The sequence below is a fragment of the Pholcus phalangioides genome, unplaced genomic scaffold (genome assembly GCF_987345545.1).
Source record: "Pholcus phalangioides strain wild (caught in Gottingen) unplaced genomic scaffold, Ppha-v1.0 ptg000001l_1, whole genome shotgun sequence".
Lineage (NCBI taxonomy): Eukaryota > Metazoa > Arthropoda > Arachnida > Araneae > Pholcidae > Pholcus > Pholcus phalangioides.
In genome coordinates this window covers 23,801,498-23,873,586 of record NW_028301594.1, presented here as the reverse complement: position 1 = coordinate 23,873,586, position 72,089 = coordinate 23,801,498, and the positions used below count along the sequence as shown (strand labels likewise).

The window sequence follows — 72,089 nt, the reverse complement described above, 5'->3', positions numbered from 1 at the left end:
TCGGTACGTGCCGGAATGTGTGTTCTAAGTGTATGTGTTCTCAGGTATTATTACAGCTTCATGCTTGCTGAGTTCGGGATTGCTTTTAAAGTGTGTGACGCAACAACTCCCTATAGCGGCCCCAGATGGTGATTTTAGAGTACGAATGGCGTAGTGGTAAGATGCTCGTCTTCCACTATGAATTTTACCGTCAAGGTGACCACCGACTTCATTTTCAACCGAACTCAACTGGTTGGAAATTGGCATATGGCGATATATGACAGGAGTTGGTGTGCGGTAGAGTAGTAGATGGCGTTTGTGCGATCCTATGTGATTTTGGATTGTCATCGTATACCTGAATTGCCCTTTCATCTTGGCGATGTTTTTCCGAAGCACTCTGTATAGCGTTGTTTGTTACTTTCAAATAAATTAATGAATTTCCGGATGCACCCATCGTTCGAGAACGCTTCGATATCTCTCTGAGATGTGAAGCGGGGTGTGTTCGTTCCTTCAATGTTCATGTTGACCGCTCCATAAGTATCACTCTCTATCAAAAAGCTCTCGAGAGATAACTTTATACATGTCGCTATTTTCAAAGGAATGTGTTATATGGCAGAATCTGTTCATTACGTTCCTCTTTTATTTTCTACTGAAGGTAAAAATAACATAAAAGACATGTATTCAAAAAGAAAAAAAATTCCCAAATTGTGATCGAAAACAATTAAAGATGGCACTGCGAAGCCCAGAAACCATTGAATTTCATATGCCCATACGTCTTATCTTGACGTCAATTTATTTTTGCAACATAACGAGAAAGAATTACATTTCCCCCCCCCCCCCACCCCGGGCAGCTGCTTAAACACCAATATACCCCATTTTTCATGTTTGCTCCTTTCTTTCTTTTTTTTGGTCTATTGCTTTTCAACTATAATCTGTGCTACATATCTAAAATCCTCTGCAGAATTCGCCTGAAGCTTTTTCTATAAGCATAATCCCCTGAACGGTGTCCAGCCGAAAAAAAAAGAGACCGTCCACGATGAAACGGCATTTATATATATTATTTTTAGCAAATATAGCTTATCTATCTGGTGAGTAGCTTTGAAAAATGTATTAGAGTAAAATATTAAATCTGTATTTACTGACGGATATGTAAACTTTTTTTTTTATTGTATATTATCATGATCTCCGTAATCGCTATCTAACGACGTGACTCACTCGACTTAAAAGAATGAGAAAATTCTAGATTACACACAAAAATCGGGAAAAATCTCTCTAAGAAGGTCATCCCTTTTTTCCTCTGAAAATCAGCCATTTAATAGTGAATTTTTGGGGAAAAAAATCATGTTTGTGAGGATATTCAATAAAACCCCTTTTTTGCGGACACTCGCGTGACAAAAAAATATTGTCCGTAAAAACGGGGTGGCTGTATCATAAGGGAGTTCCGTATCAATTGTATTATATAATATTAAGAGCAACTTAAATGGTCTTTATTTGAATATGAATGAAATTCTGACAATATGAAATGCGTTTAATGTCATGATAATACGTAATTATTGCATAGATACGAAATTAAAATTACAAAAGAAATATTATAAAAGTTTACATACTGAATTAACATCTTTTTGAAAAACTAATCAGTACCTGTGTAATGGGTTTTGCTGAATATTTCAACTCCTTCAAAATGTATTTCAAGCTGATTAAATCCAATATCTTTCCGTCATTGCGTTTGCAGGAAAATGTATTCAATTAATGCATTGAATTCATTTGCAAGAGCACGAATTCCAATTTCACTTCTTTTTTTTTTTTTCACTGTCTTCGAGACTTTAATTTTTTCTCTCAGTGATAGAGAGCGACGATTATACTAGAGTTGGCCATATTGAACAGCGTGGAATAATGCAAAATATAGGAGCACAATCAGAGCAGCACGTGATTTCAGATTCAGTGATTCCCAATGTGGGCGTTAACGCCTCCTTGGAGGCGATGGAAAGTTCCAGGGGGCGGTAGAAACAACGGGTATAACATAAGATCCTATAGGTTAGATTGCGTTGGGGGCGATGGGGGAAAAATTTCTGAAAAAGGGGATGAGGTGGGACAAAAAGGTTGGGAAACTATGTTCTAAACGGACATCAGAGGTGCTTAAACATTAACAAACTGCAAGCCAAAATTTCATTCAAAATTAAATAATGAGTAAAATATTTTATAAAAATAATTAACATAGACTCATGAAATCAATTAATGCGATTGATTACAGGAAAGAAAAATAACGAATGGAAAAAGAGTGTGAGGGAAGGTAAATTGCACTGCGGTTGCGTGATGGAAGAAACATTAAGAACCAATGTAGAATCTCCATAATTCGAATCTCGAAATTTCGAGGTTCCAGATAATCCGAGGTTATCTTTTTGTGCACACGAGGGCTAATTGGACTAGGACATACAATTTATTGCCGATTCCGAACGGCAGCGTTCGACGTTTTGCTTTTCGTATACTCACCGAGAGGTTGGTACATTAACCCCTCGGTGTATGACGGGCAATCTTTTCCCGTGGTCATGTTTTCACCGTTTCTATTCTACCCCCGTGACTGGAAACAAGTATCTGACAAACAAGAATCGGGATTCGTACTCGCGACACCGCCAAACTTCCTTTGATACTTTAGACGATTATCTAATCGACCTGGGGCTAACGCACCCGTATAATGGATAAGACATTTTGTGTGTTTCTCTGTTTTTTTTTTTTAATGTCGTATTCCTTCGAGCGGTCGTATACCTAATTACATAAAAAAAAAATGAATAAATACAGTCGAATCCCGTTATAACGAACTTCAAGAGATCGGATAAATCACTTCGTTAAATTGAAATTTCGTTATAAAGGAATTCAATGTTTTTGCATTGTTCTTATTTAAACTTATCTAAAGGATTAGAAAAGTGTTCGTTAAAACGATAATTTCGTTATAACGCTATTCGTTAAAACTGGATTTAACTGTACATAAATAAATAAAATTTTTGTGCAGATCCTGTGTGCTAAAATGCCCTATTAGAGTACCGTAGAACCTGCTCCAAAAATTCATTTGCAAAAAAATTAAATATCTTTGAGTGCAATATTCATCGAGATAAATTAAAAATTGATAATTTTGGCGACTTATCGCTGTGTTGGAAAGTTTGAAAATTTCCATTTTTTTTTCAGTCACAATGACCATAATATTTTTCGCAGAATTTCAACAATTTGGATTTAGAGAGAGAGTTTACATTTTTCTTTAACTTGTGAACCACACCCTTAATTCATTGACGATAAATGATGATTTGTTTTCAAGTCGAATATCTTCATAAATATTGCAATTAAATATATGGATTTTTTTTTTTTTGCAAATGACTCTGTGGAACAGGCTCTAAGTTTATTTAATTGGATGTTTTAGCTCACGGGGAATGTATAAAAATTTAATTTTTTTAAATTTTTTATAGACGCGGCCCCTCAAAAAAAAAAATTAAGACATTTCAAGAAACATCGTATTATTTGAAAACTTTTTGCAATTGAAAGTGTACTTCTGAAGTCAACGATTGCAGAATTGGTCGAGTGGACGCAAAATTTAAATCAGCTTGTATAGTGTTTATTTTGCTTATCACTTAACTTACACTAACCCATGGGTGCACAACCTTTAGGACAGTGCAGACAGTTATCAATATTCCGCGGGGTCACACAAGGCATATAAGAATGCACCGCGGCTTATTTGCGTCACCTGGAACTGTGCCTCAGGTCATTTAATTACTCTGGAACTGTGCCACGGGTTACTCAAGTGTTAATGTGCCAATAAGACCAGGTACATTACCTACAACTTTTAACCGAACGATGGCGATATCTCGGGTTCTAAAAGCTGTAGAATGAAGCGGTTTTCACCAAAAATTATGGTTTGTGATTTTCTACCCCACTGTGTGAAATTGGTCTTGATGAGGGGTCATATACTTGTTTATTATTGTTCAAACTTTGAAATCTTCAATGTAAACCCTTATTTTTTTTTTTTCCATCTTATCTGATTTATCACATTGCATTTACCCTAAAAATTAAATTTCATTGCTGTAAGTATAAAAATGAGAGAGATATGAGAGTAAAAATGTGTTTGGGGACGCTCTCAACATTGAGAAACTGAATTTGAAGGTTGATTGCAGAGGGAAAAAATACACTAAACAAGTTTCGAACGATAAATGCTCCATATGCTACGCGAGTGTTTGGATATTTTTTTTTAGTGCTGTTAACTTTTTTTTTCATTACTCTTCATTTTAGTGGCTTTATATCCATGATTGAACGAATATTTATACCATAATTATTTCAAACGATGTATATCGCAAAGCAATTGTTTGTGACGACAATTTCATCAATTTAGAAAAATATATAAGAATTTTCCGTCAAACACCGCACTATTTTATATTATAATTTTGTTTCATTTTGCAATTCCTCAATTTTTAATGCTAAAAAAATACGGATGAAACGAAATGTCGTGGTTTTATCAAAGACGACTCCACTAATAGCCACTACCCTAAACTTGGTGCGCACCAGGATGATTTACGCTATTGGGAGAACCGTTATTTATTGATTATTATCTCCATAAATATTAACATCAATCTGATTGTATGGTATTAATTTGTGAATTCTTTGCACATTGTTATATTTACCATTCGTCAGAAGTAACAAAAACCGAGATTCGAGGTTTCTATTTTTTTCTCTAAATAAGAAAATATTCGGTGAATGCTATCTGTTGTAGAAATTTGATCAAAATAAATACTATGCAAATAAAATAAAAAACGCTATCTAGACTGACAGATTTATTTATCTATCAATGAAAACAGCCTGTTGTTTAATACGAGGTGTAGTGACCGTTGTTGATGATAACTTCTTGTATCCGTCTCGGCATCGAGTGAATGAGGCGGATCGCAAGGTCTGGATCTGTTCTTAAAGAATCCCAAGATTCTTCAGCAGTGCCCCATAGTTCTGCAGCTGTCCTTACACCAGTGAAATCAACCTTTGCTTTCCATAAAGCCCATAAATTTTCAATGGGGTTTGAGATCTGCGACATTACTGGGCAAATTCAGCACTTGGATACCATTCTCCTCTATCCAGCGTTCAACCAAACCACTTTTATGGATTGGACTGTTATACTGAAAAATATTTCAAACATGAAAAAAAAATAACTTTGGCAGTAAAATAAATAATAATAAAATAATATGAGATAAATGTGCGTTACTTTAATTGGCGACATTTCTATGAATATGTCACCTGCTGGAAGTGGAAAAACCCATCTGGAAAATGGTTATCCAATACTTCGGGAATCATACTGTGCGCTAGAATGTCACAATATGAATATTCATTCAGTTGTTCTGAAATGAAACGCAGAGGCCCTATGTTGTGGGCAGAAACACAAGACCATGCAGATAAAAATTTTCTGCCACTACGTCCCAAACTTTGGACGTATTGAGGCAGAAAACGTAAATTTCTTGGTCTATATACTCTCTGCTTCTTACTACAGAAAGACTGGATGCAGCTTTGGTCAGTAAAAAGAACTGATTCCCATTCTGCTGCAGTCCATTGGATGTGACTTTGGGCAAACAAAAGTCTTTGCTGTATTTGGTTAGTTGATAACGCGGGCTTACGGGCAGCAACGTAACTATGGGGAGATGCCTCCTTCAAAGTATTCCTTACGGTTTGAACACACACCTGTAAGAGAAGTAAAATATAGTCTAGATTACTCGTTTAATTTCATTCAGAAATTCTTTTCAATCAACAACCACTTCTAAAGCAAAAATAGACTATTGTAGCTAATGTTTTGTATTTGAAATTATGTTTGTCGTCACAAGAGTTTATTGTAGATAATGATTCTTCAAATATTTAAATACCATTTTTGGAATTCGTATTTCTTTTAACTTGTAAATCAGTTTTAATTTGACTATTTTAAAATAAAAATATTTGTTAAAAAATATAACGTATTTTACAATTAGCGTTATTTTTTAAATTAAAAAATACATAAATTGCCCGGATTAAATGAAAACGGTACTCCGTCGGCATTATTTTTCATTGTTTTAAAAAATTTAGTGATTGGCTATACAATCTCCATTTTTCTAACCGCTACTGGATTATGGCCAAATATTTAAAATTAGAAAGCATTTATGACACACACATTAAGTATACTACTCCTATATTGTGTATATTAACGTAGCAGTTTCTTGTTTTGAAAATCTAGGATTATGTTTGGGTACGAAATATTCTGGCATAACCACGGAGTATCTGGTGAATAGTTTTTTAACACTGGTAAAAAACATACCGGCAGATTCAGTTCTCTTTGTATTTGACGTGCATTTAGTCTTAGCTCAACACAGCAGCTGTAGCGACCACAGCATGAGCCTCTTGATGACTCAATGCACGTAATCGGCTGACACCACCCCGTCTTTCTAAAGAGCCAGTATCTCGATGTCTAAAAGATTGAAAAAACACACACACTTTACTGCTGTTAAAGTTTGGTTATCGCTTATCGCTGCAACATATCACGTATTAAAATAAGTTTAAACCATTTTTTAAAAGAGTATATATGCTTATCGACAAATCCATCAATGCACCGTCGACTTACTGATATTCAGCATACTGGAAATCTGAGCCATTGAATATCTGGCGTGGTATAATGCCACTATTCGTTCTTTTGTTGAATTCTCCAGTTTTGGAGCCATCTCACAGGTTCAAGATTTTTAACCAAAAACACGTGTATACGGTATTGATATATATAGGTAAGATGTGTAAGATCATTTGCATGTTAAACCGCGATTTCAAGAGAGGAGAAATTCCCCTCGCAACAACAAGATAAACCATTATTTTCTCAAAACAGCCATTTTGCTTCGGAAGCAAAACACTAATGGAGGTTTTTGAAAATTCAAATGTTTACACAATGAAATTTGATTAAACTTCTGACAACTTCCAGCACCAACCCTATTTATTTCAGCTCATGAATGTTTTCTAAGTAATGAAACTAATTTCTGAAATAGTGAAAAATATCAAAATTTCGTTGTTTATTTGTTTACTCGAATACTTAAAACAAATGTTTTAAAAACTGGAGGGAGAGAGAGATGTGACTTATCGTATCACCGTATACTTAAAACAAAAATTGCCCATTTCGGTAAAGTTATGAGCTTCATATTTAAACATTTTCTCATAATTTGTTATGAGAAATTTTTCAACGAGTTTCAAATTTATGTCTAGTACAGTATATGGTCCCTAAAAGAGGTCGTTTTCATATAATCGCTCATATCTCGCGAAATAGAGGTCGGATTGGAATGAAAATTGATTCTGTTGGGTTTTCGACTATGCTGATTCGAATGAAGTAAAAATTAATGTATGCTTCTATTTTCATAAATTTTTAAAAAATATGTTTTAATAATTCATAATTCATACTTTAAAAAAAGCCAAATTCCAAATGAGTAATAAAATTATACTTGGGGTCATTCAAGTATTACGTCAGCAGCATCGAGGGGGGGGGGGTTTCAGATTTGCTGACTTTTGATGACAAAGGGGGGAGGGGGGGTTTGAATATTGCTTACGTCATCAACCATCCCCTTTTTGAAGACCTGAAATATTCTAAGCTGCTGATGAAATTTTGCTGACGGGGGGGGGGGGGGGGGGGAAATGGCTGAAAATCTGCTTACGTAATACTTGAATGGCCCCTTTGGCCCATTAGAATCTATCATTTAAAATAAAAATTAATGAGATACCTATATTATTTCAGCAATTATGTGCTCAAAAACAACATGTTTCCGTTTAACATTACGACACTCATTTTTCAATACATTATATTTCACTAACCGTTCGTTCAAAACTAATGAAATTTGGTATTTCGGCATTTCTTGAGATACTGAATCCAAATATGGAAGAAAACAATGGGGTTACTATTGAACTTTTAATGGATATTGTTTTAACAACTAGATGGCCCCTTAAGAAAAAATTAACTTAGTACACTTATGGAAGATCATAAACAAAGAAGAATGCCACCTTTCTTTTTTTTTACAACAAATACAACCCAAGATATCGTCTTCGTTCGGTTAAAAGTTGTGGGTACTGTACATTCCCCCTCACATATTTTACAGATTAAAAGTTAATCTTTTAATGTGCCGCGGGCCACTCAATTAAGGTGAAACCACACGACGGGTAACTTCAGTGGTACATTTCCAAATATCTGAACTTACCCGGGTTGCAGTTCCGCTCACTTTAGTGGCCAGCTGAACATTTACAGATCACTTGAGTGACCCGCACTTTTCATTTAAACAGGATTAATTTTGATCTAGTGGGCCACATCAGATGACTCCGAGAGCCACATCTGGCCCACGGGCCATGCGTTGAGCATGTATGCATTACCCAGAAATTCACCGACAATTATTTTTTTTATTTTTACACCATCCTTACATTATCTATAGTGAGCATTAAATAAATAGATGCCTTTCCCAATACCCCTTACATGGCATGAACTACTGAATTTTATAGATGTGGAGCGATGCGATGAGGTAACTCCTTTAAGCTATACAATTGAGTGTCACGGCGATATATTTCGCCCGTGCTTGCCGAACACGTATAGGATGAAAATGAAAACATACTCAAGTACAGTGTTTCTCAAAGCGTTGTCACCAACATTTCTCAAGCGTATCGCGGCAAGCTGACAGACAAGATCGATGATTGACTGTTCAGTGATCTAGTAAAAAAGAGTGGCTCTTAAGAAAAGTGGCTCATAAAGAAAAAGTCAATGTTTTGATGACGAAGATTTCTTACCGAAAAAAAAGAAATAGCCTGGCAGAAAGTTTTTGCTGTTCTAGAAGCATTTATATTCACACTTATTTATTATATTTACAGGAACACTCATGTTATGCAATACTCGTTAAATTCATCAGTGATACTTAAATGCATTCGTTACTTCTTGTACGCTTAATGATTTGTTTCTAAATATTTTATTCTTTTTAACATTTTTTATAGGAATCGTAAAAAGCAAACCTTGTAAGTATTTCACCGTTTTCTTATAAATGGTTAGGGTAGGGTTTATTTTAACATTTAACCAATAACCACATCTAATGTAATACAAAATACTCATCACTCAGAATATACAAAATTGCATACCAATTCAATTAGTCAAAATAAATTTTGAAAATGAGTTAAAAAAATATTTTTATAAAGGATACGAAAAACTCTGATAAACGTGAAAATTGAATTCTCCACAAGCGTTAAAGATAAACATTTCTTTTTTTTAAAGAAATGTTCATACTGGAGAAAAGCCTTTACACTTCAAAAACCATTCGAAAGTGCTTTTGATGCTATTAACTATATGGATGCTCAAAATGTTCATTTTGAGCATCAATAATAATCTCCCACACATCTTTTTCTTGTTTTATTACATATCCTGTTGTAAAGGCAAAAAAGAAGGTAGAGGTGGACTACCCTTCTTTCTACAAGATGAAGAGGCTGTTACCCCGTCGATGGATGAACCGGAAGGAGCATTGCCGAAAGACATGTACACAGCATTTGGTTTCCCATCGCCACCAGATGTAACGCAACCTGAACCTAAGGCTAATATTCCAGAAGCAAAGAACGCCGATGTACCTGAACCAAAGAATGCTGATGTACCAGAACCAAAGAATGCTTATGTACCAGAACCAAACAATGATGACATGGAAGCACAACAAGAACAAAAGAATGCTGATGTGCCAGAACCAAAGAACGCTGATGTACCAGAACCAAAGAATGCTGATGTGCCAGAACCAAAGAATCCTGATGCACCAGAACCAAAGAACGCTGATGTGCCAGAACCAAAGAATGCTGATGTGCCAGAACCACAGACCGCTGATGTACCAGAACCAAAGACCGCTGATGTACCAGAACCACAGACCGCTGATGTACCAGAACCAAAGACCGCTGATGTACCAGAACCAAAGACCGCTGATGTAGCAGAACAAAAGAATGCTGATGTACCAGAACCAAAGACCGCTGATGTACCAGAACCAAAGAATGCTGATGAACCAGAACCAAAGAACGCTGATGTACCAGAACCAAAGAATGCTGATGAACCAGAACCAAAGAACGCTGATGTGCCAGAACCAAAGAATGCTGATGCGCCAGAGCCAAAGAACGCTGATGTGCCAGAACCAAAGAATGCTGATGTACCAGAACCAAAGAACGCTGATGTGCCAGAACCAAAGAACGCTGATGAACCAGAGCCAAAGAACGCTGATGTACCAGAACCAAAGAATCCTGATGCACCAGAACCAAAGAACGCTGATGTACCAGAACCAAAGAACGCTGATGCACCAGAACCAAAGAATGCTAATGAACCAGAACCAACGACCGCTGATGTACCAGAACCAAAGACCGCTGATGTACCAGAAGCAAAGAATGCTGATGCACCAGAACCAAAGACCGCTGATGTACCAGAACCAAAGAACGCTGATGTGCCAGAACCAAAGAACGCTGATGAACCAGAGCCAAAGAACGCTGATGTACCAGAACCAAAGAATCCTGATGCACCAGAACCAAAGAACGCTGATGTACCAGAACCAAAGACCGCTGATGTACCAGAACCAAAGAGTGCTGATGTGCCAGAACCAAAGAATGCTGATGTGCCAGAACCACAGACCGCTGATGTACCAGAACCAAAGACCGCTGATGTACCAGAACCACAGACCGCTGATGTGCCAGAACCAAAGAACGCTGATGCACCAGAACCAAAGAATGCTGATGAACCAGAACCAAAGAATCCTGATGAACCAGAACCAAAGAACGCTGATGTGCCAGAACCAAAGAACGCTGATGCACCAGAACCAAAGAATGCTGATGAACCAGAACCAAAGACCGCTGATGTACCAGAACCAAAGAATACTGATGTGCCAGAACCAAAGAATCCTGATGCACCAGAACCAAAGAACGCTGATGTGCCAGAACCAAAGAATGCTGATGTGCCAGAACCACAGACCGCTGATGTACCAGAACCAAAGACCGCTGATGTACCAGAACCACAGACCGCTGATGTACCAGAACCAAAGACCGCTGATGTACCAGAACCAAAGACCGCTGATGCACCAGAACCAAAGAATGCTGATGTACCAGAACTAAAGAATGCTGATGTACCAGAACCCAAGAATGCTGATGTACCAGAACCCAAGAATGCTGATGTACCAGAGCCAAAGAACGCTGATGTGCCAGAACCAAAGAATGCTGATGAACCAGAGCCAAAGAACGCTGATGTACCAGAACCAAAGACCGCTGATGTACCAGAACCACAGAATCCTGATGTACCAGAACCAAAGAACGCTGATGCACCAGAACCAAAGAACGCTGATGAACCAGAACCAAAGACCGCTGATGTACCAGAACCAAAGACCGCTGATGTACCAGAACCAAAGAATCCTGATGCACCAGAACCAAAGAATGCTGATGTGCCAGAACCAAAGAACGCTGATGTACCAGAATCAAAGAACGCTGATGTACCAGAACCAAAGAATGCTGATGAACCAGAACCAAAGAACGCTGATGTACCAGAACCAAAGAATGCTGATGTACCAGAAACAAAGAACGCTGATGTACCAGAACCAAAGAAAGCTGATGTACCAGAAACAAAGAACGCTGATGTACCAGAACCAAAGAATGCTGATGAACCAGAACCAAAGAATGCTGATGCACCAGAGCCAAAGAATGCTGATGTACCAGAACCAAAGAATGCTGATGCACCAGAGCCAAAGAATGCTGATGTACCAGAACCAAAGAACGCTGATGCACCAGAACCAAAGAATGCTGATGAACCAGAACCAAAGACGGCTGATGTACCAGAACCAAAGACCGCTGATGTACCAGAACCAAAGAATGCTGATGTACCAGAACCAAAGAACGCTGATGTACCAGAACCAAAGAATCCTGATGCACCAGAACCAAAGAACGCTGATGTGCCAGAACCAAAGAACGCTGATGCACCAGAACCAAAGAATGCTGATGTGCCAGAACCAAAGACCGCTGATGTACCGGAACCAAAGAATACTGATGTCCCAGAACCAAAGAATCCTGATGCACCAGAATCAAAGAACGCTGATGTGCCAGAACCAAAGAATGCTGATGTGCCAGAACCACAGACCGCTGATGTACCAGAACCAAAGACCGCTGATGTACCAGAACCACAGACCGCTGATGTACCAGAACCAAAGACCGCTGATGTACCAGAACCAAAGACCGCTGATGCACCAGAACCAAAGAATGCTGATGTACCAGAACCAAAGAATGCTGATGAACCAGAACCAAAGAACGCTGATGTACCAGAACCAAAGAATGCTGATGTACCAGAACCAAAGACCGCTGATGTACCGGAACCCAAGAATGCTGATGTACCAGAGCCAAAGAACGCTGATGTGCCAGAACCAAAGAATGCTGATGCGCCAGAGCCAAAGAACGCTGATGTGCCAGAACCAAAGAATGCTGATGCGCCAGAGCCAAAGAATCCTGATGTACCAGAACCAAAGACCGCTGATGTACCAGAACCAAAGACCGCTGATGTACCAGAACCACAGAATGCTGATGTGCCAGAACCAAAGACCGCTGATGTACCAGAGCCAAAGACCGCTGATGTACCAGAATCAAAGAACGCTGATGTACCAGAACAAAAGAATGCTGATGAACCAGAACCAAAGAACGCTGATGTACCAGAACCAAAGAATGCTGATGTACCAGAAACAAAGAACGCTGATGTACCAGAACCAAAGAATGCTAATGTACCAGAAACAAAGAACGCTGATGTACCAGAACCAAAGAATGCTGATGTACCAGAACCAAAGAACGCTGATGAACCAGAACCAAAGAACGCTGATGTACCAGAACCAAAGAATGCTGATGCACCAGAGCCAAAGAATGCTGATGTACCAGAACCAAAGAATGCTGATGCACCAGAGCCAAAGAATGCTGATGTACCAGAACCAAAGACCGCTGATGTACCGGAACCAAAGAACGCTGATGTACCGGAACCAAAGACCGCTGATGCACCAGAACCAAAGACCGCTGATGTACCAGAAACAAAGAACGCTGATGTACCAGAAACAAAGAACGCTGATGTACCAGAACCAAAGAATGCTGATGAACCAGAACCAAAGAACGCTGATGTACCAGAGCCAAAGAATGCTGATGCACCAGAACCAAAGAACGCTGATGAACCAGAGCCAAAGAACGCTGATGTGCCAGAACCAAAGAATCCTGATGCACCAGAACCAAAGAACGCTGATGTGCCAGAACCAAAGAATCCTGATGCACCAGAAACAAAGAACGCTGATGTGCCAGAACCAAAGAACGCTGATGTGCCAGAACCAAAGAACGCTGATGCACCAGAACCAAAGAATGCTGATGAACCAGAACCAAAGAATGCTGATGCACCAGAACCAAAGACCGCTGATGTACCAGAACCAAAGAACGCTGATGTACCAGAACCAAAGAACGCTGATGTACCAGAACCAAAGAATGCTGATGTACCAGAACCAAAGAATGCTGATGTGCCAGAACCAAAGAATGCTGATGCACCAGAACCAAAGACCGCTGATGTGCCAGAACCAAAGAACGCTGATGTGCCAGAACCAAAGAACGCTGATGAGCCAGAGCCAAAGAACGCTGATGTACCAGAACCAAAGAATCCTGATGCACCAGAACCAAAGAATGCTGATGTGCCAGAACCAAAGAACGCTGATGCACCAGAACCAAAGAATGCTGATGAACCAGAACCAAAGACCGCTGATGTACCAGAACCAAAGACCGCTGATGTACCAGAACCACAGACCGCTGATGTACCAGAACCAAAGACCGCTGATGTACCAGAACCAAAGACCGCTGATGTACCAGAACCAAAGAATGCTGATGAACCAGAACCAAAGAACGCTGATGTACCAGAACCAAAGAATGCTGATGCACCAGAACCAAAGACCGCTGATGTACCAGAACCAAAGAATGCTGATGTACCAGAACCAAAGAATGCTGATGCACCAGAACCAAAGAATGCTGATGCACCAGAACCAAAGACCGCTGATGTACCAGAACCAAAGACCGCTGATGTACCAGAACCAAAGAACGCTGATGTACCAGAACCAAAGAATCCTGATGCACCAGAACCAAAGAATGCTGATGTACCAGAACCAAAGAATGCTGATGAACCAGAACCAAAGACGGCTGATGTACCAGAACCAAAGACCGCTGATGTACCAGAACCAAAGAATGCTGATGTACCAGAAACAAAGACCGCTGATGTACCAGAACCAAAGAATGCTGATGTGCCAGAACCAAAGACCGCTGATGTACCAGAACCAAAGAATGTTGATGTGCCAGAACCACATACCGCCGATGTACCAGAACCAAAGACCGCTGATGTACCAGAAGCAAAGACCGATGATGCACCAGAACCAAAGACCGCTGATGTACCAGAACCAAAGAACGCTGATGTGCCAGAACCAAAGAACGCTGATGAACCAGAACCAAAGAACGCTGATGTACCAGAACCAAAGAACGCTGATGTGCCAGAACCAAAGAACGCTGATGAATCAGAGCCAAAGAACGCTGATGTACCAGAACCAAAGAATCCTGATGCACCAGAACCAAAGAATGCTGATGTGCCAGAACCAAAGAACGCTGATGCACCAGAACCAAAGAATGCTGATGAACCAGAACCAAAGACCGCTGATGTACCAGAACCAAAGACCGCTGATGTACCAGAGCCAAAGAACGATGATGTACCAGAACCAAAGAATCCTGATGCACCAGAACCAAAGAACGCTGATGTGCCAGAACCAAAGAACGCTGATGCACCAGAACCAAAGAATGCTGATGAACCAGAACCAAAGACGGCTGATGTACCAGAACCAAAGACCGCTGATGTACCAGAACCAAAGAATGCTGATGTGCCAGAACCAAAGACCGCTGATGTACCAGAACCAAAGAACGCTGATATACCAGAACCAAAGAATCCTGATGCACCAGAACCAAAGAACGCTGATGTGCCAGAACCAAAGAACGCTGATGCACCAGAACCAAAGAATGCTGATGAACCAGAACCAAAGACCGCTGATGTACCAGAACCAAAGAATGCTGATGTGCCAGAACCACAGACCGCTGATGTACCAGAACCAAAGACCGCTGATGTACCAGAACCAAAGACCGCTGATGCACCAGAACCAAAGAACGCTGATGGGCCAGAACCAAAGAATGTTGATGCACCAGAACCAAAGAATGCTGATGAACCAGAACCAAAGAACGCTGATGTACCAGAACCAAAGAATGCTGATGCACCAGAGCCAAAGACCGCTGATGTACCAGAACCAAAGAATGCTGATGTACCAGAACCAAAGACCGCTGATGTACCGGAACCAAAGAACGCTGATGTACCAGAACCAAAGACCGCTGATGTACCAGAACCAAAGAACGCTGATATACCAGTTGAATCACTACCAGAAGGGAAAAACGCTGACGTTCCCGATGCCAGAAATGCGGATTTGGGAAAACAAGCGGAAGACGCAGTCAACGAAGTTGTAAGTAATGGTAGTTTTTCATATTAATAAAATCTCAAGTAATGCTTCATTTTACATGAAAACGATACTATAATTATTCAAAAAAAAACTATACACGCCGTTGCACCTGACATATGAGTATAACCATGTATTTCAAGCATTTAATTTAATGTTAAAAATTAGGATTTTCGAATTGCGTAAATATTTCTCTGAATATGCATGAGATGGATTATGCCATTCATCCCTGAATAGGAGGTCTGGAGTGGGCAAATTTTTATTTGTTGAAGCAAGTTTATTTGAAGCAAGTTTGGAAATTTGGCTAGCTAAACAAAGGAAATTGGTTTGAGAAAGTTTCACTGCTACAGTTGTAAAAATTATTCTTTTTACAGCCTCCAACCGCAAAAAAAGACGATCGCAAGAATTTACTTCTGCTTCTATTGTGTAGGAAAAACTCTATATCTTAACATTTGAATGAAAATTCGCCGAGATGACCAATTTTTTGTCACAGCTGTCTGAATAGTCTGTTGATATCTGAGCCAAAACTGGCCATTAAATTTCTTATTTATTTATTTGTGGTTATTCTTTGCCAAAAAAAAATGTTCTTTTAAAAGAAAAAAATATTACTTAATTAAACAATTAATTAATTATGCAATTTGAGTCGATATCTTTACTAGGAACACTCTACTGGATAACCTCAGGTCTTAACTTGCAAAAACAATTAATTAAAAACCGTTAAAAATGAGATACACATATGTGTATCTCTGGAGCGAAGCGGATGTATTTTTTTTAGACTTCACTTTCTCGTGAAACGGGACAACAATCAAGAATTTCACTCATGGTTATCTCGACGAATTTTCGTTCAAATGTTTAGCGGTGAATTTATTCAGTACTATAATGAAGGGCACGAATTTTAGTAATTGGCATTCATATTTTAATTGAGGGCCCATGAAAGATTTAATTATAATTTACTTTGATTCTATATTGATTTGTGTAAGTGTCATTATCACAGCTCGATATATAAGAGCTTTTTCTTTTCTGGAAAATTCGAAAATCAACCGTGGAAAATTCTTTTTTCGTCCGATCACGATACGTGAAACACCTCCTTATGTTGAAATAAATCATTCAAGTCAATCAAAATGCTATAAAATTGTGTTAAAAATAATAATATCGTGATTTTTCAGAATATGTATCAAAACGTGAATGATCAGACTGCAAAATTTTATTTATATACCAATGTAAACATTTTGATACTGTATATGGTCACATACTGCAAAAAAAAAATAATCTCTTTCGTATTTTATTTTCACAGGATGGGAAAGTAAGTGATTATTAATCAATAACCATCTTGTAACACTTCGTCTAAGTTGCTCTCTTATTATCACTTACTCTGTAGATAGTTAGATAATTAGAGTTATTACTTACTCTATAGTATAATTTTTTATGTTGATTCTCAGTTCTATTCGCCCTCTATTAACATGTGAAAGTAGTGTTATATTTCTGTTGCACTGTAGAACTGATCATGCTCTTTTTTTGTTTATTTTTTACCAAGGCGACAGTACGTATTACCTAGTTAGTTCTTCGAAAAAATATATATATTTTTCCATTTTTATAATTTGATATTTTATAAAAGCTCTGCACTTCTATAACATTTTTGGTAAATTTTTCGCGAATACTGTTTATACTATAGGCCTATACGCGTTATATACTAGAAAACATATTAATTTTGTTTTTCGCAGAGAGTGAGTATCAGGATCTAAAATTTTTCAATTTCAGGTGGTTGAAATGAATTTCCTTGAACATGTAATGGCAACAATGTATGCTTCACAATATCGATGATGAAAAATGTCATTAATTTTGATACCATAATACCTCTCATTTAAAAAATATATATATGATTAATTTTATTGTCCATTTCGTAACCAATTAAGACCAATGACTTTTTTGTCAGATTTAAATATATATATTACTAACAAAGATCGAAATTGGAACTGCCAATGTCTGAATTTCTAGATTTGGCCAGCCAGTTCGCGAAGTGTCTAGTAATCCCAGGCCAAAGTCCAAAAAAATGGATGGTTCGGTGTCATTGCCAAGTTGCAGTATTTTTTCGTGATAATTATGGCCAGGTTAGTTATGGCAACCCTAACAATCAAAGGAATAAGAATTTCGATATCTCACACATACACATAATAATATTAACCTTATACTTTTTTTGATCTTTTAAATCATTTATTTTCATGCCTCCATCGTATATTATCATATTTTAATATCAATTCTTTTGTGTTATTTTTTTAAGAATTGTAGTATCGAACTATACTAATCACAGTGGATTATGAGGTAGTCCCCTAACTGTGAACGTGACAAGATGGCCGAAACGTAGAGCCGCGACTATAGGGAGCATCGAAACTATTATTATAGTGGTTATCTATACTATATTGATTCACACAAGATACAAATCATATCGGTGTTGCGATGTGGTAACCATTTTATTTTTTAAAATTTGACTGCGTAAACTAAACAGGATAGTAACTATCGTCCGCGTAATAATTACACGTGAAAAAGTAATACGGAAAAGTGTTTTCCGTTTTTTAAGATCCGACGAATATTTAGGGAATGGTAACAGTTTGAATTTTTGTGGCGTGTTTTTTTTCTGACGTTCAGTTACGAGACAAACAACGAACGAAAGTAAATTTCTCCCTCAGTATGAGTGATTGGGGCTTTGGCCGGCCAATTCGTGAAGTTACTGAGGATTAATGGGCAATGTCCGATGTACTGATGTAAGACGATTCGGTAGACACACATTCATTTTCTTTATCGCCAACGTGTGATACATGGCTATGTATTTGTATTGGAATAGTTCTATGTGATGAGAAAAAAAAAAAGCGAAAGTAGAGAGAACAAACCATTTATATAACAATGTAGGCATACACAGGTGGTAACTATCGACCGCCCTCAAACATTAATGAATTATAATGTAAACCTGAACAAGAAAAGACACTTTGAACTAGAATTTTCTCAAATTGCAGTATTTGAGCTCATCCGGTAAGATTAATATAAAAAACTGCTGCACCAAAAATTTTGATATTTTGTAGGAATATTTATACGGCATATGTGTTAGTAAAATGAATCTCGAACTACGATACCTGATCGTTTGTTAGTATTTTATGAGTTTTTAAAGTTTGAAAAAATTTATAAATTTAAAAAAAACTCTCTTAATTCAACATTTTTTTTTAAATAATTGGGTTAATTCCTAAATCTGAGGTTCATTTTACTAGCACATGGCTAGTGAACATTTCTGCAGAATTTCACACATGGATGAACTGAAAAACTGCAATCTGAGAAGATCTTAATAACAACCATGTTAAAATTTGAAAAGTGCTCACACACACACGCAAGACAGGAAAAAACATTGGTTTGCTTTTCCCTCGATTTCTCTTAGGGTTATACCATTATTACTGAGTTTCGAAAACGCCAAGTTATACGTTTGGTGTACGTTCAGTGAATTTGGCAGGATTATAAAGTAATGACGTAATCAATTTTTAAAGCGTTATATCTCTTGGTCAGATCAGAAAACCGAAAACAACTTTTCCCATATTAGTTTTCACGAGTAATCACGTGTGTTATTATTGGGCGGTCGATAGTTACCACCTGTGTATGCCTACATTGTTATATAAATGGTTTGTTCTCCCTGCTTTCGCTTTTTTTTTCTCATCACATAGAACTAATCCAATACAAATGCATAGCCATATGTCACACGTTGGCGATTAAGAAAATGAATGCGTGCCTACTGAATCGTCTTACATCAGCACATCCAACATTGGCCATTAATTCTCAGAAGCTTTACGAATTGGTCGGCCAAAGCCCCAATCAAATCAGACTTTGGCCAAACCTGTCGGTCATTTCGCGAATTTCCCGCATTTAGAGTTTTTCCAGTAACTTTTATATAATAAGTAATTGAATCCATCTTCGAGCCAACAGGTTTGCCACTCTAAATGATGTCTCAGAAATCGTTTAAAAAAAACAGAATAGAGAACAGTAAATGACTATGGTGATAAGATTGACGTCACATTTTTGCTCAAAGATGGCGACTAACTCATCCTGATATATAATGGGTCTCCAGCTAATTACTGCTCCCTATCCAGCTTTTCTTTACATTTCCAAGACATCACTTGCAGCTGCAAAGATATATGATGAGTCCGGCTCTTCTTTATAAGCGGCTAGTGATAGTTTTGGCATGTATCTAACTCTCACGTATTACCATATAATCTAAACTTTCCTAGTATACAATTATTATTCTAATTTATTATTTCGGATTAATTCGGAATTTTAATTTTACTATGTATTCAGACTCGCGCATACCTAGTTTTCGTCTATACGTAGTATGCAGTACAGTACTTAATCATAGATGATACATATAGTAATATAATTTTTTTTTCCAACGTATGAAAATTCAGATTTCAATACCTAACATTACGTATTATAACATAATTCGATGTGGGTGTGTATTTAAATTATTGATAGTTTAAATTTGATTTATTCCATCCAAATAGGGAGTAAGTGTATTTTGTAACACATATTTAAATGACTTTAAGTGCAGAATGAAAAAAATTGTTTTTTTGGGGGAGGGAAGGGGGAACAATTTTGCAAAACAATTACAGAGAGACCGATCACTACTAATATAATTGGAATTAAATTCCCCTTTGCAAATTTTTAAATTTTTTTTAAATTTAAACATAAAGTTGGTGAGTAACGGGAAAAATTTTTGATTATTTCATTTGTATTAATGAAACATTAATTACTTCAATATTTCTCTTGAAGTCAATTTCGTAAAACCACTAATGCATTGTGGACATAGAATAAAAAATTTTAAAAAAATTATCAAATATAATTTTTTTTTTCAACTTTTTCCATAAAGATTAGAAAAAAGATTCTGCACTGGAGATGAAAAAAAAACTCGAATGATACACTTTTTTTCCATTCTTAATGAATTTTAATCTGTAAATTTGATATACAGATGAATAATATACAGTGTGCCTCATAAATTCACACACATAAATAGTTTAAAAATTCATAAAAATTGAAGGAATCGATATATTTGTGTGTGATTTGCGTAAAAGTTATTCTCACGAGGGTTTTTTTTTTTTGGTTCAGAAAAAAAATTAATTCAAATTTTTGGCTATAGAAAGCTTTGCATCAAAGTAAATCACTGGATATATGCAAATCAGAGTCTTTTAAAGTACAGGATGTGCGGTCATCAGCTCATTTCTGAATTTTCCTGTTATTGGCGCTTACATAATGTATTTATTGTGATGTTGTGTATGTGACATCGGTTTATAAAGCACAATAAATGAAGTTGGTTTACCCAGCCACGAATCACCACCTGAAGCTTTACGAACGTTTTGGACACAGAAGAGATTAAATAAAGGATCAGGTCCATCCCCATCTTATTTGCTTTCGTGCAGTGCCTTCTATCGACAAAAATTTGGAGTGAATTTTTACGTGCCTATAAATGAACCCCCCCCCCTCTTTGGGAGTATACCTTTTCCCCAAACCGGATTCAAATATATCAATACCTTCAATTCTTGAGAATTTTTAAACAAGTTACTCATTTATGAGACGCCCTGAACTCTTTTAATAGCTCAGGCTTCTTCAGCTTGTTGCTCGCAAGCACCGTGGTGCTCACTGAAGCACCTATAAGTTCAATGTTTATCTGAGTTCATAATAGCGAGATTTTCGTCGATTCCTAAACTAAATACCTACTCAAGTTGCAATAGAGGATGGGCATTATGTGTTGATTTGAGTTTGAAATATGCGTCCAGAATTACCATGAAGATTCGATTCTTCTTCTCTATTGTGTGGTAACAAACGGTGCTTGCGACTGAATAAACACTTGAACACCCCTGCTTTAGCATAACTATTAACTGTGCCCGTTTTTGTGGATGCACTTTACATTATTATTTATTTCTATTTTTGTATGTGTGTTTTAAAGGTTGTAAGTGAAAGTTTTGAAAAATATTTAGAAATATTGTTCCGTATTGTGCATCAATATTCAAATACCAATATAATGTGTCAACCCATGTTTACCGAAATTTAATTAGTTAAATATAGTCCTTTTTTAAGACAAATAAATTCAACTGGTCGAATGGTCGACGCGTTTCGGCTCTTCAATGGAGAGCCGTCATCAGGACCTCGTGGTCAGAACTCACACGAATGAAGAGTGATGGTCGTCCGAAGAGTTCGCCTTTGTATTTGCTGCGTCCGAGTGGTCTTTGGATGCGAATTGGGGAGCCATCTGTTGTAAAGTGTTGAAAGTTTTTTCACGACTGAGGTAAATAAAGCCTGTCCAAGCTGACGAAATAGGTGGTGTGTTTCTTCCATCATTAACGAGGAAATTCTGGCATGTTCTGATGAAGTATCCCTCGAGAAAATTCAATTCCGAATTGTGTGTTGCTTTTTTAAAAACAAACGCTTTGTCAACATCAAAATGATGTGAATGTTGCCAACAGTGTTGGGCAATAGCCGAATTATCCGTCCGTCCCTTCTCAACATGCTTTCGGTGTTCGAGAACTCGAATATTTAGATTTCTTCTAGTTTGGCCAATATATCCATTTTCACAATTCTTGCATGGGATGAAGTAGATACCAGATTCTTTGGAGGGTGAGATAGGATCTTTCAGATGGGAAAAGGTGAGTATATTTGTTGGCTGGAATATTGTATGGAAGTCAAATTTCTTGAAGATAGAAGAGATCATGAAACTTGAAGAAACGAATGGAAGAACAACGGTATTAGAAAACTGTTTTGAGTCAGCTGGGAGCAGGTTCGTGGTGCATGTCTGGGTCATTTTTCTGAGGACCTTGTCGATGATAAAAGGTGAAAAACCCCGATTAGAAGCGATGTCACGAAGGATATTGAGTTCATTCTGGAGTGAGGCTGAATCACTGCAAAGTTTTAGTGCTCGATGAACAAAAGAAGAAAATGCCGAAAGTTTCTGATTGGGAGGATGAAAGGATTTTGCATGAGGTGGCATGGAGATAGCGAATGGCTTACGGTACACAGATGTATGAAATTCAGTGTCTGTCTTTTTAATGAGCACGTCGAGAAAAGGCAGTATATTATTTTTTTCCATTTCATAGGTGAATTCAATATGTGGGTCAATAGAATTCATAAAATTGAATAACTCAGTGACATTGACATCAGTCTCATCAACTAAAGTGAATGTGTCATCAACATACCTGATCCAAAGTTTGAAGTGGTGGGTTTCCAAAAGTTTTGTTTCGAAAAAATCCATATAATATAATTGATACATGGATTTATCAAGTACAACAATTTGGCCACCTTTGTCAGCTTGAGTGATGAAAATATTGTTGTTTCTTTTAAGTTCTCGAATGGCAGAGATCTCAGATTTCTCAAATGGTGAAGAAATGGTTTTTCGATTGGCCGAAACTGAAGAGGAAACCAAGTGCCGAAGAGATTCTTTCTGATCAGGAGAAATTTTACTGTTGAGGAACGACCGTTCGATGGGCGCAAGAAGTTTTGTAGGACAAAAATGAGGCCTAGGTGATGCGAAATTAAGTCCGTATTCAAGTACTTTCAAATGGGCACCAGACAATGTTTCACTCGAAAGATTGACAACTTTTGGAGCATTCGAGAAGTCAGAAAATTTATGAGAACTTTTTTTCGAAGAACTTCTTGCAAGAAGCTGAGTGAACTTATTATCCAAAATTTCTTGATGTTGGCGATACACGTGAAGTGCCCGGTGGAACGATCTTGCGTCCAGCTGGGCGAAATCATCACGAGAATGTGCGAGAGAGAGATGCAGTTTGTACAAATCCAATTCAATTTTAGCAAGATTGCGACGGTGACCATGGATGATCGATCGCAAAATTGCAAGTCGACAATTGAAAAGGTTGCGTTTGATGCGAACGGAAACAGGCTGATTGGAAAAAACTTGTAAAAATTGTGGCATTACCTTGTGATCTCTGCAACGTTTCAGGAATGCAATCTTGTTAAGAATCCGGAATTTCTTGATACGGAGGGCATAAAAATGGTTGATCGAGTTCATATTGGCGAAGTCCCAGGAATCAACGGACGTAGTATGAAAAGAAAGCACACGTTGGGCTAAAATATTATCACAAAAAATGAGTAACTTTGCCTGGTTTTAATTTATACCAAAAATTGCCACGTTTTTAAGACAATGGATTATGTGGAATATGTGTAATATATGGATTTTTTCGAAACAAAACTTTTGGAAACCCACCACTTCAAACTTTGGATCAGGTATGTTGATGACACATTCACTTTAGTTGATGAGACTGATGTCAATGTCACTGAGTTATTCAATTTTATGAATTCTATTGACCCACATATTGAATTCACCTATGAAATGGAAAAAAAATAATATACTGCCTTTTCTCGACGTGCTCATTAAAAAGACAGACACTGAATTTCATACATCTGTGTACCGTAAGCCATTCGCTATCTCCATGCCACCTCATGCAAAATCCTTTCATCCTCCCAATCAGAAACTTTCGGCATTTTCTTCTTTTGTTCATCGAGCACTAAAACTTTGCAGTGATTCAGCCTCACTCCAGAATGAACTCAATATCCTTCGTGACATCGCTTCTAATCGGGGTTTTTCACCTTTTATCATCGACAAGGTCCTCAGAAAAATGACCCAGACATGCACCACGAACCTGCTCCCAGCTGACTCAAAACAGTTTTCTAATACCGTTGTTCTTCCATTCGTTTCTTCAAGTTTCATGATCTCTTCTATCTTCAAGAAATTTGATTTCCATACAATATTCCAGCCAACAAATATACTCACCTTTTCCCATCTGAAAGATCCTATCTCACCCTCCAAAGAATCTGGTATCTACTTCATCCCATGCAAGAATTGTGAAAATGGATATATTGGCCAAACTAGAAGAAATCTAAATATTCGAGTTCTCGAACACCGAAAGCATGTTGAGAAGGGACGGACGGATAATTCGGCTATTGCCCAACACTGTTGGCAACATTCACATCATTTTGATTTTGACAAAGCATTTGTTTTTAAAAAAGCAACACACAATTCGGAATTGAATTTTCTCGAGGGATACTTCATCAGAACATGCCAGAATTTCCTCGTTAATGATGGAAGAAACACACCACCTATTTCGTCAGCTTGGACAGGCTTTATTAACCTCAGTCGTGAAAAAACTTTCAACACTTTACAACAGATGGCTCCCCAATTCGCATCCAAAGACCACTCGGACGCAGCAAATACAAAGGCGAACTCTTCGGACGACCAGACGTAAACATCACTCTTCATTCGTGTGAGTTCTGACCACGAGGTCCTGATGACGGCTCTCCATTGAAGAGCCGAAACGCGTCGACCATTCGACCAGTTGAATTTATTTGTCTTAAAAACGTGGCAATTTTTGGTATAAATTAAAACCAGGCAAAGTTACTCATTTTTTGTGATAAAAATATAGTCCTACCCAAATTGGTGAAAGTATACCGTATGGAAACATCTCTTTTTCAATTTAGAGCAGTGATTCCCAACGTGGGCGTTAACGCCCCCTTGGGAGCGATGGAAAGTACCAAGGGAGCGGTAGAAGCTACGGATATAACATAGGATCCTATGGGTTAGATTGCGTTAGGGGGCGATGGGAGAAAAAAATCCTGAAGAAGGAGGCGATGGGACAGAAAAGGTTGGGAAACTATGATTTAGAGGGATATATGCACATTTAGTAAAATTAATTAATTCACAAATGTATCACCTGCCTCAATTTGAATAAAATTCCTATACGAATAAATAATAAGTGCGAATAAATTTACATGTGATCGATTTCTTTTTTCATATAAAGACCGTAAGTATAGTCATTTATTGTACACATAATGTAGCATTTTAGGGTTCTCGTTAATGTGGGTGTCTGAGATGAAGCGGAGGTGCCGCAAATTCTAATCTCATCAAGTGATTATTTCAAGGATCAAGTGATTGTCACAAATTATCTGGGGGGGGGGGGGTGAATCGTTTGGAAGAATCTTCTATATAAATTTGAGAATCACTGTTATAAGGTTTAAAATAACATAAAATTGAATTTACAGACACGAATTTCTGAAATTAGGGCAGAGTAATGACCGTTGTACATTAATTCGTATGTATATATATACACACACACACGAATAGTTTTCAATAAAAATCTTCCTATTTAACCGTAATTTTAATTTTTCCTTGTATATATTTTATTTATTTTTTATTTTTCGAAATTCAAGAGGAATTCTTGAGTTTATCATTCGAGGTCGTTAAGATGGTGTTACCTGATAAAATATCCTAGGCTTTATTTTCTATTCCTCTATATATTTCCGTTCAAAAGATATAAGGGTAAAAATCCCACGCATATTTCTCTGTTTCAAATTGTTTCGACTGTCATTTCGATCCGAAATTTTGTTTCGATATTTTCACATTGTTGGAACAAATAATTTTTACGCGTGGGAAATTTCAAAATTCACTGTTGCGTAGTGAATTGCCAAAGTGAATTGGGTCATTTGTTAATTGGTTCGTTTCTGAAAAAGAGTTATCGCTATTCCCCTAATTTTTTCCTCAATTTGTGTTAGCTCTTGTAAATTTGAACTTTGTTAAATAACCAAAAACTATTTATTAGCTGTTTAAAACAAAATGGCACGAAAAACTTGTTCAATTGCAATATATGCTATGCTTTAGTAAACCAAATTATGTTATACATTCACAATATTATTTTTTAAATATAAACGCACATTTAAATTGAATTTTCTGATAACAGAATGTAAGTATAACCAAATTCAGGCAATGAATCAGTCAATTTATGCAAAATGATAAAATTCATGATAAAATTGGTTATTTTGTAATTAGGATTTGGATAATTCACTCATTAGTTTTTAATATATGATATTTATGAGAATAAATTATTTTACATTTTATCTGGAATTATAAAAGGTGCATAAGAAAGTCCCTTTATCCTGGAATAACTTGCGAACCGTTGATCCTGGAAGCATACTTCCAGCTACAAAAAGTTTTTAATTTGCGTGTAAGACTCCAGATACGCCATTCATATTGCAAAGAGTTGTATAATTGTTGAAATAAAAAAGTTAACTTTTCATTTACTAACCCTGTCCTGAAAAACATTATTAGAGAAAGTTGTTGAAGTGTATCTCCTGAGCACAACGGGAAATATTCCCTGTTTTTAAGTGCAATATTTAGTATTATAATTAGAAAGTCCCTGAGAATGTGGAAAAGAACAGCATATGAAGCTTAGAATGAGCTTGCCGGTTAGTAAATGTGGTTTGCCCTTCATTTTTAATAATTTTGAATTCAAATATGTTAACAAATATTGCAATTAAAAAAATCTGGATTTTTTTTTTTTTTTGTACTTGGGACAGACAGGGAAACAATTTTGTAATTAGGTTTTTTTGGTTTTGCCAGGGTGACCAAATACATATATATTTTTTTATCCTAATAAACTATAGAGCCCCTTGCAATATAGATGGCGTATCTGAGGTCTACACGTTAATTAGATATTTTTCCAAATGGAAGTATGCTCGTAGGATAAACGGTTCGTGAGTTATTCCAGTATAGAGTGACTTACTATGTACCTGTTACGACCTCTATGCACCCTGTTATCACTATTATTTTGATCTAAACTGTAAACCGATTAAAATAATATGAAATCTAGGCACAGTTTGAAAATTTATTTGACAATTTCTTACATCGATATTACGTATGCATAATAACTAGTAATCAGTCTCCTGATTAATCACTTATCGGATATGCATGGATTAACATGCATTATCATATAAATATATAATTTTTATCGCCTAACTTCTTTAAAGATTGTAAGTAATCTACTTAGACTGTTTTGAAAAATATAATAAAAAATAAATGTGTATTTTGCCCATAATTATCAGCCAATGCCTTTGACATGCACAATGTACAAAATATTTAAATTTTTTTTTTAACGTTACCGAAATATTGTATTCATGTTTATTTTTGAAAAAGCTAAAAATATTTTTATTGCTCAAATTTATATTTACTAATCTTTTCAAAAAATTTTATGGCTAGATTTACTTTAAAAATTATCTGTAAAAAACAAATATCGGGCCTAAATTATAAAATTTCACGCATTTCGACAGTCATTCGGATGTCATTTGCAGTTTTTTTAAATTTTCAATATAGATGGCAGCACCTCCTTCACGTACACTATACAAGCAAAGATCATCTCCATTTATTTCTAAAATTTCATTTTAATTTCTGCTTTGATCTGAAACTGCTATAGTGTCTCAGAGAACCCCCTATTAGAAAATATATTTTACTAAATAGAGATAAGGATTTTGCAAAAAAAAACAAACCTCAATCGGTAAATTTCACACATGTATTCTCAAAAACAAAAGTTCTCAAGTTGAGGATTTTGCATTCATTCGCAGCAAAAAAAAACTTTCATTAAAAATTTTGCGTTCATCCTTCGAAGAATATTTCTCAAATGAAAAACTTAGTCTTCATTCACCAAAACCAACTAAACATACAATTTTTTTTAATAGTTCAATTTATGATACCAAGTATTAAAGTACTACTGTACAGTACTCTCAGTTGAAAGTTATAGAATTCCAGACCAGAATTGAACTTTGAGCTGATTCCCAGCCCGCGAGGGCCAACTGCCGGCATAAAAACTGGCCAAGAAGGCCTGTGAAGAAGAAAATGTGCGCATGTTTGTAGATAGATATGTGTTTGCATGAATGTGTAGTGTATGTGAAAGGAACTGGTCAAATTGGTTTAAAAGTGATGATCTGGCTATAAGCAGGAAAATGCCACCACAGTTCACTGAAGCAGGTCACACAATCTGCAGCTAGCAACATCTATTCGAAGTGGAATGGGGGAAAAAACATCACATGAGAGTCGTGACGCAAAATACCACAGCAATAACATCAAAAATGCAATACAGGTAATTCTGTTTCAACTCAGTGCATCAGAAATTAATGGGGATTTACTATTGACAAATTTTATGTAAGCAAAACAATCCAAAGTTCAAAAAAGAGACTTCTCGCTCTTTTTTTTTTTACACCTTTTTCATATGTACATCATATGCAGGTCAAAGTTCAATATGCAAGTTCAGTTATAGAATTCAAGTGCTTAGCAAAATTGCTACCTATATTCGCTCCAAAAAGGGTTAGTTATCAAGATTTAGCGGAAAAGTAGTAAAAATCGAATTTTCTCATTCATTTTCGACATTTTCGTAAATAAAATTACTCAAATTACGTATCCCTAATACTAAAGCCAAGAACTTTTGTCACTGATATTATTACTTCCTGGTCATCTAATAGCTGGTGCTAAACAGCTTATACAGTGCTCACTTTTATTATTATAATTCCAATCGAGTTACTTGAAGTGATATCTGAAATCAGCTGGTAAGTGGCAATTACTCTTAACTAATACTTCTCTTATTACCGCCATCAAAATTTGATGTTTTCGTTTTAAACACTCAAATATCTTATAAAGTAGAAAAAAATAGATCGTAATGCAGTAGTACGCAGCCTCTTAACGGTCACCTCTCAGATACGTCATCTCTGTTTCAAGGCCAAATAAAAATTTTCAGCCAAGAAGCCTATTTAAATAACGTATTTCGAGTCCCTGTTTAACGGTCACCCTGAAATACAGTTACGGACACCATTTTCATCTTTCGTTCCATTGAACTAAAACCGCTATACGGACACCAATAATTTCAATTTTGGTTCCAGTTATGGTCATTAGGTGGCAGCAAATATTTTAATATATATTTGATGAACTTTTTTATACTGTATTTGGCCAGTTTTGAATGAAATTTTGATTCGAAGTTTTTTAATGTGTTTGGCAACTGTGATGTCAGTTTAGAATCGGAAATCACCTACTGCTGGTGTTATGGTTGTATATTATACATTATTTCACGCTGTTTAATATGCCCAGTAATCATCGCTCTCTCGCACTGTTGTCATCAAATCAGTGAAAAACATAAAATTGGAGTTTCTTCTCTGGCAAATCAATTCAATTGCATTGATTGAATACATTTTCCTCTAAACACAATGGCGGAAAGACATTGGATTTATAGGTTGGACTTACATTGAAAACTTGAAAACACAACGAACAAGCCGATTGATTACATTCGCTCGAATGTAACCGATACGCGTATTTGTTGCGTTTAAAATTTTGTAAAAAGAAGAAAGTTTATAAAACTTTAATAAAATGCAATCCCGGTTTATGTAATATTTATTCATGTACAATATTATGTATTTTCATCACCTTAAACGCATCTCATATTGTAAGAATTTCATTCATATTCAAATAAAGATCCATTTCAGTCATTGTTAATACTTTATAATACAAGTTAATAGGAATCCCTTCTGAGATTCACCCATCTTTTACGAACAATGTTTTTTCGTCCCACGAGTGTCCGAAAAGAGAGTTTTTACTGTATAATAAAGATAATGTAACACTAGCGAGTTTGGAGCACCTGGAAATTGGAACACCAGAGAAACATCTCATGATTAGTTCGATTTATGAATTTTTGATTCTTTCCTCGAAATAGGGTGTAAGTAGTCTCCTTATCTCTCCCTCTCTAATCGGAGATCTATTCCCACGCAATGAATCCCAGTTTTAAGAGCTCGTTTTGCCCTCTAACACAGGGTGTAGTGCAAATGAATAGGGCGTTCTCGATTGCAGGACGGCTAAAATGATTGGGGCCATTTTCTTCATCAATATAAACATCTTTATTGAATAATTCTGTGTTGTTTGATCAGAACATGATATCTTCAAAAAATGGCTTTTTGATCTAAAAGTAAGTCTTGCTAATATATCTAATTAGAAATGATATAAATGCACAAATACATGCGTACGGCTAAACAACAAGCTGATGTATGATATTTTCATTTGTATTTTTGTGTATGCGTTATTTTTGATTTTTAAATGTCAATGAAAGTGCTTATATCTCAAAAATGTGATTTTGGAGTTATCACGTTCTGACCAAACACCACAGAATTACTGTCCGCAGAAGAAAAGGAGCAAACACTTGTACACTGTTTTATGTGATATTTTCGATTACAAGACAACCACAGTCTTCGTGCAGAAGCGAATGAAAACCTCCAACTTGTGACATCAAAGTCAATAACCACGTGTCTAATATCGCAAAGCCATAAAAAAAAAATTGTGAAGCACCCCTAATCATTAGTGGACACTTTGTAGGCAGCCAAATAAAAATCTTTCACATCTTAACACTTGTTCCCCGGAGTTATGTGAACACACGCACGCTTGATAACACTGCTCAAGAAAATTAATGTTCCCAAGGATATTTTAATAGTTTTTCAGTTTATATATGGGCTGCTGATTTTAAAACTGGTTATTGTTTTGCCGAATCGGCTCTAGTTTTGAGATATAATGTATACTCCCAACATTTCAATGTATTCTGCAGCCACTAATTTCTGCGTTGAATTTTTACTTCCAATTTTGTATTTTCAAATTTTATTTAACATATTATTACATTTATATCATGATGAGACATCAGTGGTTTTTATTTATTGATATTAAGTTTATTATTGATTTATATTTCGCACTTTGAATGTGATTTGTATGCTGTTTATGTGTTACTATTGAAATTTAGCTTTCACTTTTGCTCAAAAACTTGAGTCGATCTGACGAAACCAATGCCAGATTTGTAATCAGTGCCCCCATAATCACCCAATAACCACTCAGTGCAGAACAAAACACAACAGTACAGAACAGTGTTGAGTAGCGAAGTTGAAATAGATTCCACTCTGAGGAATTAATTTGATGCCACATAGATTATAGTAAAATACAGAAATGAACTAATATTAATAGACAGGGTAGGCAAGAATTCCCACATTTATTTCAAAAATTAATTTTTAGAAAAATCAACCAATTCACATAAAAAGATGCAGTGGGATAAATTATAAATATAGTTCAAAATTTTTCACTTACAGATGGCGCGGTATCACAAAAAGACGGCATAACATAAAATGCGACACAAACAATGTTTAATTAATGTTCACTACAATTTTAATAACACAAAACTACCACATTTAAATATGAGCACCCTTTCACTCGTTTAAATGTATCTCGAGCTAAAGAGGGTGATCATATTGAAATGGGGTGGATTTAGGTAACGCAAATCGTAATAAACATTAATTATGCACTGTTTTTTGTCGCTTTTTATGTGGTATGTTGAGTTTTTCGTGATGCATTGCGATCTGTGTGTGTGTGAGTGAAACTTCGGAATTTTTTTATTACTTATTTAAAAAAGGGCTTGATATGTATTTTGCTGCAAACCGCGACTTTTCATGTCAACTGATTTTTCATTAATTTTAATATCTATCCTAGACCCTTTTTGCCCATACCCTGTGCAATGTATAATCTCTTATTTACATTGTCATATAACGCTTTCTTGTTGTATTTGCTTGCAATCAAAACACGTGCATTTTTGGTGGCCCATTTTATTAATTTGGTACGCTGTACTTTTGTTGAGTATGTTGAACTAAGCCCGTTATTACACTATAAAAGTTTTCGGAAAGTTCATTTACAAAACTTGAAAAATGCAGCCTATAAGCGTAACAGTTACATTCGAGCGAATGTAACCTTATGGTTGCTTTTTTCCAATCTTTGTAAAACATTTTTTATCAGACTTTTAGTGTGTAATCCCGGCCTAATTCTCCTTACGATAAAATTTAACAAAAAAAAAATTGCTGAAAACACAATTGATTGAGAATATTTTCACATGAAAATTCGTAAATTCATTTTATAGGATGTAAGTATTGCAAATCGAGTACAATTTTGTGATCAATGAAAAGGAATACAATTTTGAATCGATTAGATCTGAAACATTCAAAGTATTAGAGTAAAGGACTCATTTTTTTCATCAACTTTTAATCGAATGATTTTCTTACACTCAACTATATGTAAATTAAATAAAAAACATCAGAATTATGTGCACCATAGCCAGTCGTACACTGTACCGGGTTTCCCTAAAGTCAGTGAACGTTTGAAAATTCATATTTTATGTACAGTATTAATAAACATACAGCAACAAATTGAACAGAGGACACAGCCCGGGTGCCTCGAGAGAAGAGGGGGGCCTCACAAAAACTAGAACCAGATGAAGTATCCAAAAATTTGCCAGGTAGGGCCTAAGAAAAATCACTTGGCCCGGGAACCCATGATGTCCTTTCGACAGCCCTCCTTTCAAATTGGGTTTTTGTGGACATTGTCCGCATAAAAAAATATTTTTTTCATTTTAATAACCATACAACCCCTTACAACATATATGACGCATTTGTGTACTACGCGTTATTTGGATACTTCTTCTAGTTGGAAGTATGCCTCTAGGATCAACGGTTCACCAGTAAAATGTGGCAAGGACAATAATGGAAACATCCTGTTTAGAGGATCGTGTAACAATATTTTTAGTGACACATGTTTCGGATTGTCTTGAAATTCTCGAAACATGCATGATACAATACAAACTAAAAACTATTGCGTTTTGTAACATAATTTGGGTTTGTAATTTTTCATCATATTATTTTAATAATTTATGAAGGTTGTAAGTATACTCATTAACTGAGAATTTCATTAACTATGATATTAATTTTATCAAAGTAATTGAAACATATTTGAAGGATAATATGAGGAATGTGAAGGCGTTTACACAAGACAGATTTAAGGTGAGAGGATTCTCCGGGTTAAAATACTCTGTAACATTTTCTCCCACCATATTCACTTGAAAGCTGTTATTCTTTTCACAGCTTTCCCTAACCCCCTTCATCACTTGTCATGGATCCCTCTTTCACCTGATTTTCACCGTGCCCCCCCCCCCCCCAGAATACTCCAGGACCGCAAGGGCCGCTATGTGGATCCAGACTGAGAACTACTGCACTAGACCACGGCTTTTCAGCCCAGAATCCTCTTACCTAAAACAAATCGAGTTCAAAATAATTATGTAAATAGAAACACACTCAAATAACATTTTTGCTTTGATAATTTCTTGCTGAAAAAATGCTTTGAAATTCCATCCAAGCTGGCAAGTTGAATTGCTTCATTAATCAAAAATTAAACCTTTTATATATATATATATATACAGTCGATCCCGCTTATTATGTTCCCACTTAGAACGTTTTCCCGCTTATTGCGACCTATCTTCGGGGTTCCAGCTCTAACTAATTCTCGATGAAATTTCTTGTTTACAGCGTTTTCCCGCTTACAACGTTTTTTCATGACGGTATTTTGAAAAACTTTATAAACGGGATCCACTGTATATTTCACTTAGTTTATTAAGATCTCATGAGATATTGTGAACTATCGATCTCTTTTTTCCCTCCATATTTATTTACTTATTCATTTCATCTTAGGACGTAAGTAACAAACGGAAATTTTTTGTTATAATCAAAAGATCGATGCTTCTTCAAAATTCATCAATAAAGAACGAAAATATAGGGTTCTCCCCTCCCCCCCCCCCCACTCACCAATTCGTAAATAGTTTAAAAATTCATAAAATTACAGGACTTTGTATATGTATTTGAATGCGGTTTGGGAAAATGTCATTCTCTCGAAGGAGGACTTTTTTCGATACGAAAAAAAAAATTAGTTAAAACTTTTGTTGACAGAAGATGCTGCACGAAATTCTGGTAGGAATGATTGGACCTGAACCTTTCTTTAATATCTTCTGTGTCCGAAACGTTCGTATAGCTTCAGCCGGTGATTCGAGTTGAATCGAATCACCACAGAGAGCTACAAGCCTACAAACGGTTGCTGGCGTGCACAAGTCAAAGAAAAGATACGCAAATAGCGAACAGAATGCCTCCAAATCGTTTATTACAGCAGTATGTGTTCAACATGACTACCACCACAGGGAGCAACACATTGCAGGCGAGTCACAAATTCAGCAACGGCAGAGTGCAGCAGGTCCGGATGCATACATGACACCTCTCGGCGGATCGCATCTTTGAGTTCCGACAGATTGAATGGACTGGATCGATATACCCGGGATTTCAAATACTCCCAGACGTATACCGGTGTCAAATCTGGATACCGAGGAGGCCATGGGAACCTGCAACGACTACTAATGATTTTGTCTGCCCTGAACGTGTGTATCAGGAATGCCTTGACCGGAGTAGCAGTGTGACTAGTTGCTCCATCTTGCCTAAACGTGACGGTAGAAAGCGCATCTCTCTTTCACGCAAACATGGCACGACCTTTCCGCGCAGAAGCGTTAAATAACGCTGAGCATTCACCGTAGCCGTTTTCCACCTATTTACTGGGCACTGCGTTTCAAAGAAGAAGGGCCCTATGATGAACGAACCTGTGAACCCACACCACACTGTCACTTTTGGGGAATGCAATGGTTTCTGCGTATACTAACGTGGATTAGACGTCGCCCAGATGCGACAGTTATGGGTATTAACGTCGCCATGAAGCGGAAAATGAGCTTCATCTGTCCACAAGATGTTAGACCCAAGTAAGATTCTGTTCGATTTTGGAGAAAGAGCCCACCTCGCAAATGCTTCCCTCTGTACGGTATCCGCTGGTAAAAGTTCATGGCACGACTGCAATCTGTATGGATACAGATCAAGGATTCCATGAAGAATATTGCGTGCTGAGGATGGGGATAAGCCCAAGCGTGTGGCAGCTATAGGAGCTCTGCTGGTCACTGCAGCTGATTCGGCCGCTAACGCTTCCATTTCGGCTGCAATTCGCGGCGAACGTGTCTTCCTTAAACATGGTCGTCCAGCTCTCTTACACGATCCTCCAGCGTTCCAGTTTCCTCAAACCGCTAAACAAGCTTTATGACGCCTGTCGCTGTTCAAGGTCCTTTTCCAGTCCTCACATTCTTCTGAAATCGGAATTTACGCAAGGTAATGGTCGCTGATTTGTGGTTCACGTAAAACATCTTCACCAACAAATCTTTATCCTTCACACTCAGCATCCTTGTTCATATACACGGTGTACAACGGTGAAGTGGTTGTGGATTAGGAGCTCAAGTTTTTATAACCGTCTCATTTGCATATATACATCTAAGTCGCTCGTACTAGCGCTTTCTACCGGCTGTTTTTTGAGTTATTTTTTTTCCTGTCAAAAAAATTTCCGTAACTTAGCAATGCTCACTCTATAAATTGTTTTTTATTTTGGTTAGTTTTCTTGTTTTTTTTGCATTTTCAAAGTTTCTAGGAATTTTTTGCCCACCCTGTATTTGCAAATTTATGATATACTTTATAATAGAGTACTATATGTATACATTAATTTCTTAAATAGTAAGTGTGATTAGAAAACTACGCTCAATAGAGGGGGCTAGATGGAAATCTAACATGAATGTTTGAACTCAAACTTTTCTTCAGTCACTTCCACATCCGAAACGTTCGCAAAGCTTCAGCTCGTAATTCGCGGTTGTAATAAAACAACTTCATCAATAGTGTTTCATACACCAATGTTAACATCACAATGAAAATGCCCCACATGAGGGCTTAAAATCAAATTACTTCATCCTATCCACCTGGAGTGTTTTTCTGTATGGTGTTGCGTTCTGCAAGTGTATTTTGCATCAGACCTCCAGGATGAGTGTTGATGATTTTTTTTCTCTTTTTCACAATCATAAAAGCAACAACTTTCACCACTCATTGATTTTATCAAGTGATCATATGCAGTTTAATTCTGAGTACGTGCGGTTTAATTGGAAGCAGTGGGAAATGAAAGAGGAAGATTCTCACTTTGGATGATAAGTTTAATACCATCGATGAATTAATTAATCAATGAATTTAGTATCATCAATTGAGGGGATGTTTGCAGTTTTTTGTTACTATAAGGATTGCTTAGAATCTAATATTTTTTACCATCTGTACACAGTTATCATTTTACCAAAACAAAGAAAGAGCTTCGATTTTTATTACTCTTTGAGGGCTTTCATCAGAGAACAGCACTTGAAGTTGAACTTTCAGAGGGGTGAGGGAGAGGGGGTTTTAATATGGCTTCCAGGAGAAAGTGTGTGTGTGTGTGTGTGCTCGCGCGTGTACTGGGGTAAGGACTTTCTGAATAAGTAGTGTACTAGTATACTGCGTAACTAACTATATTTATGTACCTGTAAAGTGAATCCAATACTGTTAAATTTGTTAAATTAACTGGTAGAAGAGACATATGATAAATATTCTTTTGGTCGCATCTCACGATGTGTTTAAATATTCTGATGGCCTATCAAGAGGCGAATTTTCAATTTAAGCCTAACTCGAAATTTACTACTTGGTGAAGATAACCACGCACACATCTTGATGAACGCAACCCCTTTAGCTGTAGGATAGATAAGATTACAAGACAACGAGCGTTTCTCATAAAAAATATTTTGAAATATGTGATTTTATGTATTTTCAGATTTTTCTTTTTCATGATCAAACTAATTTTTCAAATGTGTTTTTTATAGTTCGTAAGTAAAGCACGTATTCGATGATTAAGTTGATTTTCACTATGAATTGGATGATTTGATTTCTCGTTAGACGAAAAAATAATTTCCAAGAATTTAATTTAGTTTTCACAAATTTGATTTTATGATGACATCAAGCCAAGGCCGTAACGAGGCGAAGGAAGACTGTGGGGTCCCGTTCATTTTTCCCTTAGAGGAGATATATCCTCCTTTAAGTTCTTCCCTCGAAATATTAGAAAGTGGCCGATTTTTATGAGTTAACATGGTTTAGCCTATTGTTCTGTCAACTTGGTCCTCCTCCAAAACATGAGTTGCCCCTCCCCACGATGAAATAAACTTCTGGCTACGTACGGCCCTGAGTCCAAAAGGTTTGAGGCATTATTCACGAGTGATTTTGAAATATGAAAATTGTCGTTCAATAAAAGAGATGTTTTACATGCAAAATTTATATTACAACCGCTCACTGAATTTTATTTTCCAAAAAGGCTGTAAGTTAATTTCTAATTTACTTATTTACTTACTCCTTCATTCATTCACTCATTCATTTATTCTTTTTTTTTACCTACAACCGAATTTCATAGTTCCTGGTATGTTAATGGGAAACTTGAGATCACGACAGGCATATCCGATCCTTCTACTTGAAATTTAGAAGCAATAGCTGTATCATAATAGGAATATTGTGTATACAGGGTGTCCTGTAAGTGCTACTGCGGCCTTTATCTCATCAACCGTCCGTCGTAGAGGTACAGTTTCAACTTAAAAAGATGTCAAACGGTGTTCAAAAATTACTGTGCACCAGTATTCAGAGTGAAAATACAGTTTGTAAAAAAATAAAAAATATAAATTTTTATACGATCCCCTTGTTCTCTAACTTCCAATTAGAAAGTTGCTTCCCTGTCTCTCTTGAGAATAACAAACCCCCCCCCCCAAATTTCTGAGTGCGATATTCGCTGATATATTCAAATTCAAAAATCGGAAAAAAGTGGCGAAAGGACAGCATAAATGAGAGAAAGGTACGTTGTCCTTTAGTTTGTGCTGTACTTTCATAGCATTTTTCCCGATTTTTCAATTCAAATATCTCGGACACTATTGCACTTAGAAACATGGCCTTTTTTCTGTTGGCCTCAGGAAATAAAGGTCAACAACTTTCAAATTGAAAGTTAGAGGGCAAGGGAACCGCATAAAAATTTATGTTCTTCTATTTTGTCACACACTGTATTCTCACTCTGAATACTGGTGGAGGGTAATTTTTGAATGCTTTTTGAGCATTTTTTAAACTGAAACTGTATTTCTACGACTGACGGTTGATGAGAAAAAAGGCCACATTAGTACTTACAGGACACCCTGCATATAAGCAATATTACAGGGTGATTCAGAAAAGATGTGAAAACTTTAAGAGGTGAGATAGTACACACCAATACAAAACAATTGTCATCGAAGAATGCATGGTCTAACGTGAAACGCAAACGGGGCTAGCGTGTTTCGAAACGACCGCTCCACAAACGTTAGAACGGCATTCCTGTTGAAATTATCAGGAGGAAAAAATCCCCATGCATGTGTGTGTGTGTGTGTGTGTGTGTGCAAATGTTACCTGGAGAAGAAAAAGATACCGCATGCAAATCTGCGTCACAGTGAATAAAAGGCGCCCCTGTGAAATTATTCCAGAGTACAACTGTTCTAGCAGTTGTTATGTACGGGATAATGGCAATCTCTATTAATACTGAAAAATCAGACATGAATTTCATTTACGGAGCTACGGAAGTACCACAGAGGCAGCGCGAATGTACAATGAGCATTTTCCCCACAGGCAGTTGCCCAACCAGAAACATTTGTGCGTTTTCATCGGCAGCTGTGCGAAACGGCATCCTTTCTTGTTTCCCGATCGGATGCAGGTCGTACAAGTACTTCCGTTTAAAGCTCCGTAAATGAAATGCGTCTGCTTTTTCAGTATTACTAAAGTGCGCCATTATCCCGTACGTTACGACTGTTAGAACGGTTGCACGCTGGCATAACTTCACAGGGGTGACGTTCGCGCCGCCTTTTATTCACTGTGACGCAGATTCGCATACGGTTTCTTCTTCTTTCCCAGGTTATATTTGCATGCATGATGTTGTTTTCCTCCCGATAAGTTTCAACACAGGAATGTCGTTTTAACCTTTGCGGAGCTGCTATTTCGAAACGCGCTAGTGCGTTTGCGTTTCATGTTGAACCACCCATTCTTTGATGAAAATTGTTTGGTTGGTGTGTACTATCACCTCAAAGTTTTCCCCATCTTTTCTGAATCACCCTGCATAACTACAAAAAAAAATAGCTGTTTCACAATACACAAACGAATTAGTCATCAATAAATTTTATTACATTAATCGTGACCAAAGCCGTACAAAATGTGAGGTGCGCATAACCCCAGTACTGTATTCAAAAACTTAGGATTTTCCAATTACAAAATAATTACCATTGCATTGCAATTAAAACACGCAAAAATGCTAAAAATATTGTTATAGTTAACGCACTTAATACACTTCGAATGAATAAGTTTTGTTCCGAATTTCTTTGTTCAAGCATTTGTTTTCATCAAGCCAATCGGTAAATGGCCCAGAACTTTTTCCAATTTTATCAAATTAGGCCATGTTAATGCAAAGAAGCACAAAACACCAATGCCAAGAAAGTTTATAATTCTTGGAATATATCTATAATTCGACATAAACACGTGAAAAATTGTATTTGATCCCTCTATTGCAATTCGCTGATGACGTGAAGTTATTCTCTCCAGTGGAAAACACTAGGGGCTTAAGAATTGCATGCCAACAACTTTTCCAGTGGAGTTGTCAGTATAAGCTACCTATTTCATCATCAAAAAGTGGATCAATGCATTTAGGTAGACGCACCGATCCTGAATATTACCAACTAGGTAATGAAACGTTACAGCAATTGGATACATGCGTGGATTTAGGTATTGCAATGAGCCGCATTCTGGATTTCACTGATCATTATCATGGCATAGTCTGCAAAGCTAATAGAATTTCATATATGTTACGTACGGCATACCGTAAGTGTGATGCGCATACGTTGTCATATGCTTTCTGTGTGTACGTTCGCCCGACTCTGGAGTTCTGTTCTCAAGTATGGAGCCCTTACAAAATCAAGGACATACAGCTCCTCGAAAAGCCACAGAGGTCGTTTACTAAACGAATAATTGGCATGAGCGGTCTATCTTATTGCCAGAGACTTAAATTTCTGGGTTTACACTCACTGGAATGGCGTAGAATCGCTGCAGATCTGAAGATGTGCTACAAACTAGTCCACCAAATTGTTTATCTACCATCAAGAGAGCCTTTCTTTGAGATCATAGACAGGCAAGTTAACCTACGTAGGCATCGCTTCCAAATAAGAATACCAATGGCTAGAAGGGATTGTTTTTTCCAAGGATATAGATGCCGTGTGGCAAGAATATGGAACAGTCTTCCATCAGAACTTGTATGTGCCTCCTACGCAAGATTTGCTTCCACTATTGGGGATTTCGACCTGGCTCCGTATGCGAAGTGCTTCCCGTACTGACTATTATTTTTTTTTCTTCCAGTATAAGTGCATTTCATGCCTTCTGGGGTTATTGTAAATAAATAAATAAATAAATAATAAAGTTTTCTTCTTTTATATCAAAGAATGTAAGTACATAATCAACACTGTAAAACCATCATGCGTTTTTTTTTTCTTTGACAAAACTTGTTTTCTTATACTTGTGTTTTGCATATACATACTTAGGCAAAGGGAAAAAAATTCCATATAAGAATTGTATTTCCATAAACTTATATTTTTTACTGGATCCCCATTTCACCCAAACTATAGTATGAATCATCACATCGCACGAATATCATAAAAACCATGCAATGTCTCGAAACTAATTTTTAGCAAAAATGTGCATGAAAATTCATTTTTGATGAATCAAGAAAGAGTTGAATCCTCATCTTCCTTGGTAGGGACTTCGTGGTAGCCGATCCAAATGTCTGAATGATGTATCGTGCTCTTTCAACCAATTTTTCCACAGTTGGAGATAAATTCAAATGGAAATTGTGGTCCTGAAACTTTCCATCAGTATCAGATATGTAAATATCTTTTGATGGAAAAAAAATTGTCATTAAATATGTTAATATACTAAGCCGGTTTAATTTCGTTGCCACACAGTATTTCCCAACCAAGTCCAGCCAAAAAAGCCAATCCCAGATCATAACCTTTCTTCCACGTGATTACACCGTGGGTGGAGCACAATATAATATGATTTTTTTTTTTTTTGACAAGCACTGTTTTATTTTACGCATAAACACGCAAATTCTTCAGTTAAGCCTGTAAATATATACTTCTACAGGAGGTGAGTATATAAATCTTGAAGACGTAGAAAACATATATTTTGAATGTCCTATATTTGCAAAATTACTTCATAAAATCAACGTATATCAGTTTTGACTAAAAAGATAGACGTATGGTCAGAATAAAAGCTGAATCAAGATTCTATTCATTCTTTTATAGCTTTTGTGAGAATCCATTAACACATGTATATCTTCGTATTATGCGGAGTTGCATGAGGATAGTTTTATTTTTTTTTATAATTAAGCTTGTGAGTGAAAAGGAAGTTTGCATATCATAAGAAGTGTAAATTTATTACCCCAGATTTCATGTGCTCGTAATAATCGATTGACCATAAACTTCTTCCCTGACACAAACAAGAAGTTAGTAGTTGGTTTCGTTTTCATTGAGAAATTAATCTCATGAACGTAAGGGAGAAGAGATTACACTTTTATTAAACTTAGTCATCTTTTTCTTTCCCCCAATATCCCATTTTTGGCTACTTTTTGGGGACCCGAATCGCATCAGTCTTCAGGCTGGGAGCACCATCAACATCGAAAGAGAATCTATATATGAGCTAAAAAAACTTCTGATTTAAGCTCCAATGAAAAATTATAAAATTATATTGATGCTAATCTTCGAGGATCCTTTGAGAGAGAATTTTTTTTGATTAATACTTTTTACTCGAGTACCAAATAGGACATAATCAGCGATATATATATATATATATATATCATTATTAAGAGTTTCAGCAAGTACCGCAGTGCCCACGAGAAATTATTTGAAGATAAGTGCAACGCCCTTATTTTTCTATAAACATCTTTCAGGGGAAGGGGTTAAATAACCAATAAAAAGTGATAGAATGAATGAAATATTTCACTGATATGTCTTTTTCCCCTGCAATGATACGTTCTTCAATGTTAGGGCAACATAACTTTGTTTTATATATGATAGAGAAGTAAAAAAATAACCACAGTACTTCCTTACTTCATATTTATCGCCAATTTAAATTTTCATCACTTGTTGAAATCCTAGCAGAGGATAAAATCTTAATTTCCAATGGAATTTTTTGACGCTTGCGTTGGAGTATTCTGATAGTTACATTCATGAATAATTGTATGGATCATAATCAATAATTTTGATACTGAATATTTCGATTTTCTAAAGATTGTGAGTAAATCTAAGATTCTATTTTAGTTATGATTTCAGCGTCGTTTGAACAGTTAAATAGTTAACTACTCATCATGCATATTATTGGTTTTACACAATATCGTGAAGAGGAATAGTTTTGATAGGGAATGGAATGGAGATTAGCTCATACTGCACACACAAAGTCGCTATTAGAGTTATTTTATTGAATTTTCCTTTTCCAGGTAAAATTGAGTTTTACAATCGATGAGAAGGAAAAGAAAAGCATGTGACAAAAGAAAAACCCCTAAGAAAGGCTGTTGCAGTGTTTCTTAAAATTTTATCACCAGCGGCTCCCTTGGCTAAACGTCTCTGTCCGTGGTTCCCCAGAATAGCCTAACAAACAAACGCCTCGCAAACACACACACACATCAATATCGATAGCTCACCGCGATGCCCCTTAGAAAGGTTGACGACGTCCACTTTGAGAATTGCTGCACTATAGGGTTACACTCATGCAATAACAACTTGGTGCCAAATTGGTTCCGGGAAATGAGCTAATCTCCATGTTTACCACTTTTAGTAAAAACAATAACGAAAGCATTGATGTAGGAAAAATAGTTTTTCCACTATCGGGGAATTTATACAGTATTCATATTATGTATTCATTATAAGAATAAACGCTTTTGGTTCGAAGAAACTATCAACGCTTTTTGATGACATCTGTTTCTATTAACATTACATTGTTTTTCATGCTTAATTATCATTTTTTAATATCATTTTTCTTTTACCCAATTTGCATGTAAGTAGTAAGGGGATACATGTGCCGTATGTTTCATTTATTATTATATTTTTTTTAATTTCCTCTTGAACCCTCTTTACTACTGTATTGTATTACGTATACCCGAAAATACCGTTAATTCAATGTGATAAGCGCCATCACCGTCATTCCAATACAACGTATTTGGGGCCCACTTGAGTTTGAATTTCAAAATTAATTGCGAAGGAGAGAAAAATTAGCATCCAAAAAGATATACTTACACAGTTACGAAATGAACAAAAATGCTGAAAAAATATTAAAGCAAACGTCTGAGAACACTGGACAAATCAATTTAAAATTAATGAAGGGAATGCATTCAGAATTAATAATTTGAAGGGAATGAATTCGTAACTAATAATTTGAATGGAATGAATTCGTAACTAATAAAGGGAATAAATTAAGAACTAACGAAGGGGAAAATGAATTCAGAAATAACGATGAAAATCAGTTAAAGATTGTTAAAATCTCAGAACTAATGAAATTCTTTAATAATTTTTGAAATAAAAATTATAATACACAGTTGGCTCCGCTTGAACGGATAAAATTCGGTGGAATTAAAATTTCTCTCCCGGAGGCAAAGTTTTTCGTTTGATCGAATACTGTATTGTAGTTAATACAGAAATTGTGAACACATATTAACCACTATTTGTATTAGATTAAGCATTTTTAAATTATGGCAAAAAAATATGTTACTAATTTAAAAAAATGATAAAAAATCCTATATTTGGGGCTTTACGGAGTGGCTAAGTAAACTGCCTTCAACACATTTAATTAGTTTGTTTTTTTGTTCTTTGTCGAGTCCATAGAGGGGAACTAACATTTTCAATGAAAATAAAGATTCAAAGATCTGCTAAAAACGACATGGCTTCATGCTATGTCGTCTTAAAATTATAAAAGTGAGTGCGAAAAAGAAGATTTCTGTTTGGGCAACCAATTAAAAATTTCGTACGCAATAAGAAACAAACAACTGAAACTGAAATCACCTGTAGAATTTCTGAGTCTCTGGTGTAAAGCACTAAGAAGAAGATTGGCGAAAGAACGGAAGTTTGATCAGAAAACGGAAGAGGAAATGGCACTTCGATGATGTCGACCAACAAGTACCGTAGTAGTTTCACGCTAAAAGAGCCAAAAATGCATCAATCAACAGCTCCATTGATTAGGCAAAAATCAGAGAACTGACCTAAGATTTTGAAAACTATGACCATTCTTCTGCTTCAAATGGATAGTTACACAGATGGCAGCAAAGGAACAATTTGATGATTAAGACATAGCGAAATAAATATATGACATTTTACACAAGCTATACTTACTAATGGTGTGAAACAGTGATTGGATTGATCCCCGCATAATTGAATACCGCTTAATCGGTTATTATGTGCTGTAACCGTTTGTAATGTATCTCTCTGTTTTAACGGAGAAAAAAAAGACTATATATATTTCTAATCACACCAAACTTGATATAAAAAGACAATGAATTTGATTTAAATATACTTAATCAAAAATGTTTCGAATATTATTTAAGGGAATATCAGAATTATTTTCAGATAAATCCATAATCTTCGAGAAATCCATAAATGATTATTAATTATTAATATTATTGATTATTTTAATTAATTTATTATTTTTTTTAATTTTTTCAAAAGAGAAATCTTTATTAATCAATCAAAAAAAAAAAGGAACGCCGGAACTAAATTCTGTATTACTAATACAATTACATACAACAAACGTACAATAAATTATGAGTCTTTCAAAAGTTTTCTTTCCACTTTTGCATAAAATTACACGATTTTTTCCACATGATGTACGATTTCGCTTATTCAAATGAGATTTCCCCTTTAAAAACCGCACATATTCGTGTAGCAAGTACTGTAAAACTGAATTATTTTGTCTCTCATTTTTTACCGTAATTGTCACTCACTCAAAAACATTATGAAAACTTCAAAAATTTATCTTACCAATTTTCTGTATCCACTTTTGTTGAGATCAATCATTTTATATTCAAAAATTAGGCGGTGAGTGGTTTCTGAAAAACTACAAAAATTTATTTCGTTTAATTTCTTAACACATCTTAGGATTCTATTATGCAAAAATAATAAAAACTATCCCGAACTCGTAAGAGTTTAAAACTTTGTAATTTTACAACCCAATGAATGTTTATTCATTGCTTTTTTTACTCAAAATTTCCTTGTGATTCAAATAATTTCAACTAATAATTTTCGTTTCACTAAAATCACGACTATATTGTTTTTTCTCCTCTGTGAAGGATCTTGTCAGTATTTGAAGAGGATCCGGGCAGCTCAGCGAAGAACAGAAGAAGGTCTCATTCAGGGATATGCTGCTTATTACTTTTCCAGCAAAAGCTGCAAGAAAAACATAGTGCAAATAATAAACTTTTTTTATCACCTCTCACCACACAAATCACCGAGTACTCATTTCATTGGACTCTTACATTTATTTTTTCCATTGCAGCCAGTTCTCGAACAGAATAAAAGATGGCGCCATAAGCTGGTTAACCTATATAATGAACTGCTTTGCTAATTGTGCTGGCAGGAGACTTTTAAAAACTAACGTTGTAGCCAGGTGACGTTGAAGGTAATCAAGTTATACCGAGAACTTACTGTATATTCATCAGTCATTATACAGATTGTTCGTATTTAAAGTTCCAATTTCGAAATGGTTTAAGAAAAGAACCATCGGTCAGAATGTTTTCGGAATTTTACTCAAATACTCACAAAACATAACAAAATTTCGTTCGGAAAATGATTAGACACAAGAATTTTCGTTAGGGGTCATTAAAGTGTTACTTCAGCATCGATAGAGGGCGGGCGGTTTTCGGTTTGCTGACTTTCGATGGCATGGGGGAGGGCTTGAATGATGCTTACGTCATCAACCACCCTTTTTAAAAATTTGAAATATTCCTAATGGCATCTTACTCGGTGTACCGAAAATGAGAAAAACCTTTCTCTACTGTGTGGGCACCAGAACCAACCATTCTTCCTATTGATAAGTCCTCTATAGAGCCACTTTAGTGATCTCCAAATGTTCCGCGGATCCTTCAAGTGATTTGGAAGCGAAACGCGGACCGCGCTCAAGTGATCTGTGCTAATAGATCACTTAAATAATCTAGGAATGTGCCGCGTGTAACTTGAGTAATGTAGAACTGCACTGCTGGCCGCTTGATTGCTCTAAAACTGTTCCACATGTCACTTAAGGGATCTCTTAATGTGCCACGGACTGCTTAAGTGTTCTGGAACTTTTGCCGCAAACCTACTTGAGTGATCTCAAAATGATCCACGGGCCACTTTAATGACCTGGCATTGTGCCACGGGTCATTTAATTTTTTTTTTTTTTTTTTTTGCATCAAAAATACATTTTTGATCGTCTGGAGGGGGGGGGCATAGGGGCCCCCTTCCCCCGCCGCGTAATCTCTGATCCGGATATGCGTTTGGAGGTAAGGGGGCAGAGCTGACACAAGGAAGGCAGAAGGGCCAGAGTTTTGCTGACGGGGCGGAGGGGGGGGGGATCAAAAATGACTAAATATCTGCTGACGAAATACTTGAACGACCGCCATCTATATCCTGACATATGTTCACTCAATTGAACAGGAAGAACTTATATGAAGTGCATAAATTAGTTATTCTTGAAAATTTTAAGGAACTTTCAAAAATCTTTCACTTGATCGAAATCCATGAGAAAAAATGATTGGGGGGAAGAGTAACATAAATTATGATAAAGTTAAAGATATTCTGTCGAGATTAAATTTTCTATAATTTACATTTAAATATTCCTACTACTAGTTAACAGTACATGCACCTCGAAAACATACATTCTTTTATAAAATTTCCAACCTATTGGTACATGCCAGCTGTTCTGTTGTGCGCAAAACTTTTCGACGGGTCATACTTTGCCAAGAAGAATATAATTTTTTAATGGATAGAGCATTGGCCTATAGGCCGAGAGCTCTTGCACCTTATTTTTGCAATGTGCATATTTATACCGGGAATATTGCATTTTCCTTACATGCTGGTGTGAAATTGAAAGTATGTAAGTGAGCCCGGGAAAAACTGGCACTAATGCAACCAGCTCGCTTCATCCACCGTGATAAATTAGGCAAGAGTCCAATTTTTTTGAGCCGCTGGACAGACACCTGTTCTACATCAGGCTGTCCAACCCAGCACCTACATATCCAATAGCTCGTCTGCAACGCCGACTGCCAAACTTGAACTAATTACGTGAGATACAGTTTGTGAAAGGCCTGTTTGAAAAACTTATTTTCAAAAGAGAACATTTTTTAACTTTTTCTAAATTTACGGTAGAAGTAAAGACCGTATTCTGGAGGAATCCGTTTGCTTTACAAAATTAGAAAATAACCCAACGGGTAGCATGTAGGAATGGTAGAATAATATTTAAATACTATGTTCCCCTTCTTCATCAACACATCTTCATCAAGACAGTTTATCCACGTTTGAATTTTGGAAATGTTCCGTTCTGAAAGAAAATCAGTGGAAATGTTAAATTTTGATTCAAATTTGAGCCTGTCAAGTCTGAAAAATCGGAAATTTCTACGTCCCCTGTTGATTTCAAAAGGTTTTAACTTGCCCAAGAATGTACCCTTACTGCCCTTTCGTCATCAACATAAGAAGCACAATCATTCTATATATACAGTGGAGCCTCTCATAACGTACACTCCCATTAGCAGACACCTCCATTGACGGACGCAATTTTGAATTTACCGACGGACCTCAATGTATCTTACTGTTAGTTAACGGACAACCCTAGTTAGTGGACAAAATTTTCAAACCCACTCCCATGGATGTCCGTTATCGAGAGATGAAAAATACAGAAGTGTATAGAAATTTTTGATGTGCTCCCTTTTGATAGGAACGACTAAATTTACATTGTAGTTTCTACAAAAAATAATTCCGTTTGAATAATCTCGGTTTCTTAATCTGACACAGCTTATCCCAAACATTCATAAACCGTTAGAAAATGCATTTCGGAAAAAAGGAGAATGTTCCCTTTTGAGAATAAGCTTTTTATTTATTCAAATATATGCATATACTCTATATCATAGTTTCCCAACGTTTTTCGTCCCATCGCTCCCTTCTTCAGAAATTTTTTTCTCACATCGCGCCCAACGCAATCTAGTCCATAGGATCCTATGTTATACCCGTAGCTTCTACCGCCCCCCTGGAACATTCCATTGCCCCAAGGGGGAGCTAACGCCCACGTTGGGAATCACTGCTCTATATACATATGTACTTCTCATATAGGGGCCGTTCAAGTATTACGTCAGCAAATTTTTTGTATTTTTAATTCCCCCCCCCTGTCAGCAAAAGTCAGTAAAACTCTAATCCCCTTTCCCCCCCCCCGTCAGAAAAATTTCGTCAGCACTGCCCCCCTACCTCCTAACGCATAGAGAGAGAGAGATCTCTCATAGAACGTGAGATCAGAAACGTTCACGGGGGGGGGGGGGCACATGAGGGCTCGAGCGCCCCCCCCCCCCATCCCCACCCAGATGAAAAAAATTATTTTTTATGTAAAAACATCTTTAAAAATATTAAAATTTCGAAAGAAAATACCTTTATATGTTATTATAATCAGCTTCTGTTAATTCCGATGCTATTTGAAGGGTAAGAACTCAAAATTTAATCAAAATTAAGCTATATATGGTAGCCCCTTGACCCGCGGACCAAATGTGGCCCTGAAGGTTATCTGATGTGGCTTGCCCCCTCAAACCCAATTTTGTAAAAATTAACTAAGCGGCACATTTACAGACCGCACTTAAATGAGTCGTGTCGCAATTCCAGAGCATTCAAGTGGCACATTTCAAGGTTACTGAAGTAGGCCCGTGGTACATTGAGTACATTCAAAGATCATTTTGATCCCGCGGCACAATTCTAGAACACATAAACAATCCGTGGCACATTTAGAGATCCCTTGAGTGACATGTGGCACAATTTTAGAGCACTTAAGCACCCCCCTCCCCCAGTGCGGTTCTACATCACTCAAGTTACCCGCGGAACATTCCCAGATTACTTAAGTGATCCGTGGCACAATTACGGATCACTTGAGTGATGCGTTGCACATTTCCAGAGCACTTTAGCTGCCCGGACACATTTCCCGAGCACTTGAAGGATCCGTGAAACATTTAGAGATCGCTGAATTGGCTCTGGAAGGGATTTATCATTAGGGAGAATGTCAGTTCAGGTGGCCACAAACTAGCGAAAGATTTCTCTCGTTTTTGGCACACCGAGTAAGATGTCATTAAGAATATTTCATATTTTCATAAAGGCTGGTTGATGACGTAAGCATTATCCAACCCCCACCCCTTCCCCCACTTGTCAGCAAAAGTCAACAAATCGGAAACATCCCCCCCCCATGCTGACGTAATACTTGAATAACCCCGTATAAAATTATCGAGTGGTTCTAAAACTTGTAAACTCAGTTTCTTGAGGCAACTGACGCAATCGCAGGTGTCCAAGAAATAAAAAGTAATTCTTTTAAGAACCAATTATGCTTTTGTAGTATAAAATCGTTCATGACTATGGCGCTATGACGAGAATCACACAGGCTCCTTATCTGCAAATTTCCGGAACACACCTCGAACTCTGACGTCGAATCATTACCTGTTCGTTGAAGTTCATTTCTATTTTTCCTCTGTGTAACAGCACAAACTTGTGTTCTATCTCGAAACTGATAATAATTTTTCGGAAGAGGTGCGCTATATTACATTTACCCACTTGCGTTTTATTACAGCTGCTGTTTTCCCCAAGGATCTAAAAAACGTTACGATGGATGGGAATGCCAAAGGTCTTCTGATACGAAGATTCGATCTATAAAGTTAAGCGCGATGCTGATTTGAAGGTTAGATTTTTCTGGAAAAAGGGGACGAGCAGAACGTTCACCCCGAGTCCGAATCTAAGATGTTTCAAATCAGGGTTTTAGCTGCTGTCCTGTCTTTGACAGTCCTTGTATCTGGTGAGAATTACGTCAACTATGATGGGTGAGTCGTCCTATATTTCGTAGGATTAATTGAAAGCAATATCCCATCATGATTTATTGCAACTCTAAATAAGGAAATCACTGAGTAGGAACATTCGGGATGTACAGCTGTGGTCTATTTGAGGTCTTTTTTTATTTTGTTTATTTTGGCTCAGTCGTCTCTAAACTGTGAAGGAAATCATTTCGTCGCTAACTTAGATGTAGATTAAATGTTCCTGAACCAGAAAATCTTGTTGATCACTCTGAGCGTAAAATGCCTGCACATTCTTTTAAAAAAATTACAAAAAACTAACGGTCCCATTTTTTTTTCATCTTTTCCATCATTAATATGTATATGTGTTTGATAAATTCTTACTTAGAATTGAACCGAACATTCACATTTTCTCCCTTGTATTTCCTCATATGAGTTCCACTAATGATAAGTTTTAAATTCATCACATCCAGATTTCTAGACAAGTCGACGTAGCATTGAAATTTCTCTTGATGCAGTAAAGCAAATCACATCAGCTCGAGTATATAGTAAGGGAAAGGAGGGTGAAAGAGTACTACGCACTAAGTGTATTTTTCACAATAAAAACGGAACTAGAAAATATAGCTATGAAATATATTTATTAAATCAGGAGTAACTGTGCAAGAATTATAAACAGTAGCTTCATAAACAAACGACTTATAAATTTTCTTTAAAAAAATGAAGAATGCATTCTCTTTCCCGCCCGGTCAAATAAGAGACGCAGTGTGTGCGACTTAGAGTACGCATCTAAAGATTTTACTATAGTCCCAAATGAATGTCCTTATAGTTTCTTACCTAGAGCATTTCTAATACCATTATTATCCTTATATATTTCACACAATCTTCATCAGGATTATCACTTCAGGATTGCCCAAAGGCGTAAATAAATTTCTCAGGGTAGTTGACTTTCTCGTTGCATGGTTAAAATCAAATTTGTTGAGAGAATCACTTGTTCAATGGAGTTTAGAAAGCTTTTTCTGTGTCTTCAATCCTCTTCAATGCAATTACCCTTTTTCTTCTTTCTTCCTTTTGTGAACTCGACCAGTCTTCGCTTTCAATTCCAAATTTCCTTCATTTTAACGTAGAAAACTCGCATCATGGTTATGTGCATACTCTTTGCCACCCGTGTATTGCTTTTCTAAATTTTTTATGCATAGCAACACTCAAAGAAAGAGTTTAATTCCAGCGTCACCACACTATCGGCAGAGAATGTAATTCTTTAGAAATTAAACCTTGAAAGCTTTCATCAAATTTCTATCTACAAAAAGTCATGATTACTTCTCAGAAAAATTGCGTACTATAATATGATAAAATCACATTTTGTGTAATAAGTTGGGAACATTAAAGGATGCCATCGATAATAACGGTTCCTTAAGACACTTCAAAACACGCGTCTTAACTTGGTCATAGTCGCATTTACTTGTCCTGCAGCCAACAGCAAAAAAAATTTGTGCGTACTCTTACCCACCTTTCCCTCCCCCCTATATATCTATGATGAATGGTCTTCAAATTTCCATCAGATAAAACTTAAAGGATCGTATAATAAAGTTACTTCGTATACTCATGAAACAAATCCTCGCTTATGTAATAGAGACACTTCAGCAGCAGAACCCAATATACTGTAAATATAAATTGAAGATCCGCAATGCAGAGTAAAACATTCAGCTGCCATTCCGTATATTTCAACGCTTTGTATTTTTTCACAGACACAAAGTTTTGACTGTGATTCCAAAGACAGAATCTGAGCTTATGCTGCTGCATCAATTGAGGAACGACTATGGAGTAAGTAACAATATCGTTTCTATTAAATTTCTTAATTCCAATGACCTTTCATTTTCACTATTTTTAAAAAAACGTAAAAATAGTATAAAATATTTGATCCAATAAGAATAAAATCTCTAGTAACATGATGGAAGAAAGAGTTATAATAAGTAGAACTTTTCAAGGCTAAGACGGGAGGTAATGAATTAGTTATTTTTTTCTGCACGTCTCAATATTCAATATAGTTCTTGTGTTCAACGAAATACTTACATTCGGAATGGTTCAGTAACGGTGTAATTATACCTGGTAAATTTTGTTTTGGCGCAATTTGTGAAATCAACGAAAATGAGAAACAAGTTATCTAATTTAAACAACTAAAAAAAAAAAATTAAACGTCTCGATGAAAATGCTTATACTGACTTTTAATGCCAGATTCCTAACTAATTTTCCAGCGTATAGATTTGAATGGGAATTGTATCAATATGTGCCCAAACGCTTCAGAAATATTCAGGAATCTTAGATTTTTAACCAATTTCACAATCACTTCAACCAACTTTTTTATGAAATTGAGCAAAAGTATTTTAATAAAATATTGATCATGGGTTTCAGTTTTAGTTATTACTCGAATTAACTCTCTATTGCTCAACCCCATAAATACGTGTTGAAATAATTTTAATGTTATCTATATAAACCGATAAAATTTTGCTTAGCAAAGTGGAATAGCTTTTACCAAGAATTTCATTTCCAATCTCCTCAATTCGGTGCGATTTTATGATTCTTTGAACACGTGAAACTTCAGCGGCTCTTAAAAAATGACACCAACAAGGAATCAACTCTTTTTAAATAAAAAAAATATCATATTTATGCAGCCGCATATTTTGTATTGAAATGAGACTAAAAGACGCAATTTCTAAAATACCAAAAACAAAAAAATAACTGAGAAAAATTGTTCTACAGAACCTCCCACAACGACCTTAGATTACGGATAACTTTTTTGTATTACACAGACGAGTCTCATACTTCATCGATGTATTTTACTATCCATTAAAGGAAACTCCTTTTCAGCGAACAAAATCTTTGGTCCGACGAGTGTCCGTTATCGAGAGGTTCTACTGTGTCGCGTTTTTTTTTGCCTTGTTTATTCAAATGTACACAAAACCATAGAGGGTAATCGGAATTTACCCTTCAAGGCATGAGATTTCATTTCATAATTTAAAATTCATGATGTTTATCTTGTTTTCACCATGGTAATTTAATATCATTTCTACACTAACATACAGTATATATTTAAAACTTTTACCATTGGTTTCATACGCATTAGATCGCAACAAAAATGATTGAGATGTGTTCTATCTGATGTCAATAAAGTAAAATAGTCTATCGATTATCGATGGATTATGGGTTTCCCGATGCTTTGGAAGATTGAAGTGATCGTGAATGGATGGCGTTTTAGTATTGTCGAAATCCGATTTCTCCCACTTCACAGGATCATCTCAATATTGGAATATCATGGAGGGTGGAAACCTCTGCCTACATGCAGTAAATGTGATTCAATAAATTTGCGTCTAATGACGATTGGTTTCATTTTCTAAAACCAGGTTGATCTATGGAACGAACCTCAAATGCCGCACGTGGCTGTCATGATGCGTCTCTCGCCCGAACTTGTCGATCCAGTGCAGAGCAAGCTTACAGAATTGCAAATCGCACACTTCGTAGCTTACGATGACTTGCAAAAGTGAGTGAAAGTGTCCCTTACCCATTGCTTATAAATATTTAATAATATCATACAATATTTTTTTGCGGCTCATGAATCAAAATCCGGTCAACAATTTTAATCTAAAAATTATAACAGTTCTGTTTTTTATATGGTAGTTGACACAGAAGGAGTTCCAGTTCAATTATGTTTCTCATATGTTACATAATACGGTCAGGGCCGCTACTAGGGGGGGGGGGGAGCAGGTGGGTCTCTTGGCCCGGGCGCTGGACCAGAGGGGCGCAAATTTCACTCTCAAACCTCTCCTTCAACATTGCAAGGGGGCGCTAAAATGCGCACTTACTCCGGGTGACCAAACATCTAGTTGCGGCCCTGAATACGGTACTACAATGTTATCCGATAAAATAATTTTGAAGAGTAATTTCCTCCTCTCTAAAATTTTAAGGGTAGTTTTGTGAAAAGAGGAACATTTTTTAAAGAAGAAAAAAGAAATGACTGTATTAAAAGAAAAACCTAAAATTTTTGAAGGAGTATTGCCACTCTCCAATGAAATTAGAAGGAGTAAAATCGCATTTTTTGATGAGTGAATCATGCACATACACACATTTAGATAATTTTCAATATTTTCTAAAACGCATATTTTTTGCTGATGAGATTTTATTTGTACACGTTTATTGATTATGTTACACGTTTAAGTAAGTAAGAAAGGCACCATTTTTTTCATGGTGTACAAGTTTACACGATATGGATGTTTCAAAGTCTGAGAATGACGGAGAATGCTTCTCCGTGTATACAGATTTCTTTTTTCTGCGCAAGAAAAAATTCCCTATATTGAATAAGGTAGCATGTTATTTGCACATTCGCACAGATATCGAAATTCTGTGAGCAGAGAAACAACATCTCTGTCCAGGTGAAATAAAAAAGAATGTGCCCTATCTGGTACCAGGGTTCTTTTTCTCTACCAATGCTCGCAAATGCTCATCGAAATCCAGTTTCACTCTTCCGAATTTTACTTGGTAAAAAAAAAAAACCCTTCAAAATTTCAGAAAATTTTTTTTTTAACAGATTTATTTCTCACTGATAAAAAAAAGTACCCCTCATTTTACGAAACTACCCCTTAAAATTTGGGTCAGGAATGAAAATTACTCTTGAAAATTATATTTTCATACAGCACTGTATCAGATTTATCTATATACAACTTATATCTTAGTTTAGATAATTACTTCATCCAATTGAGCATATAAATGTCCATAGAAGAAAAATTATCCATAATCATTTGGAAACGACATCTTATCTTATCGGAACACCACATGTTGCATTTCCTTCTGGAAATGCATATATCTACTACAATATCACATTATCGCTGGCAACATTTTCTTCTTTTATCTGAATGTTATTACCAATATATTCATCATCGATATTTGAAGGAAGCGTTTTCAAATTTCCAATCTAGTTCTAACGACAATTAACAATTTGTGCACAGAAAAATATGTTATTTTCTCAGCAACTTAGCATCACAGTACATTAACATAAAGAGTCTTTGCGGATGTTAATGCTGAGATTTTGAAAATAAAGTTTGTCGTCTCTGACGGAAATCGTACCCTGGTCCTTTTGTAATACGGGCAAGCAGGGCAGAAAATAGGTTTGTCTCAGTGGTATATTGGTTAGTGCGCTTGCCCGAATCGCAAGATGACCGAGATTCAATTCACAACGGAGAAAACAAACTTTTCTTTTCAAAGTTCATCTGTGTATTACAACACCTGTTTGTTGGAATTGTTGATTACACTCACTATGTGAATACGGGGTGTTTCGTAAACTCGTAAATAATTAAAAAATTCATAAAAATTTAAATAATTCGTGTATTTGAATAAGGTTTGTGTGTGAAAAAGTTGTTCTCACAAAAATGGATTTTTTTTTCTTGGTACAAAAAAAAATACTTCAATTTGTCTGTCTATAGAAGGCACTGCACAAAAGCAAGGCAGAAGTGATTAACCTTAACTTTTAGGCTGCGCGAATAGCCGGAGAAAAGCTGCTCTCAACCCGACTGAGGAAAAAAAATTATCGTTTCTTCAGTTGACGGTTTTGAAAGATGGATGACAATCAAACTTAGACTTGCAAATTGAATATAATCAAAAAAAAGGTGTGGTTGAAACAAAGAATCTGTATTCGAAACCACAATCACCGACAAAATATCGACTGGAACAGGCTAGCACTCCACCACAGCTCAACAATGTACACCCGTCCAATGCAGTACAAGCATACCTAGCACAAAATAGAGAAAAAATAACGAAAAAAACTTGAATATGTATATATTCGTATGCCATCTATACGTCATTTCGAGAATTTGATCTTAAACGAAAAAATTTTAATCATCCCAGTATGATTGAGAGCACTTGTACGCTGATCATCCTTGGATGATGGGAGCACTCTGAGGGTAAACCTTTCTTCAATATCTACTGTGTCCTTCGTACAGCTTTAGCCGGCAATTTGGGGCTGAGGTAAAATAACTTCACCAATAGTGCTTCGTCCACCAATGCCAATATCGCAACGTAAACCTAATACATCGCCAGTGACAGGAAAAATCAGAAACGAGCTGTTAATCGTACACCCTGCATTTTATAGGACTGTAATTTCGAAATCCAAAATTCGAAGTAATTTATTTCTTTCTGAACCAAATAAAGCCTACTTTAGTGAGACTAAAGTAATTCAATTTGCAAACTAACTTTTTCGCAAACCGCATTCACATATACCAATTCCTTCGATCTTTATGAATTTTAAACTATTAACGAATTTATGGGACACCCTGTACTTTATTTCAATGCGAAGGCGCAAAACCGGGAAAAAAAAACCAACTGATTGCAATCGATTTAATTTTTAGACATTGTCTACGGCCGGTATTACACTATAAAAGTATAATAAAATCCCTTTTATAAAACTTTAAAAATCCAACCAATAAAGCTCACAGGTTACATTCGAGCAAATGTAACCAATAATCTTATTGGTAGAATTTTTCAAATTTTCTAAAATAACTTTTATAAAAATTTTATAGTGTAATACCGGCCTAACGTATATTATATGCAAAGTAATTTTTTTGAAAAAAAAATGTTTGGAAATTAATAAGTTTAGGTCTGATGAAATTGTTAGCGTTTTTATTTCCCTCAATCTCATACGGAAGTAATTTATTCATTAGCTGAATAATAATTGATTACCAACCGTTATTGTCATCTATTTCCATTCTTTTTCAAGGATAATCAATCAAGAACGTGAACAACATTCTCCACACCATGCACCAAGTCAAGCTGGGGAGTACGACTTCGGCACATACCATAAACTGGACGAGGTATAGACTCACGACACAACACGTCTTAATGTTTCACTTCGATTTTATTTGATTCTGTTTTCGCCATTTTACTCACTGTAGTCTTAAAAAACTCTTTTCTTAAAATTGTTTCGTCTACATCTCGACGTTCTTTCAATTTCCAGATGTATGCATTCCTGAGAAATCTCGCAGCAAATAATCCACAAAACTCAAAACTTGAAGAAGCCGGGAAATCATTTGAGAACAGACCAATATATGTCTATAGGGTGAGTATTCAATAGGTCCTTCATGCTGAGAAAATCGACGAGGGCGCTTGGAGTATTAAATTAATTGTCTGCGTGTTTTTCTTCCAGGCAACATCTGGAAGTTTCGGTACAAAGCCTGCAATCCTGATGGAATGCGGTATTCACGCCAGAGAATGGACCTCAGTAGCTTCATGTTCTTACCTGATCAACCGAGTAAGATTACTTTTTTTTTTTAATTAACACTTACCCGAGTCTAAGGTCAAGTCCCTTTAAAACTTGTCTAAGTCACTTTTTTAACTTAACACCGAAAGAACCAAAAAACCCCTTGCACTATAGTATGAGTTCCTCAACCTTTCTGTACCCATGGACCAGGGCCGTCTTAAGAGCATCGTGGGCCCTCGGACCAAGTGATTTTTTTCTGAGGCCCTTCCTCGAAAATTCTCGAAAAATTCAACTTCTCATTTTTCTGAGGCCCCTCTTCTCTTGGGGCTCCCGGGCCGTGCCCGGGTGGGCTCATGCGTTAAGACGGCATTACCATGGACCAGTAATATGTCGAAAACGAAAACAGGGGTTCTTAACCTTTATTTAGCAGCGACATAAAATCATCATGATCACTTTTATGACACCCATCGGTTATTTTTAATTTAAAAAATACTTGTTAAATACAAAACACTGGTATTCTCATTAACACAATGATTAGTGTTCGAATCTAGTGAAACCCAGTCCATGGTGTCTTAACAGGTGGGCCAACAGGGCCTGAGCACAGGACCACGCATCAACTTGGGGGCCCCAAGTTATTGGAAGCTTTCAAAATAATTCTTAAATAATTTCTTTCATAAATTCTAAATTTTCATTCTGGAATTATTTTTCATCAATCCTGGAATTATTTTCCAGTAATTAGGAAATCTACGGAACATTTGACTCGCCTACAATGTGTTATCCCCTGTGGTGGTGGTCATGTGGTTGAGGCATTCTATTCGTTATTTGCGTATCTTTTCTTTGACTTGTGAATGCCAATGCCACCTATCGGCTGTTTCGAGTTTTTTTTTTCCTGTCAAAAAAAAAAAATCCCGTGACCTAGTGATGTAACCGTGCAAACCATTTTTTATTCCGCTTATTTTTGCGGTTTTTATGAATTCTTAAAGTTTTTACAGACTTTTTGCCCACCCTGTATATAGCTTTACATATTGATTGCAAGGCAACAATCCTGGTAATTTTTCAGTAATTTTAGCAATAATTGATGATTCTGCCAACTCATGGCGACGTTCTCGTGACAACTGGCGATCTCTCTCTCTCTCTCTCTCTCCCGTTTTTGCCGTATTTAAGTGCAAAATTTTTAGTATTTCTTTCAATGAAACATGATGAAAGGTTTTTCAGAGAAAAAACTTATATTTTTGGGGGTTTTTTTACTCTAATTTATTTATTTTTCCCCTCCACAGCTCGTCACTAGTAAAGACACTCTCGTTACCAACTTAATGAACAAATACGAATTTTACATAATAAATGAAGCAAACCCTGATGGATATGATTACACTTGGAAATCCGTGAGTACTAATTTCCTCCCCCCCCCTCCCCCTTCTTACAATGAATTTTTGTTGCTAAATAAATCACATCGGAACTCCTCCCATGTTTCTCAGGACAGGATGTGGAGGAAGACCAGGTCCCGCAGTACTTTGGACTGGCTCGGAGTCTGCCGAGGTGTTGATGCCAACAGAAATTTCGACATCGACCACTGTGGTAAGTGTGGGCCATTTGACTGTGTTTTATCAAATAAGGAAATAATTTGAAATAATTGCTACGTACTGAATCATTAATCCATTCACCCTCACCGGAGAATATGACGTTGTCCTGTCTGAAATAAATAGTTAGTGAATGAATTGAGAGTTGGTTGATTTCGTGATGGGGATCTATGAACTTCCACCTTTGTAGGAGTCGGAACCTCGAGGAAACCTTGCGACGAAATCTTCTGTGGAGACAAGCCATTTTCTGAAAACGAAGCCCGTGCTCTGAGAGACCTCATGGTCAGCCTGGGAAGCAGATTGAAAGGCTACTACTCGGTCCACGCTTACTCTCAATTGTGGATGACACCATATGGCATCAAGAAATCCCTGCCACCTAACTACAGTGAACTGGTCAGTATAAGTTAGAAGAAAAAAAATTCCCATCATTTTTGCGTAAATGATTATTTTACAGCTTCTTATATGATTTATTGATACAGTAATACCTCGAGTGACGTTACATTCATGCCATTTCGTTCTGAAAATTATATTTTTCTCAATCAGACGCGCTTTGAGCAAAATTTGGAAGGTTTTGACGTTTTTTTCATGAAGAACCGCGAGAGTCGCTTCGAAGAGGCAAATATGTAGAAGAATTAATATAGCGCCACCATTTTTTTTTTCACGCGTATTTAACGGGACATTTCCGTTTTCCCGAATTTTCAACGAAGCTTACTCGAATCTGAAATCTGTAGTGGAAAAATCGTTGACATAATAGTTTCGTTGTTTAAAGCAATTAAAGCATCAAGTCGATAAAACCGATATTCGCGTCACATAATTGTCATGTTTTAACGGTTTTTCATTTCGTTTTTTTCTTTTTCGTAGAATGCATTTCAATTCAATGTATATGTTAAGCCCGAAGTGCGGCCAATTCGTGAAGTGGTCGGTCCCGTTAAGAACTGGCCAAGAGGTCTGGCCACAGTCCGAATTGCAGAAATGATTCGGACTTTGGCCGGTCATTTAACGAAGTGACTTCAGATCCCTGGCCAAAGCTCGATGTGCTGATGTAAGACGGGCACGATAGGAGCCAAATCCATTTTTTTAATCGCCATCCTGGAATGTATGTTTATATGTGGCAGCTGTATTGGATTAACTCCATGTGACGAGAGAAAAAAAAAAATCCGGACGAGAGGAAGAAAAAAGAAAAACTATATAAAGATAATTATATAAGCGTGCAGAGTGTTTTCTGCCAAATTTTGGAGAAATAAATTATTACCGCATCGTGGCTATGGTTCGATGGGTTGCCATAACTAACGTCTAACGTAGACTTAATTGTCACGAAAAAATAAGCCACCTCGACGGTGATTTCCGAATCTCGTCTTTTGTTTTCAAACTTTGGCGACGGATCATTTAGCAAATGGGCCAGCCAGTGTCCGAATTTTGAATCAATATTTAACTAAATTAACCAATTCGCGAAGTGACCGGCCCCGTCCCGAATTGGCCGATTTCGGTCTTTGGCAGTAACATATATTTGCAGCAGCCCTTTCTTTTACAACCAAAAACATTTTTATCAATTTCAGTATTATTCGGTAATTTTTTTCCCACTACTTTCATTTTTTACGTCGATAAAATACTCACATAAAATACAAAAAGATGTTTAGAGATGTCGCGAGTTCAATACCGATCATTTCTTCAGAAACTTTCCGGACGCAAAAGTACAGCGGATACGACGAAAACAAAGATTGCTGCCGCAGGGGATTCCCACATCGAGGAGTTATGATTAGCGCACCAACCACTTAGCGAGTATAAAAAAATTCTGCCATTCGGAATCAGCAATAAATTATCGGTCCCGTTCAAATTAGGTCTAGTGTGCAGAAAATGACCGTGATGCGACAAAAATGAACAAATAAATCCGAAATAGTTTATGGATTTGATGGAAATTTATTATGACATCGAAACATACTTTCCTCATCGATTCCAAACATCAGTAGAAAATTTCGACTTACGTCATTAGCCTTAGAACGAATTACTGACGTGTGACTAAATTGTACCTTTAATAATTGAATCTTCTTTTTTGTTTTTGTATAGCAAAGAATCGGAAACGCTGGAGTCGATGCTTTGAAACAACGTTATGGAACTGTATTTAGGCTTGGTTCGATCTCAAATATTATATGTGAGTAATCTTTAATTTCATCTCGAGAGTTTTAATAACCGAAAACAGTAAATTAATTACAATATTCAGTCGTCTTTTGAACCGAAAATCAAAATTTATTTGAATTTTCAAATTGTATCAATCAACTGAAATAGGATAATACAGACTGAATGTTGTATGATTTTAGATCCAGCTGCTGGGTCATCAGTCGATTACGCCTACGTCAAGCAGAACATCAAGGTTTCATTCGCACTCGAAGTTAGAGACACCGGACGTTACGGATTCTTCCTGCCGAAAGAACAAATCTTGCCTGCAAGTGAAGAAACCGCAGATGGACTTTTAGCATCAGTCGCCGCGATATAAATCCAGTCTCCTTATGATAGACCATTTCACATGTGTTCTCGAAGAAACGCATGCTACTTACTAGACACGTGTTGAAACGAACTTCTGAATCTATGGCGTCATAGATGTGTCTTTCTTGTAATAAAGTTCATGAAGCTTCGACAATGGTTTTTTTTTTCTTTATGAAAATTTCTTGATGGTATAAAATTAACTGTTGTAAAATTGTTAGTCTTGTAAAGAAAAAAAATGTCTTTATACATTTGCTTTTTACCATTTCATTTCATTCGACTACAAAAAAACGTTCGTGCGTGCATGGATTATCAATACAAATCTACAGTTTTAGATCGATCGTCTCCAAATTTTTCATATGTATACTAACGCAGCGGTTCTCAACCTCTTTTGACTCGCGGAGCCCTGTTAAGTTAAAAATTCTATGGCAGAGCCCCGTAGGCCAACTTTTTAATTATTCATCAAAGTCATTGATTTATTTTTGCTGTTTAAAGATATTTATAATTATTTATTTTTTAATTTCACTGTTTTTTTTTATTTTCCTGAAGCGGCCGCGAAGCCCCTGGAGAGCGCTCAAGGAGCCCCAAGGGCTCCGTGGAGCACCGGTTGAGAACTACTGTACTAATGGAAACCAGATGGAACGATACGCTAGTTTAATAGTTCACCAGAGATGGGCTAATTCCCCGAAATGGGCAAAAAAAAAAAAACTTTCCGGCAACAACGGTTTTTCAATAACTTTAAGAATGTTTACTTTGATTATCGTAGTTCTCAAACAATGCATTTCTGGCATGTTTACTCCTTTACAATGGTTTGTAATTTCTTAAACCCGGGCAGCGCCGGGTATTATAGTATAGTATATATCAGGGGTCGGCAACCTTTTTTGGGCTGCTGGTCAAAATCAAACAAAATGTGTGTATTAAGAAGACGTTTCGGGTATATACTTTATTTTCGAAACTCAAGTGGGTCACTTGAAATTATGAAATGGGTCACTCAGTGACCCGCGGGTCATAGGTTGCAGAGGTCTGGTATAATACAGTACATTTTCTACAACTTCAAAAAATTAATAAAATTTACTCACAATTTTTTTTTTTAATTTTTCACCCGTTTCCCCTTACTGAAAAATTAACCCTCTCTTTTCATGAAGATCATAGAATTCATAAGCTATCTTTCGGTGGTCAGGCAATAGTCTGACTATTGGGAGGTGGAAATATTTCAATTTTTCCACCAATATTCAATTTCCACCTCACAATTTAAATTTTTCACCTTATATTGTCAAAAATTGATTTTTTTTTAATTAATTTTTTTTTTGTATTTAATCTTTTTCCCCATTGGGTCATATATCCTATAACCAAGTTTCATCAAAATACTTCCATCAGAATGGGCCCTATATCCGTACGAGTAGTGTCGCTTTATTTATAACCACTCTGTATATCTTCGTAGTTTAATTACACTTACCTAACACAATAGAGTTCATAAAATCATTTATTCGCGACGAGTGTTTATACGAGCTTATAATTTATAATGTCACAGAATAAATTACCATTCATATGACTGATTAACTCAATTCTCAAGCCATCCATTTTTCATCTTTGTAATCTTAATATTCATCTTATTACTATAATCCAGTGGTTCTTAACCAGGACTACACGGACCCATCAAGGGTCCAAGGAGAGATTTCCTGCGGGGGGGGGGGCGTGATCTTCGATGAATAAGTAATAATTGGTACTTGTTTTTGCATTGTTATACGCTGCATTTCAAGAATGCAGCATTCTGTGAAAGGGCCTGTGGCCCTCGAATCATTGGCCCAAATAGTCTATCGAGCATAAGAAGTTAGAAAAAAAACCCCTGGTTTGATCGATGTGAGTGATATATAACACTACTCACAACCACACTCATTTTATTTTCGGAGACATTTCAGTGATTTTTGGGATCTGATACCTAACCTGGAATTGGTTTTGTCAGATTGATTCTAGTTTTTGAGATAAAGTGAAAATTAAATTTCAATATTAATTCATAAGCAGTATTGAAATCACATTGAAACTGTGAGGAATGTAACTCACGGGAAAATTGTGTGAACGTCATGGAGTACCCCCTATACATTAGAGAAATATTTAAAATTTGTTTGGGTTCCATGGAACAGCCACAAGGGTTCCGCCGAAATGTTTCGCAACCATCAAGGGTACTGCGAGATCTTTTACGTTAGAAATCTCTGCCGTACGTTACTGTGAATTCGGTCACACAATCTTGGTTACCTTTTATCGTGTTACTTCATTAAAAATAAAAATTGTAAACACAGAATAAGTCAATAATTATTGCCAGGGGTTCCGTTCATGGGCGGAGATACGGGGGGGGCGGGGGGGCATCATCATCATCGTGCCCCCTCAGCAATAATGACCTTGCCCCCCCAGACTTCCAAGTAAATCTCCGCCTATGGTTCCGTTATTAATCGAAGCAACGTTTGATACATTAATTTTTCGATCAGCTCAGTCGCCATGGACAGTGTAAATTAATAACATAAAGATTAATATGTTCATTTCTTTAATTTCAAAATGTGACACATCCAAAAAGATTAAATTAGTTCTGTATGGTGGACAAGTTACAATTATTGAATTATATTTGATATTGATATTCCCGTCGGAATATAACAACAGTTTCCAAATAGCACCATAAAGTACGTTCAATGCTGTAGTGGCCATCCATAATAAATACAAAATAGAAAATGAGGCATCGTTGGATTAAAGTTATTTTCCAGCTCCACCACCGGCTCCAGCTCCACCTCCAGCTCCAGCACCAGCACCAGCATTGAAACCGAAACCAATATTAGCCTTTACACCGGCATCTGCACCTGCTCCTGCTCCGCCGCCTGCTCCAGCTCCTCCTCCTCCTCCTCCTGCGCCAGCATCACCACCGACACCACCTCCAATGTCACCGCCAAAACTGATTCCTATTCCCCCATCGACGCCAGCTCCACCTCCTATGTCACCACCAGCTCCTGCACCTCCACCTCCTACTCCGGAAGCTTCGTCGTCCGATCCATAGCGTTCGGTCTCCCGTCCACGCCCGCGGCAACGGCGCCCTCCTCCTGCTCCACCACCACCGCCTGCTCCAGCATTTCCACCAAGACCGGCTTTGCCTCCAATCTTGAATCCAAAATTTCCATTGACGCCAGCGTCACCACCGAGTCCTGCTCCACCGTTGCCACCCGCTCCACCACCGCCGCCACCACCACCAGCGCCGGCTCCTCCGCCTGCTCCAGCGCCTGCACCAGCACCTACTCCGGCGCCAAAGCCAAATTCAACACCCGTTTCTGCTCCTATTCCGGCTCCAGCTCCAGCGTCGGCGCCACCACCTACATCAGCGCAATCATCGTAGTCGTCATCACCAGCGGTTTGACGGCCGGAGAATCCCCTGCCTCGACCTCTCGATCCGGGAATTCCGAAATCTGGAAGAAACGGAATCCATCCTCCTTGGATATAACCCAGTCCCATAGTGAATAAGATCAGGATCATAAGCATATTCGAGTCACCCTAGGAAAAAAAAGAAACAAATCGTATGTCATATAAGGAATATAAATATAATAAAATAATCTCGTACAGTCGAATCCCGTTATAACGAACTCCAAGAGACCGGAGAAATCACTTCGTTATAAAGAAATTTCGTTATAAAGAGATTCCAGGTTTTTTGCATTGCTCCTATGTAAACTTATCTGGGGGATTAGAAAAGTGTTCTATAAAACGAGATTTTCGCTACAACGGTATTCGTTAAAACGGGATTCGACTGCATTAACAAGCATTCGTTGCAAGTTTCTCATTTGGAAGAGAGATGGGGCAGCACTTGCTATGAATTCAAAGGATCACGGATCTTTCACAATGCATTCAGGAAGGGGTAGGGTTACCAGATTCGAAAACAGAGAAGAGTACCTGCACACACTTCTCAGTGACGGCACTTTTCCAAATTTTCTCAATAGATGGCGACACTATTCCTACTAATAAAACCAGCCAAAACAATAGTGTTTCCCAACTCTTAAAACAGAGCCACTAAAAAAGGCAGAAAAAGAAAAAAATTCTGGAAATTTCGACGGCTATTCGTAAAATCGTGCGGGAAGAAGAAACACTCGTATCAATGGAGAAATATGTTTCAAAGCGGAGGAAAAATAAATTCTCCCGGAGAAAATAAAAATAATGCCGGAAACCTGAAAAGGCGGTCAAAAGGGGGAATTTTCCGAAGCGTAGGACGCTTGAAATGACATAAAAAAGGGAGGACATATCATCTTAAAGGAGGACGGTTAGTGACCTTAGGCAGGGCAACCCTTATCAGACGCTGGGCCTAGTGCGAAGAGGGACGGGCCATGCCCCCCCCCCCCACATCCTGAAGCAGCGCCCCTAGGCTGGGATCTTTTACTGGCCCCCCGACCAGACTTTCACGGGGCCCCCTTTATGATGAATTTATAGCGTGAAAAAACAAAAAAAAAAGATTAAATCCTCCCGGGTCCCAGGGCTGGAGCCTTGGCAGCCTACCCCTTGTAAGGGCCATGGGACGGGCCCTCACATCTAACGACTCAAACATTATCACATAATATGTACAGGACAAAAAAGATGCTGAAAAATATTTATTCACTCTCAAGGAAGTATAGACACAATTAAATGTGAAAATTAACACAAACATTTTAATGGAAATTTAGAACAGAAGAAAATTTTAATCCGGTGAAAGAAATAATTTCAAAACTAATGATAATCAAAGCCCCTAATCAATTGAAGAACTAATGAAAATTTTATTTTGATGAATTAAAAATGAGAAATAATTTGAAGACATAATTTCAGCACCAGTGAAAATTCAGAATTAATCAAAGAAAAAAAATCTCAGAATTGATAGAAATTCAGACTGAATGCAAGAAATAATTCAAAAATCTGCGAAAATTCGGAATTAAGGAAAAAGGGAATTCCCAGAAGTGATAAAAGAAATAATTCCAAAATTGATTAGAATTCCAGAATCAAACAGTTAAGCCTCAAAAACTTTGTTCACAATTTTTTGATATATGGTTATTTTTTTCAGTTCTATTACAGTGAGGGGCCTCCCTAAACCCGGGGCCCGGTCGAAGGGGGTGTGCATCTGTCACACACCCCTAAGCGCAACTCTGCAGTGAGGTTCTGCAATAACTAATTCCTACAGTCTCTTTGGAGGTAAAATGGTGCATACTGGCAGCTAGTCACAAAAAATTCTGGGGGATGGGGAGGGGGTGTGGAAATCTTTTTATATCGCATAATGATAACATAACATCGGGGAGGACCCGATTTTCACATGGGCAAGTGGAGCATTTGCCGTGGACCTCATGATTTTTCGGGCCCTTAAAATCTAAACATAGACCTAGATTCATTGACTAATCAAATATCTTTGACCCTAGTTGCAAGGAGATCCGACTAATTTCTTTGTCCAGTGCCCACCGAGGTCAAAATCGAACACTGGGTACGGGCTATCTAGTATTTCTGTTTATGAAATCATTTTTTTTTATATTATATCTGTACATCTATGCAGTATAAGAATAAATAATAACTCTCTATCAAAGCAGCATAGTATATTGTGCATGTGGCCGTAGACAAGCGAAAACAATTCTTCTTCTGCCAATGTGACCCAAAAGCAGTTCTTTTTTATCTGATGTGTGGATCAAAACAGGTTTCATCCTTCCAATGTGACCCATAAAACTCAAATGGGCCTTGGACAAGACTGTTCTTTTATGCAAACGCATGAATGCTTGGCAGTGAATTATAGTCACATCTAGACGATGGACCTGATTCCAGCAAAGGGGCAAATAAGACAATTGGTCAGGGTCCTTTAAAAAACAACAAATTTAAACTACATGAACTCTTATTTATCGTTGCCAACTCTAGTCGTGGAGGTCCACATAATGCTTCCTTTGCACATGCTCCCTTTAGGTCCAAATCGGGCACTGTCTTGCCACGTAGTAAGAGTAAGTTCCTCTTAAGTTATACAAGAGTCTTTCAGGGATTGCACGGTATCAAAAGCTATAAAACTTTTCGATGTTACAATACACAGAAAGCTATGTAGGAGAAATATTTACAATTCTCTCAGTTCCTCAGAACAGTTTGTTAACAATCAAGGATTACATAGAACCATCTTGGAACTATCAAAGCTTCCACACGAACTAGATCAGTGTTTCTCAACCGCCGGGCCGTGGCCCAGTACCATGACCAGGCCTTCCACTAAAAAAAAAAAATACTCAACCGGGCCGCGGGCTTTCAAAGGTTGAGAACAACTGAACTAGATCGTTCGGACCTCTGCTCTACGCTACATACTCTCACCTTTCATGAAAGTTAAATAGTGTTAAGTGTCAAAGGTTGATGTACGATAAAAATTTACGGAATTTTTTTTTCCGAATTTTCTACGAACATTCGTGCTTTTCACACAGAAGTAAATAAAGTTTACACCTGTTTCCCAAAATAGGTGATATTGCATCCTGGGGCAATGGAATAATCTAGAAGGGGCTGCTCTCGGTAGAAGCTATGGGGAAATATCCATATATATACATGGGGAAGCTATGGGCAAGATCCTATGAGCTGCTTCGATTCAAGAGGAGGGGGGAGGCAATGAGAGAAAATAATTCCAGAAAAGAGAGGCGACACGATAGAAGAAAAAAGTTTGGGAAACGTTTACGCAAGTGTTCCATTACCTTTTTTTAGCCCATTTTCCCCTTTGGATCACATTTTCTTCTCGCGCCGCTTCCCCCTATCTTACCAAATGCCTCCCAATTCAAGAGTGAGATCATTTTTACTTATTGAATTTAATCGAAACTAAATTTATAATGAACAAAAAATTTATATAAATGTGGTTGATCTGGACCCCCCCCCCCCCTGGGCCAGAAGCGGCTCCAAAGGAGGAGAATTGATCATTCTTCTTAAGGGTTGGAATACTACGACACGATCCAAGGAACCTGCACAATAAATTACCCCTCTCGACCTGAATCCGTTCCTACCCTGAGCTGGAATTCTTCGAACTTACTTGGGAGCGGGGGAGGGGGGGTGTTCTATGCAAAGTCGACTCAACATCAGAGATCCTCGGGGAAAGTGGTGTTCCAAAAGTAACAGTTAATATATCTGCCTACCTGCGAAGATCATAGTACCATACAAGTTCTCATTCTATGGACATGAGGCCCCGGGAGGGGGGATGCCTAGATGGGGCCCATGTATTGAGATGGGTCCAGGTTCTACAGAACTATCTGCTAGATTCTCAAAATGGGTCGCATTTTTTCCCACCATACTTCACTTAAACGCTTTATTTTTTCACAGCCGACATAACCGAATTTTTTCCTCCCGTCTCTGTGGCTCCTTAACTTTCTTTTGTGTCTCCCCTTTCACCTGATTTTCACCCGTGTTCCCCCCCCCCCCAGAATATCCCACAACCGCAAGGGACCCCATATGTCCCCAAGATGCGAACCACTGGTTTAGCCTATGAATAAAAAAGAAAGAAAGAAAATAATCAAATCAATGTAATAATGGAGTGCATAGCTAATCACTACTTACCAGCATGTTTCTTTACCTCCTAGAAAATTCTGAACAAAACTAATATATTTCTCGGCTTACAGACACTGTTCGCGCACAGCTGTGATTTCTTGTTCAGATATGTCGAGACCAGTCGGAACTATATGCACGCCAGACCGTTGCAAGATTATAAATAGTATATACATGTATCTATAAGAGTATATACGTTACGTGAGCAAATACACACAAATATATATTGTCATGGGTGGCCAAAACAAGTAAAAAATTGCACAACAATAAGTTCGCTGTATTATTGCCCCTTTTTTTAGAAATAGTCCATAGAAAACGTCTTTCTATGATGGTTTTCAACAAAGAAAAAGTGGGGTTTGCGTGTCGGAAAAGGGGGCTTTGATGCGATCATTTCAGACCAACGTTTATGGTCATCAGAAAAGGATGATCACGAGGCCATCAAAACCACATCCGTTGGTCGTGATACTTCTTCAATAAAAAGCTCTAAAATTTTTGTTCAGAAAAAATCTATTCAGGTGTGAATGACCGCCACTCACGTCACACGCAGGTGAGTAAAATTCATAGACAATTTATGTGGTGACATGATTTCTTTTCCCACAATTGTTCCACTCAAACAGTCGTCGTTGTTGTATTGGTGACGTCAGACTGGTCGAGGAACCGTCGGTGGGCTTAATATAGAGGTCTTCAAACTTCCAGACATAAAAATAATTTCCATGTACCCCGGGAGCCAACGAGTCATACGATTGGTATCTAAATTCACATGCGTCTTAACGGGTGGGCTGAATGGGGCCAAGGACTTTTCGTCAAACGGGGGAGCCATATATAATTGAATAATATTAATTGAAATATGAATTTTCATTAATTCCGAAATAACTTTTTATTGAATATCAGAGAGATTTTCATCATTCTTAAAATACCTTTTTCAAATTCTGAAAATACGTCGTTTAATATTCTGAAGATACTCTTTAAATATTCTGAAGATACTCTTTAAATATTCTAAAAATACTCTTTAAATATTCTGAGAATACTTTTTAATGTTCTGAAAATACTTCCTTCAAATTCTGAAAATACTTCCTTCAAATTCTGAAAATACTTCCTTCAAATTCTGAAAATACTTCCTTCAAATTCTGAAAATACTTCCTTCAAATTCTGAAAATACTTCCTTCAAATTCTGAAAAGTACTTAATAATACAAAAAGTACGTAAATAATTTTTGAAATTTTTGAAATTTGAAATTTACTACACACACACACGTATTACAACATATAATAAAGACGCAATATACAGAAAAACATATATATTACCATTTATATATTAGCCCAAGGGATTACATAATCCGTCCAGGGCATATTAGTGTAGTATATATTGGGGTTGACAACAGACCAATGGTGTATATAATTAAGATATAATATTCAGTCCTCACATTACATTCGTAAAGAGAGAAAAAAAGATGCATGCATATGGGATTATTATTCAATTGTGTTGATTTTGTTTATGAGTAGTTTCTTGAATTTGTGCAGTGATTTTTCCGCCTTTATTTCGTTATTCAATCTATTATATTCTTTAGGTGCTATGTATATGAATTGTTTTGGTATTATGGTTTTGTTTGGTTTAATTATGGCGTATTGAATTCCGTGTTGTCTTGTTTGTCTCTGCTGGTGTTTAATTTTGAACCAATCGGGATTTTTCTGAATAAAGAATAATATTTTGTGAAGATAGAGTTTATTGATGTCAAATCTACAATCATTGTGACAGTCCTGGATTATATTTATTTTTTCAGATATATTATTCACAACTTTTCTCAGAGTGTTTCTTATTATATTTATATTTGAGTCATAATCACCGCCCCATACCGATATACCATATTGTATGACTGGTAAAATCCATGCGAAATAAATAGTACGGAGAAATTTAGGGGATATAATATTTTTCAAGCAGTGAATCCTGATATTGTTGTATTTTAGTTTATTGCTTATTGTCAACGCTTGAGTCTTCCAGTTAAGGTTTTTATTAAAAACGATTTCTAGATAGTTTATTTCATCGGATTCCTTAATTTCAGTACAGCGACACTCATTGCGTGAGCAATGACCTACATGATATTGTATTGTTATTGGTTCTATATTTCTGTTATTATATAATTGAAAATGCATAAATTTAGTTTTATTTGAATTAAAGGTCAATTTATTATATTTTAGCCATTGTGAAATTATTGTCATATCATTTTCAGCTTTATATTTAAGGTTTAGGTTATCATTATCGGAAATGAAGAGCACTGTGTCATCTGCATAACTAATAATATTTCCATTCATTTGTAGGTGTTGTATATCATTTACATAAATCAAAAAGAGTATCGCTCCGAGTACCGATCCCTGTGGGACACCGCTTACTATTTGCTTAAAAGGTCCTATTTCATTTTTAATTTTAATTGCCTGTTTTCTGTTCGTTAAGTAGCTTTTAAACCAGTCGTGTATTTTTCCTCTTATACCAGCCTTATTAATTTTGTCCAGAAGTATTTTATGGTCAACGCTGTTAAATGCTTTAGGTAAATCCAAAAAAACAGCAAGGGTTTTTTTATTGTTATTGCCATTCTTGAAAATGTATTCAGTGAGTTTTAGAACTGCCATTTCTGTGTTTTTATTTTCAAGAAATCCAAATTGGTTTTCTGCAAAGTAAGAGTTAGAGTTGAGGAAATCCATAATTTTCATTTTCATAACCCGTTCTATGACTTTAGATATAATTGGAAGTATCGATATTGGGCGATAATTATTATAATTATTAATATTTCCAGTTTTGTGAATAGGTCTAAAATGGCATATTTAAGTTTTTCAATAAAAGTACCTTCAGTAATTGAAGTATTGATTATGTGTGTTATGAACCGCAGATGATGTTTACAAACTATTTTTAACATTCTAGCATTAATTCCATCGTATTTAATTGCTTTGTTATTATTTGATTTCATAATTATACATTTAACATATTTTTCTTCTACTGGAGTAAAAACGATAGAATTAATTTGGTTACAAGACATTTGTATTGGGCAATGATCGTTATCAG

The 72,089-nt window shown here is 36.7% G+C and overlaps 3 protein-coding genes across 3 annotated transcripts; 2 read left to right on the top strand and 1 right to left on the bottom strand.

Annotated features, from left to right (window-relative positions):
- Positions 1 to 898: 898 nt before the first annotated feature.
- LOC149090144 (uncharacterized) lies at positions 899 to 15,551 on the top strand. Its single transcript, XM_089232632.1, has 3 exons — positions 899 to 1,067; positions 8,968 to 8,988; positions 9,400 to 15,551. Exons 1-3 carry the CDS (start codon positions 1,016 to 1,018, stop codon positions 15,549 to 15,551), a joined length of 6,225 nt encoding a protein of 2,074 aa, XP_089088758.1. The 5' UTR covers positions 899 to 1,015.
- Positions 15,552 to 49,876: 34,325 nt separating this feature from the next.
- LOC149090143 (carboxypeptidase B-like) lies at positions 49,877 to 61,761 on the top strand. The gene is made up of 11 exons (XM_089232411.1): positions 49,877 to 50,247; positions 51,963 to 52,038; positions 53,616 to 53,752; positions 56,978 to 57,071; positions 57,215 to 57,316; positions 57,404 to 57,508; positions 58,735 to 58,839; positions 58,933 to 59,032; positions 59,225 to 59,427; positions 61,099 to 61,183; positions 61,350 to 61,761. The coding sequence occupies exons 1-11, from the start codon at positions 50,168 to 50,170 to the stop codon at positions 61,523 to 61,525; spliced, it is 1,263 nt and encodes a 420-aa protein (XP_089088537.1). The 5' UTR covers positions 49,877 to 50,167; the 3' UTR covers positions 61,526 to 61,761.
- A 2,273-nt stretch (positions 61,762 to 64,034) lies between these two features.
- On the bottom strand, positions 64,035 to 69,191 carry LOC149090142 (uncharacterized). The gene is made up of 2 exons (XM_089235747.1): positions 69,049 to 69,191; positions 64,035 to 65,040 (listed from the first exon to the last, which is right to left on the bottom strand). The coding sequence occupies exons 1-2, from the start codon at positions 69,052 to 69,054 to the stop codon at positions 64,255 to 64,257; spliced, it is 792 nt and encodes a 263-aa protein (XP_089091873.1). The 5' UTR covers positions 69,055 to 69,191; the 3' UTR covers positions 64,035 to 64,254.
- Between the last annotated feature and the right edge of the window lie 2,898 nt (positions 69,192 to 72,089).

Excerpts from the sequence above, each read along its gene's own strand:
- LOC149090144 (XM_089232632.1), top strand. The coding sequence starts at position 1,016 with ATGAAACGGCATTTATATATATTATTTTTAGCAAATATAGCTTATCTA. Across the intron at positions 1,068-8,967 it reads AAATATAGCTTATCTATCTG|GAATCGTAAAAAGCAAACCT; the intron begins GTGAGTAGCTTT and ends CATTTTTTATAG. Across the intron at positions 8,989-9,399 it reads AATCGTAAAAAGCAAACCTT|GCAAAAAAGAAGGTAGAGGT; the intron begins GTAAGTATTTCA and ends CCTGTTGTAAAG.
- LOC149090143 (XM_089232411.1), top strand. The coding sequence starts at position 50,168 with ATGTTTCAAATCAGGGTTTTAGCTGCTGTCCTGTCTTTGACAGTCCTT. Across the intron at positions 57,072-57,214 it reads CATACCATAAACTGGACGAG|ATGTATGCATTCCTGAGAAA; the intron begins GTATAGACTCAC and ends TTCAATTTCCAG. Across the intron at positions 57,509-58,734 it reads GTTCTTACCTGATCAACCGA|CTCGTCACTAGTAAAGACAC; the intron begins GTAAGATTACTT and ends TCCCCTCCACAG.